The sequence below is a fragment of the Anomaloglossus baeobatrachus genome, chromosome 7, assembly GCF_048569485.1.
Source record: "Anomaloglossus baeobatrachus isolate aAnoBae1 chromosome 7, aAnoBae1.hap1, whole genome shotgun sequence".
NCBI lineage: Eukaryota > Metazoa > Chordata > Amphibia > Anura > Aromobatidae > Anomaloglossus > Anomaloglossus baeobatrachus.
In genome coordinates, this window is record NC_134359.1 from 85,790,247 (window position 1) to 85,862,335 (window position 72,089).

The following is a 72,089-nucleotide window of genomic DNA, read 5'->3' on the forward strand; positions in this document are numbered from 1 at the left end:
GCCAGAGGTAGGCAGGGATAGGTCATCGATGCAGGCCGCCACCACAGTTGGTAACGCAGAACGTTTAAGAACAGCTCCTGTCCTACCAGTCCTGCTAGTGCAGCCCAGTGGCATAAACAGGCCTGCTGCTGCTGATGCACCTGCTGTCCACAGGTGTGTCCCCTAAGCACACGGACTGCGTAACCAATGGCCCCTGTGTTGTTAACAGGGAATTCCTGGGCTGGGTGGTCGTGTGGACCCTGTCACGCTAACAGGGCTCCAAGTCTCCAGATCCGAGTTGCGTCTAACTCGGTTCAGGCTACTATTTGTTTGAGAGTCAACCTGCTCTGTATCCTCCACCTAACCTTCCAGTTGCCAACCTCTCCTTTTCCATCTGTGAGCACGGTGGACACCGAATGGCGATTGGGATATCTACCTTTCTCTTTCTTTTCTTCTTAATATTTTTGATATAGCGGTAACATAGTATATACCACCTTATCCAAATCTGCCAGTCCCACCATACCAGATGTTGTTTCTTCAGCAAATGTTAATGTTGCTTAACCACCAAACCCACGGACACAAACTTTTTTACCCTTTCCAACACACCTGTTCCCCTTTCCACCAGCATCTGTCCTTTTTCAACTCAGTTTGTATATGAAAAAAATGCAACTCTGCAGAGACACCGTACTCAACGCTGTCTCAGCACAGCAGCCAGCCCTCGGTCCCTCAGATGTGGACAAGTAAGACCATTTCCTCCTATCGATGAAAAAGCGTTGAGATTCCCTCTGTGCACCACTGGTGTTTAGTTGGAAAGCAGATGTAAGATTGTGTACCAACTTCTGCTGATACTCCTGCATACGTGCATCCCTTTCTATGTCAGGAGTTATTTCGCAAAATTTTGTGTTGTACCGGGGATCTAACAGTGTGGCAACCCAGTAGTCAGCATGACTTGGAATTCGTACAATCCGAGGGTCATGTTGTAGGTAGTGCAGCAAGAAGGCGCTCATGTGTCTTGAGCATCCAGGAGGACCAAGTCCTTGGTGTGTTGGTGGCGGAGAGGTGAGAATCGTGCCTCCTTCCTCTGCCCTCTCCCCACAACCTCGCACAACCAAAATGTGAGCAAGCTCTCACTAATCTGCTGAGTCTTCCATGCCCATCGCCAGTTCGTCCTCCATTTCTTCCTGGGCTCCTGCACCTTCCTCAACTGTTTGCTGATACTATGCTCCCTTGATAATCCCTCTCCCCCACCGTACCATGACTGCCGCCAAGATGCCGCTGACCATCTGGACCTTGTAGATCTTGTTATCCCTTCCGCATATGACTCCTCCAGTACTTCCTCCCTTCCTCTTGGACCAACACCTGACTCCGAATAATACTTACAGTGTGTTCCATCATGTAGATGACCAAAATTGTACGCTGAGAATGTCATCGCCAGTGTTAAACATCTGCGTCGACATTTGTAAACTGTGTAGAACGGTGCATATGTCATTGATCTGACACCACTCCAGCAGCGTGATCTGCACCACCTCTGGATCAAGTTAGCCCAGGGTATACGTCATAACGTATTTCAGCTGGGCTCTGCGGTGCTGACACAGACGCTGCAACATGTGCAGATTAAAATTCCTGCGTGTCGGAACATCGCATTTCTGACGTTTCACCGCCAGACCTTAAGACTTCAGGAGCGATGAAAGTTGTTGAGCTACTGGGTGCGAACGATGGAAGAGAGCACATAGTGAGCGTGCCTGCTGTACAAGGCCATGTAGGCCGGGATGTTGTTTTAAAAATTGCTGGAGAATCAGATTAAACACGTGAGCCATACAAGTCACGTGTGTCACATGGGCCTGAGGAAGGCACGCTGCCATGTTTGCATCATTGTGCACATGGCTGTTAAGTCACCACCGTAGTCCGCTACGTCAATTTGTACTCCGGTCGCAAGGTGACAACGTGTTCCTTTCATGCATAGTGCTGATGATGGGAGAGGAGTCGACGCCAGCGGCGCAGGTGGACGCAGGTTATGCTCACCCACTGGGATGCGTTACCTTGACAGATGCAGAACCACAGGCTGAATGCAGGTGGTGGGTATCTCACAGATGAAGTAGCATCATTCAGCTACAACCAATGGGAAGACACAACACCCTTTTTTAGGCCCCTCCTGTCTGAAAACCACTGCCAGACATAGCTATGAACCTCTGGTTACTGTTACCCCCAGTTTAGCTTTATGAGTTTGTGTGCTTCTTACCTGACTACTTTTCCTGCTTGCTGTTTAGGTACCTCGTTGGCCGATTTGCATTTCCCCTCTGCTTGTTTTCTGATTAAGTCCTGTCCCTCCCATTCTGTTCCTCTTCCTCAATTAATGTTTTGACCCTGCATGACTACTATTCTCTGGAACTGCTGCTTTCCACAGGTATTGATCAACTTGGGCCCTGTGTCATTCAACATCACTGTATAGGGATTAAAGGGTTTCAGGGTTCTGGGGGTCCAGCTTGGTGAGTGGGTTCCCTCTAGCCTATCCTTTACAGCTTGTCTGAGTGTGTTGATCTAGGCAGGCGTTACACCGTGCCCTCGACAGAAGGACATGTAGGCCGGGATAGTATTTAAAAATTGCTGGAGATTCAGATTCAACACGTGAGCCATACAAGGTACGTGTGTCACATTGCCCTGAAGAAGGTCCGCAGACTGTTTAGCATCATTGTCGCACCCGGCATTCCCTGGCTGCTGGTTGAGTGGAGACAACCATTGATGAAACTCGGTCTCACTCTACAGAGCTAACCGTCCACAACTCCTCAGCGGTGTCTCACATTTCCCCTACATTTCAAAGTAAACATTTGACCGCCTGATGGCCTTGAGCTCTGCTGCCAGCATAGTAAGGAGGTGTGTGGGATTCCTTGGGCGCAGTTACAAGGAAGGCAAGCCTGACCACACAAGGTTTGGGCTGAGGTGCATGAATAACACGAGGTTGATGAGGCAGAAGCAGTGGAGGAACTTGTACATACAGAGGAAGGATTGAAACACACAACTCGTGGGGACGGAAAGACTTGTACAGCAGACACTTCTCCATCTATCACCATAGTTACCCAGTGCCCAGTCAGTGACATGTAACTCCCCTGTCCATGCTTACTGTTCCAAGTATCTGTGGTGAAATGCACCCTGTCACACACTAATAATAATATTAATAATAATCTTTATTTCTATAGCGCCAACATATTCCGCAGCGCTTTACAATTCACACACAGAGTTTCTCAAGGAAGCGGTGATGTTGTGTGCGACCTGCTGTGTTAGCGCGGGCACCCCTTTCTTGGAAAAGGAGTGAAAATGGCCATCGGCTCTTGGGGCACTGCAATGGGCATAAGGTCTTGAAAATCCTCAGTGACAAAAGGGTGTAAAGGCAGCCTATCTGTAGCCAACAAGTTGGAGATGCCGAAACTAAACCTCTTAGGCATGTCATGCACTTCGAAAATCATGTAAAAAACAGCGAGGGGACTCCAACCACAGTCTCCCTTGTTGCCACTAATTGGGCCACACACACCCCACTTGACTGTCATCAGTTGATCCCCCTTTTCAAAATGAAAAAGATGCTTTACATGAAGCACTCTCAAAAATACGTGTGCCTTTCGCGTCCCCTGGCTGACCCAGGGGAAGAAAAGTCCTCTGAGAGCCATGACTTGTTCATCTTGGTTCTTTTAGAAACACAGCGAGGGGACTCCAACCACAGTCTCCATCGTTGCCACTAATTGGGCCACACACACCCCACTTGACTGGCATCAGTTGATCCCCCTTTTCAAAATGAAAAAGATGCTTTGCATGAAGCACTCTCAAAAATACGCGTGCCTTTCGCCTCCACTGGCTGACCCAGGGGAAGAAAAGTCCTCTGAGAGCCATGACTTGTTCATCTTGGTTCTTTTAGAAACACAGCGAGGGGACTCCAACCACAGTCTCCCTCGTTTCCACTAATTGGGCCACACACACCCCACTTGACTGTCATCAGTTGATCCCCCTTTTCAAAATGAAAAAGATGCTTTGCATGAAGCACTCTCAAAAATACGTGTGCCTTTCGTGTCCCCTGGCTGACCCAGGGGAAGAAAAGTCCTCTGAGAGCCATGACTTGTTCATCTTGGTTCTTTTAGAAACACAGCGAGGGGACTCCAACCACAGTCTCCCTCGTTTCCACTAATTGGGCCACACACACCCCACTTGACTGGCATCAGTTGATCCCCCTTTTCAAAATGAAAAAAGATGCTTTGCATGAAGCACTCTCAAAAATACGTGTGCCTTTCGCCTCCCCTGGATGACCCAGGGGAAGAAAAGTCCTCTGAGAGCCATGTCCACAATGTCAGTGGACAGACGCGTGTGCTTATCTGCCAGCAGACCCCCAGCAGCACTGAAGACAGGTTATGAGAGAACGCTGGCTGCAGGACACGACAAGATCCCCAAGGCGTATGTGGCAAGCTCAGGCAATTTATCCAGATTGGAAGCCTAAAATGAGCAGGGCTCATGTTGCACAGTAATGGCATCGATGTTTCCTTGCATATACTCATATATCTGTGTCTCCTCCTCTTTTTCCTTGTCCAGCTCTTTTGTTTTCGCATGAGTATATGTCCTTGTCACTTTCCCATGTGTTTGTGTTGTGTTGTGAGTTGTTTGTCACCTTTTGGACACCTTTGAGGGTGTTTTCTAGGTGTTTTTATGTGTTTGTGATTGCCTGCCATTGTTTTCTATGGGGTTCGAGTGGTTCGCCGAACTGGTTCGTCGAACCGAACTCGAACGAGACCTCCGTTCGGCGAACCGAACTCGAGCCGAACCGCGACCGGTTCGCTCATCTCTAGTCAAGTCCCTGGTGAAACAAGGCTCTGCTGGAATAGACCCTGCTGCCCCCGCCGAGGCCCAACGACTGTGGAGGGAACGAGCCCGGCTGTACCTGCACCAGGGGAAGCTGTATCGGGAATTTATCAACCCGAAGACCCATGAGAAGGTTCGCCAGCTGGTGATTCCCCAGACTAACGTGCCCACTGTTCTGCAGGCATACCATGACGGTGCCGGGCACTTTGGGTGGAAGAAGCTGGAGATGCTGTTGAGGGAGCGATTCTATTGGAGTGGGATGCGGGAGTCTGTGGAGGCCTGGTGCCGAGAATGTGGTCCCTGTGCACTGAGAAGAAGGGATGAGGCCAGCCAAAAGGCCCCTTTGCGCCCAATCATTACGCATCAGCCGCTGGAGCTGGTCGCCCTCGACCACGTGAAGCTCACCCCTAGCTGAAGTGGGTACACCTATGCTCTGACCATTGTAGACCACTATTCGAGATTCATGGTGGTTGTCCCAGTTAAAGATCTGACCGGGCGTACTGCAGCCAGAGCCTTCCAGGCCTACTTTTGTCGACAACATGGGTACCCGGAGAGGGTGCTGACCGACCAGGGTCCAGCTTTTGAAGCAGAAGTGTTTCAGGAATTCTGCCAGTTATACTGCTGTAAAAAGATCCGGACCACCCAGTACCATGCACAGACTAACGGCATGTGTGAAAAGATGAAAAAGATGAACCATCTGGTCTTGGACCTCCTTAAGACCCTGCCGTTGGAAGAGCGGAACTTATGGCCGGAAAAGCTGTCCGATCTGGTAGACATGGACAATAACATTCCTAGCAGCTCCACCAAGTGCACGCCCACGTACCTAATGAGAGCCCGACCAGGCCGGTTGCCGGTGGACCTAGAAATGGATTTGGAGGCTCCAGAGGCCCTTCCTTCCACTGCTGACTGGGACGCCCGGCAGAGGGCGCAGTACCGACAGGTCCAAGAATACGTAGAAAAGAACTTGTGTCGGAGTCGGGGACAGCAAGAACAGTGCCTCAACAGGAAGGCTCCTGCAGGTCCCTTTCAGCCTGGGGATGTAGTACTGAAGCGAAAGAGAAGAACCCATAAGCTGGATGACCAATAGGAGAAGACCCCGTATGTTATACAACCCACTGAGTGGGAGAATGTGAAGGCCTACCAGATCAGTCGTGACCAGGGGAAGACTTCGGCCATGGTTTCCAGAGACCACCTGAAGAGGTGTCCACCACCGTTGAGGGTGGCAACTGAAGTTCCGGCCCCCAGACCGGCTGGGGAGAAAGAAAAAGAGGTAATCCACACCATGATGGGCGATTTTCCGGCAGATTGGCCTTTGCAGAATGGCGCAGTGATTCTTCCTGTGATATTGTTCCCACAACCTGTGGAGGAGAAAGAGATGGAAGTCGCCGCCAATGAACCAGTGCCCAGGGATGCACCTATACCCAGCCCCCCTGCGTCTCCGCCTGCCCCACATAATAGACGGGAAGGGGAACCAGTTGTTTCCTCCGCCCCACTGCCTGTCACAACTAACATTGGGCCCCGAAGGTCCACACGCCCCAACCTAGGCCGACCCCCGCTTAGGTACAGGGAAACTACCATTTAGGGGTGTTACACGTTGAGTGTGTAAATAAGTAAATGAATGAATCAACCGAGCAAATAACCTGATTGACACCGTGATTGACCCGGCCGTTGCCGGCAAGTTGTCCCCGCAGGGACCCTTTGTACCGTTGGCATGAGGAACTCTTCATGGACATGCCTGAGAACTTGCAGGGCACCCACGAACTGGTGGGATTGTAAATAAGTTGGGGCATGTTTTCCGTTGTCGCCTCCGGAGAGGCAGATTTGGAGGATGGGCCTGGAGGAAAGTGATGGCCCAGGCCCGCCACTACCACAACCGGTGGCGATCCTCCGGGGGTCAGGGGTCCCCCATGGACGTGGGGTCCCCTGAAGTGACAGCCGGGTGCGAGTCACCGTACCCGTTCCCGCTCGGGCAGCCTGGATCTGGACTGGGGTCAAGGGGTGCTGCCCACTTCTTAGGGGCAGCATCAGGGCTAGGTTGCTTGGGTGGGAGAGCGGAAGCTGTCCGTCCGTTATTATTAAAAGTGTGTGTATATGTGGTTTGTAACATTTAAGTGACCTGCCTCCCGTAAGGGAAGATTTAAAATGCTTAAACTGTTGATGGTTTTTATATTTTTTACAGTTAAAAAAAAAAAAGAAAAATAAAACCGGTGATGGACGGGCAGCCCGCAGACGGTCTGCATTTAAATAAGGGGGAATGTGGCGCCCTGGACTAGCCAGGTCGTCACAGGTACTACAAAACACACCCCCACCCTGAGACAGGCACATCAGCCAGACGCAAAATCCTTGTTGCCTCCCTCCAGGGGCTGATGTCCACACCAGGTGGGGTGGAGCCAGGCGGTTGCCCCCACCCACTGAGGAGTTCACAGTCCTAGAGGCGGGAAAGGAAGAGAGTTCAGTTAGGGAAGTGGAAGTGAGGAGTGAGAAGGAGCAAACTGACCGTGTCCGGGTGTGTGGCCCGGGCACTAAGCGCAAGGTTGGCAGACGGTGGTGGCCGTCTGCAGGAGAGGCGAATCAACGCGGAACCGTAAGACCGGGGACGGATGGTGGCCCGCTGGTACCGAACCGGGGAGCGAAGTGAAGCCAGCACACACAGGTAGGGCCTGCGGACCCCGACCAGGCTTGGAGTCGCCGTTAGAAGTCAAATCCGTCAGTGACCAGAACCCCAGGGGTTTCCTAACAGCCAAGACCCGATTGAAGGCAACCGTCCGACCAGCAAAAGGAAATACAGCTACCACCACAGCTAGAGTTCCAAGGTCCCGAGCCTGCGGGCAAAAGGGCTCCTCCGGCACATATACACGCTGGGGAGCGGGTTACCGGTGGGAATCCATCAGGACTGAACATACACAAAGATGCAGGGAAAGGCAGCCACCACCAACCGTCCGGGAGAAGTCACAGCAGCCAGCTGCGGGACCCGTCCATCCAGCCGTTTGGTTTTCCAGAGACTTTGTGTACATTTGTGGCTGAGTAAGTACAACCGTGCCGTCCGGCACCACGCTGCGCAGTCCAGACGACCCTGCACTTTGCCAACCCTGCCTCCCCGTCACCTCACCGGGCCCCGGGACCACCCCTACCCATGGAGGGAGGGAACAACATCCCAGCTGCTCCCTACCATCGCTCCCGGGAACCCCGCCACCAGCAGCGGTGGTGCCCAACCTCACCACAACCCGTGGGTGGCATCACGGACCAAATCCCCAAACCAAACTACCCCCTTTCACTCACGGGCGAGGAGCGCCGCTCGAGTCCCCGGATCCGGGCCCACTGCTCAAGCCACCGAGCAACAGCAGCGCCGGACCCGAGCGTTAGCGAGCGCGCGGCGGCGTCCCCCCCGCCCACGACACTGCCCCACTAAGAAGACAAGGAACAGGAAGCGGCTCTAAGAACAGTTCTCGTAAGGGATCACTGCCTATGGCTGTGGGTGCAGGATACTCAGCGAAACATATTGACCCTTGGACTCCAGGGCCATAGAGATGAAGGGCATATTTAACTTTCCTGGCTAAAAGAATGTTCACAAGTAATATGCCGTCATTGGAAACTGCAATGATTGTGTGTCTGAGTTATACAGAAGATACCATGAAGTGTGCTGCCTGCTGTATTATGTGACCAAGTGTTGTGCCAAGTAAAGACTACTTTGTTGTTATGAATTTGTTTGTCGTCCTTATCTGGAAGTCCTATTGACCTGATGAAGAGTGTAACAGCATTGCTCCAAGTAACACTATCAGCACACACAGACCCAGAACTCTCATTTAAAACCCGTGTCTCGGGGTGCTGAACTTTACACTCTTGTCCACACAGACCCAGAACTCTCATTTAAAACCCGTGTGTCGGGAGGCTGAACTTTACACTCTCCCCCATGGCTACTGCCCCGGGCACCATTGCTTCAGCCATGCGCTGCAATCTCCTGACATTTGAAAAAGAGATCACTCTCCGTCATGGTACTCCCATGACATCTCTGCATTACAACTATAATTTCTAATTCCACTAAGTAATGTTCATGAACATGGATATTTATATATAGATTGCGTTTGTTGCCCTGGAACAAGCACTCTGCCCTCAATTGGATGCATTTTATACCACAGTCACGGTATTGGCATGGGCTATCTACTAGTAAGAATTAAATGTGTAAGCAATGGAAGTTCCCATATTTAGGATCCACACCAAACCCATCAGGTAGATAATAAGTGGCCAATTTACTATCTATTTGCTGCTAACCTACATGACCATCTATGATCAGACATAATTACTACCCTTGTATTTCGGTTTGATTTATTGCAGAAGCCATTAGTCCTAAAATTAATAACTAATTTATACAAATAATTAAGTATTACATATTATAAAAAAATGAGAAGACAAATCATTCAGTTTTGAACTCTTTATTAAATACAGTCTCTACCTATACCTAAAGCCATTGATCCAGAAGAAGGCAAAAAACCTGGACACATTCAGCCAATTTGTGCCACAGGGAAAAAATTCCTTCTCGACCCCAAGAAAAGGCGATCAGTTCAAGAACCCTGGACCAAGGCTATACTACAACTAACTGAGCTATAGGACGGTTATATCATATAAGAACCCTTATGTGGAATTCATAAACTGGCCAACAGAAGAACTGGAATTAGGCCGGTGGTAGTATGGTACTTGTTTAGGCCTGTTGTTTGAAGACCAGAAATAGCCTTCGCTATTGCCCAAGACTAGGACAGATTTTGTATTTATTACCTTTCAGAGCATCGCATCCCTGAAGAATGAAATCATTAGGGATGATCGAATACCACAAATATCCGACTTCGCGAATATCCGACCAATAGGTCACTGCTATGTGAATATTCGATGCGCAATGTAAGTCTATGGGAAGCCCAAACAATTGTTATTCGGGTTATCCATAGACTTACATTGCATATCAAATATTCGCAAATAGTCAAATAGCGGCAACCTGTTTGCGAATTTTCGCAAAGTCAGATATTTGTGGTATTTGATCATCCCTAGAAATCATCCTTAGTGACTAAGTGAGTAAATTAAACGAAAAAAGTGCACGTTTGTTATGATGCTCAAGATGGGGACCAGAATGTGGACTAATAATAAAATAAGGAACATGATAGGAGACATATCTACAACACATACATTATTCTTATCTATCTAATATGATGACAACAGCTCTCCAGACCCGCAACCCACCACAAGGACCACTCCTGTCTAATCCCTGAAGAATGAAATCATCCTCAGTAACAATGTGAGGGGGCTAAGCGCCTCCTTTGATCTCAGAGTATAGACTCCCGGGAAAGAGTGCTGCTCAAACTGTTGGGGTGCAGATGTGGGACCCTATACCAGAGATGATGTCCTCCACCCAACTTTCAAAAAGCTGTAAGGATCGTCAGTAGAGATGGGTAGTCGAGCTGGGCTATCAGACGGTCACCTCTGTAGCTGTAGTGTCATTTTTCGTATGGTCCCGATGTGTAAATTAAAAAAAGTACACGTTTGTTATAATGTACAAGATGGGGACCATAATGTGGACAAAATAACAAAATAGCGAACATGATAGGGGACATTTCTACAATACATACATTATTCTTATCTATATAATAGGATGACAACAGCTCTCCAGACCTGCATTCCACCACAAAGACCACTCCATCCCTGAAGAATGAAATCATCCTAAGTGACGAAGTGAGGGAATTCGTGCCAACCTGTGGTCTCAAGGCATTGTCTCTTATAAGAGTCCTGCTCAAGGTGATGGGGTGCAACTGTGGGACCCTATACCAGAGATGATGTCCTCCACCCAACTTTCAAAAAGCTGTAAAGGTCTTCAGTAGAGATGGGTAGTCGAGCTGGGCTATCAGACGGTCACCTCTGTAGCTGTAGTGTCATTATTCGTATGGTCCCAATGTGTAAATTAAAAAAAAGTGCACATTTGTTATAATGTACAAGATGGGGACCATAATGTGGACAAAAAAAACAAAATAGGGAACATGATAGGGGACATTTCTACAATACATACATTATTCTTATCTATATAATAGGATGACAACAGCTCTCCAGACCTGCATCCCACCACAAAGACCATCCCAGCCCTGAAGAATGAAATCATCCTTAGTGACGAAGTGAGGGACTTCGTGCCAACCTGTGGTCTCAAGGCATTGTCTCTTATAAGAGTCCTGCTCAAGGTGATGGGGTGCAACTGTGGGACCCTATACCAGAGATGATGTCCTCCACCTAACTTTCAAAAAGCTGTAAGGGTCTACAGTAGAGATGGGTAGTCGAGCTGGGCTATCAGACGGTCACCTCTGTAGCTGTAGTGTCATTATTCGTATGGTCCCAATGTGTATATTAAAAAAAAGTGCACCTTTGTTATAATGTACAAGATGGGGACCATAATGTGGACAAAAAAAACAAAATAGGGAACATGATAGGGGACATTTCTACAATACATACATTATTCTTATCTATATAATAGGATGACAACAGCTCTCCAGACCTGCATCCCACCACAAAGACCACTCCAGCCCTGAAGAATGAAATCATCCTTAGTAACGAAGTGAGGGACTTCGTGCCAACCTGTGGTCTCAAGGCATTGACTCTTATAAGAGTCCTGCTCAAGGTGATGGGGTGCAACTGTGGGACCCTATACCAGAGATGATGTCCTCCACCCAACTTTCAAAAAGCTGTAAGGGTCTTCAGTAGAGATGGGTAGTCGAGCTGGGCTATCAGACGGTCACCTCTGTAGCTGTAGTGTCATTATTCGTATGGTCCCAATGTGTATATTAAAAAAAAGTGCACCTTTGTTATAATGTACAAGATGGGGACCATAATGTGGACAAAATAACAAAATAGGGAACATGATAGGGGACATTTCTACAATACATACATTATTCTTATCTATATAATAGGATGACAACAGCTCTCCAGACCTGCATCCCACCACAAAGACCACTCCAGCCCTGAAGAATGATATCATCCTTAGTGACGAAGTGAGAGACTTCGTGCCAACCTGTGGTCTCAAGGCATTGTCTCTTATAAGAGTCCTGCTCAAGGTGATGGGGTGCAACTGTGGGACCCTATACCAGAGATGATGTCCTCCACCCAACTTTCAAAAGCTGTAAGGGTCTTCAGTAGAGATGGGTAGTCGAGCTGGGCTATCAGACGGTCACCTCTGTAGCTGTAGTGTCATTATTTGTATGGTCTTAATGTGTATATTAAAAAAAAGTGCACCTTTGTTATAATGTACAAGATGGGGACCATAATGTGGACAAAATAACAAAATAGGGAACATGATAGGGGACATTTCTACAATACATACATTATTCTTATCTATATAATAGGATGACAACAGCTCTCCAGACCTGCATCCCACCACAAAGACCACTCCAGCCCTGAAGAATGAAATCATCCTTAGTGACGAAGTGAGGGACTTCGTGCCAACCTGTGGTCTCAAGGCATTGTCTCTTATAAGAGTCCTGCTCAAGGTGATGGGGTGCAACTGTGGGACCCTATACCAGAGATGATGTCCTCCACCCAACTTTCAAAAAGCTGTAAGGGTCTTCAGTAGGGATGGGTAGTCGAGCTGGGCTATCAGACGGTCACCTCTGTTGCTGTAGTGTCATTATTCGTATGGTCCCAATGTGTACATTAAAAAAAAGTGCACCTTTGTTATAATGTTCAAGATGGGGACCATAATGTGGAAAAAAAAACAAAATAGGGAACATGATAGGGGACATTTCTACAATACATACATTATTCTTATCTATATAATAGGATGACAACAGCTCTCCAGACCTGCATCCCACCACAAAGACCACTCCAGCCCTGAAGAATGAAATCATCCTTAGTGACGAAGTGAGGGACTTCGTGCCAACCTGTGGTCTCAAGGCATTGTCTCTTATAAGAGTCCTGCTTAAGGTGATGGGGTGCAACTGTGGGACCCTATACCAGAGATGATGTCCTCCACCTAACTTTCAAAAAGCTGTAAGGGTCTTCAGTAGAGATGGGTAGTCGAGCTGGGCTATCAGACGGTCACCTCTGTAGCTGTAGTGTCATTATTCGTATGGTCCCAATGTGTATATTAAAAAAAAGTGCACCTTTGTTATAATGTACAAGATGGGGACCATAATGTGGACAAAAAAAACAAAATAGGGAACATGATAGGGGACATTTCTACAATACATACATTATTCTTATCTATATAATAGGATGACAACAGCTCTCCAGACCTGCATCCCACCACAAAGACCACTCCAGCACTGAAGAATGAAATCATCCTTAGTGACGAAGTGAGAGACTTCGTGCCAACCTGTGGTCTCAAGGCATTGTCTCTTATAAGAGTCCTGCTCAAGGTGATGGGGTGCAACTGTGGGACCCTATACCAGAGATGATGTCCTACACCCAACTTTCAAAAGCTGTAAGGGTCTTCAGTAGAGATGGGTAGTCGAGCTGGGCTATCAGACGGTCACCTCTGTAGCTGTAGTGTCATTATTCGTATGGTCTCAATGTGTATATTAAAAAAAAGTGCACCTTTGTTATAATGTACATGATGGGGACCATAATGTGGACAAAAAAAACAAAATAGGGAACATGATAGGGGACATTTCTACAATACATACATTATTCTTATCTATATAATAGGATGACAACAGCTCTCCAGACCTGCATCCCACCACAAAGACCATCCCAGCCCTGAAGAATGAAATTATCCTTAGTAACGAAGTGAGGGACTTCGTGCCAACCTGTGGTCTCAAGGCATTGTCTCTTATAAGAGTCCTGCTCAAGGTGATGGGGTGCAACTGTGGGACCCTATACCAGAGATGATGTCCTCCACCCAACTTTCAAAAAGCTGTAAGGGTCTTCAGTAGAGATGGGTAGTCGAGCTGGGCTATCAGACGGTCACCTCTGTAGCTGTAGTGTCATTATTCGTATGGTCCCAATGTGTATATTAAAAAAAAGTGCACCTTTGTTATAATGTACAAGATGGGGACCATAATGTGGACAAAAAAAACAAAATAGGGAACATGATAGGGGACATTTCTACAATACATACATTATTCTTATCTATATAATAGGATGACAACAGCTCTCCAGACCTGCATCCCTCCACAAAGACCATCCCAGCCCTGAAGAATGAAATTATCCTTAGTAATGAAGTGAGGGACTTCGTGCCAACCTGTGGTCTCAAGGCATTGACTCTTATAAGAGTCCTGCTCAAGGTGATGGGGTGCAACTGTGGGACCCTATACCAGAGATGATGTCCTCCACCCAACTTTCAAAAAGCTGTAAGGGTCTTCAGTAGAGATGGGTAGTCGAGCTGGGCTATCAGACGGTCACCTCTGTAGCTGTAGTGTCATTATTCGTATGGTCCCAATGTGTATATTAAAAAAAGGTGCACCTTTGTTATAATGTACAAGATGGGGACCATAATGTGGACAAAAAAAACAAAATAGGGAACATGATAGGGGACATTTCTACAATACATACATTATTCTTATCTATATAATAGGATGACAACAGCTCTCCAGACCTGCATCCCACCACAAAGACCACTCCAGCCCTGAAGAATGAAATCATCCTTAGTGACGAAGTGAGAGACTTCGTGCCAACCTGTGGTCTCAAGGCATTGTCTCTTATAAGAGTCCTGCTCAAGGTGATGGGGTGCAACTGTGGGACCCTATACCAGAGATGATGTCCTACACCCAACTTTCAAAAGCTGTAAGGGTCTTCAGTAGAGATAGGTAGTCGAGCTGGGCTATCAGACGGTCACCTCTGCAGCTGTAGTGTCATTATTTGTAAGGTCTTAATGTGTATATTAAAAAAAAGTGCACCTTTGTTATAATGTACATGATGGGGACCATAATGTGGACAAAATAACAAAATAGGGAACATGATAGGGGACATGTCTACAATACATACATTATTCTTATCTATATAATAGGATGACAACAGCTCTCCAGACCTGCATCCCACCACAAAGACCATCCCAGCCCTGAAGAATGAAATTATCCTTAGTAACGAAGTGAGGGACTTCGTGCCAACCTGTGGTCTCAAGGCATTGACTCTTATAAGAGTCCTGCTCAAGGTGATGGGGTGCAACTGTGGGACCCTATACCAGAGATGATGTCCTCCACCCAACTTTCAAAAAGCTGTAAGGGTCTTCAGTAGAGATGGGTAGTCGAGCTGGGCTATCAGACGGTCACCTCTGTAGCTGTAGTGTCATTATTCGTATGGTCCCAATGTGTATATTAAAAAAAAGTGCACCTTTGTTATAATGTACAAGATGGGGACCATAATGTGGACAAAAAAAACAAAATAGGGAACATGATAGGGGACATTTCTACAATACATACATTATTCTTATCTATATAATAGGATGACAACAGCTCTCCAGACCTGCATCCCACCACAAAGACCATCCCAGCCCTGAAGAATGAAATTATCCTTAGTAACGAAGTGAGGGACTTCGTGCCAACCTGTGGTCTCAAGGCATTGACTCTTATAAGAGTCCTGCTCAAGGTGATGGGGTGCAACTGTGGGACCCTATACCAGAGATGATGTCCTCCACCCAACTTTCAAAAAGCTGTAAGGGTCTTCAGTAGAGATGGGTAGTCGAGCTGGGCTATCAGACGGTCACCTCTGTAGCTGTAGTGTCATTATTCGTATGGTCCCAATGTGTATATTAAAAAAAAGTGCACCTTTGTTATAATGTACAAGATGGGGACCATAATGTGGACAAAAAAAACAAAATAGGGAACATGATAGGGGACATTTCTACAATACATACATTATTCTTATTTATATAATAGGATGACAACAGCTCTCCAGACCTGCATCCCACCACAAAGACCATCCCAGCCCTGAAGAATGAAATTATCCTTAGTAACGAAGTGAGGGACTTCGTGCCAACCTGTGGTCTCAAGGCATTGACTCTTATAAGAGTCCTGCTCAAGGTGATGGGGTGCAACTGTGGGACCCTATACCAGAGATGATGTCCTCCACCCAACTTTCAAAAAGCTGTAAGGGTCTTCAGTAGAGATGGGTAGTCGAGCTGGGCTATCAGACGGTCACCTCTGTAGCTGTAGTGTCATTATTCGTATGGTCCCAATGTGTATATTAAAAAAAAGTGCACCTTTGTTATAATGTACAAGATGGGGACCATAATGTGGACAAAAAAAACAAAATAGGGAACATGATAGGGGACATTTCTACAATACATACATTATTCTTATCTATATAATAGGATGACAACAGCTCTCCAGACCTGCATCCCACCACAAAGACCATCCCAGCCCTGAAGAATGAAATTATCCTTAGTAACGAAGTGAGGGACTTCGTGCCAACCTGTGGTCTCAAGCATTGAAGGCATTGACTCTTATAAGAGTCCTGCTCAAGGTGATGGGGTGCAACTGTGGGACCCTATACCAGAGATGATGTCCTCCACCTAACTTTCAAAAAGCTGTAAGGGTCTTCAGTAGAGATGGGTAGTCGAGCTGGGCTATCAGACGGTCACCTCTGTAGCTGTAGTGTCATTATTCGTATGGTCCCAATGTGTATATTAAAAAAAGGTGCACCTTTGTTATAATGTACAAGATGGGGACAATAATGTGGACAAAAAAAACAAAATAGGGAACATGATAGGGGACATTTCTACAATACATACATTATTCTTATCTATATAATAGGATGACAACAGCTCTCCAGACCTGCATCCCACCACAAAGACCACTCCAGCCCTGAAGAATGAAATCTTCCTTAGTGACGAAGTGAGAGACTTCGTGCCAACCTGTGGTCTCAAGGCATTGTCTCTTATAAGAGTCCTGCTCAAGGTGATGGGGTGCAACTGTGGGACCCTATACCAGAGATGATGTCCTACACTCAACTTTCAAAAGCTGTAAGGGTCTTCAGTAGAGATGGGTAGTCGAGCTGGGCTATCAGACGGTCACCTCTGCAGCTGTAGTGTCATTATTTGTATGGTCTTAATGTGTATATTAAAAAAAAGTGCACCTTTGTTATAATGTACATGATGGGGACCATAATGTGGACAAAATAACAAAATAGGAAACATGATAGGGGACATTTCTACAATACATACATTATTCTTATCTATATGATAGGATGACAACAGCTCTCCAGACCTGCATCCCACCACAAAGACCATCCCAGCCCTGAAGAATGAAATTATCCTTAGTAACGAAGTGAGGGACTTCGTGCCAACCTGTGGTCTCAAGGCATTGACTCTTATAAGAGTCCTGCTCAAGGCGATGGGGTGCAACTGTGGGACCCTATACCAGAGATGATGTCCTCCACCCAACTTTCAAAAAGCTGTAAGGGTCTTCAGTAGAGATGGGTAGTCGAGCTGGGCTATCAGACGGTCACCTCTGTAGCTGTAGTGTCATTATTCGTATGGTCCCAATGTGTATATTAAAAAAAAGTGCACCTTTGTTATAATGTACATGATGGGGACCATAATGTGGACAAAATAACAAAATAGGGAACATGATAGGGGACATTTCTACAATACATACATTATTCCTATCTATATAATAGGATGACAACAGCTCTCCAGACCTGCATCCCAGCACAAAGACCACTCCAGCCCTGAAGAATGAAATCATCCTTAGTGACGAAGTGAGAGACTTCGTGCCAACCTGTGGTCTCAAGGCATTGTCTCTTATAAGAGTCCTGCTCAAGGTGATGGGGTGCAACTGTGGGACCCTATACCAGAGATGATGTCCTCCACCCAACTTTCAAAAAGCTGTAAGGGTCTTCAGTAGAGATGGGTAGTCGAGCTGGGCTATCAGACGGTCACCTCTGTAGCTGTAGTGTCATTATTCGTATGGTCCCAATGTGTATATTAAAAAAAAGTGCACCTTTGTTATAATGTACAAGATGGGGACCATAATGTGGACAAAAAAAACAAAATAGGGAACATGATAAGGGACATTTCTACAATACATACATTATTCTTATCTATATAATAGGATGACAACAGCTCTCCAGACCTGCATCCCACCACAAAGACCATCCCAGCCCTGAAGAATGAAATTATCCTTAGTAACGAAGTGAGGGACTTCGTGCCAACCTGTGGTCTCAAGGCATTGACTCTTATAAGAGTCCTGCTCAAGGTGATGGGGTGCAACTGTGGGACCCTATACCAGAGATGATGTCCTCCACCCAACTTTCAAAAAGCTGTAAGGGTCTTCAGTAGAGATGGGTAGTCGAGCTGGGCTATCAGACGGTCACCTCTGTAGCTGAAGTGTCATTATTCGTATGGTCCCAATGTGTATATTAAAAAAAGTGCACCTTTGTTATAATGTACAAGATGGGGACCATAATGTGGACAAAAAAAACAAAATAGGGAACATGATAGGGGACATTTCTACAATACATACATTATTCTTATTTATATAATAGGATGACAACAGCTCTCCAGACCTGCATCCCACCACAAAGACCATCCCAGCCCTGAAGAATGAAATTATCCTTAGTAACGAAGTGAGGGACTTCGTGCCAACCTGTGGTCTCAAGGCATTGACTCTTATAAGAGTCCTGCTCAAGGTGATGGGGTGCAACTGTGGGACCCTATACCAGAGATGATGTCCTCCACCCAACTTTCAAAAAGCTGTAAGGGTCTTCAGTAGAGATGGGTAGTCGAGCTGGGCTATCAGACGGTCACCTCTGTAGCTGTAGTGTCATTATTCGTATGGTCCCAATGTGTATATTAAAAAAAAGTGCACCTTTGTTATAATGTACAAGATGGGGACCATAATGTGGACAAAAAAAACAAAATAGGGAACATGATAGGGGACATTTCTACAATACATACATTATTCTTATCTATATAATAGGATGACAAAAGCTCTCCAGACCTGCATCCCACCACAAAGACCACTCCAGCACTGAAGAATGAAATCATCCTTAGTGACGAAGTGAGAGACTTCGTGCCAACCTGTGGTCTCAAGGCATTGTCTCTTATAAGAGTCCTGCTCAAGGTGATGGGGTGCAACTGTGGGACCCTATACCAGTAATGATGTCCTACACCCAACTTTCAAAAGCTGTAAGGGTCTTCAGTAGAGATGGGTAGTCGAGCTGGGCTATCAGACGGTCACCTCTGCAGCTGTAGTGTCATTATTTGTATGGTCTTAATGTGTATATTAAAAAAAAGTGCACCTTTGTTATAATGTACATGATGGGGACCATAATGTGGACAAAATAACAAAATAGGGAACATGATAGGGGACATTTCTACAATACATACATTATTCTTATCTATATAATAGGATGACAACAGCTCTCCAGACCTGCATCCCACCACAAAGACCATCCCAGCCCTGAAGAATGAAATTATCCGTAACGAAGTGAGGGACTTCGTGCCAACCTGTGGTCTCAAGGCATTGACTCTTATAAGAGTCCTGCTCAAGGTGATGGGGTGCAACTGTGGGACCCTATACCAGAGATGATGACCTCCACCCAACTTTCAAAAAGCTGTAAGGGTCTTCAGTAGAGATGGGTAGTCGAGCTGGGCTATCAGACGGTCACCTCTGTAGCTGTAGTGTCATTATTCGTATGGTCCCAATGTGTATATTAAAAAAAAGTGCACCTTTGTTATAATGTACAAGATGGGGACCATAATGTGGACAAAAAAAACAAAATAGGGAACATGATAGGGGACATTTCTACAATACATACATTATTCTTATCTATATAATAGGATGACAACAGCTCTCCAGACCTGCATCCCACCACAAAGACCATCCCAGCCCTGAAGAATGAAATTATCCTTAGTGACGAAGTGAGGGACTTCGTGCCAACCTGTGGTCTCAAGGCATTGACTCTTATAAGAGTCCTGCTCAAGGTGATGGGGTGCAACTGTGGGACCCTATACCAGAGATGATGTCCTCCACCTAACTTTCAAAAAGCTGTAAGGGTCTTCAGTAGAGATGGGTAGTCGAGCTGGGCTATCAGACGGTCACCTCTGTAGCTGTAGTGTCATTATTCGTATGGTCCCAATGTGTATATTAAAAAAAGGTGCACCTTTGTTATAATGTACAAGATGGGGACCATAATGTGGACAAAAAAAACAAAATAGGGAACATGATAGGGGACATTTCTACAATACATACATTATTCTTATCTATATAATAGGATGACAACAGCTCTCCAGACCTGCATCCCACCACAAAGACCACTCCAGCCCTGAAGAATGAAATCATCCTTAGTGACGAAGTGAGAGACTTCGTGCCAACCTGTGGTCTCAAGGCATTGTCTCTTATAAGAGTCCTGCTCAAGGTGATGGGGTGCAACTGTGGGACCCTATTCCAGAGATGATGTCCTACACCCAACTTTCAAAAGCTGTAAGGGTCTTCAGTAGAGATGGGTAGTCGAGCTGGGCTATCAGACGGTCACCTCTGTAGCTGTAGTGTCATTATTTGTATGGTCTTAATGTGTATATTAAAAAAAAGTGCACCTTTGTTATAATGTACATGATGGGGACCATAATGTGGACAAAATAACAAAATAGGGAACATGATAGGGGACATTTCTACAATACATACATTATTCTTATCTATATAATAGGATGACAACAGCTCTCCAGACCTGCATCCCACCACAAAGACCATCCCAGCCCTGAAGAATGAAATTATCCTTAGTAACGAAGTGAGGGACTTCGTGCCAACCTGTGGTCTCAAGGCATTGTCTCTTATAAGAGTCCTGCTCAAGGTGATGGGGTGCAACTGTGGGACCCTATACCAGAGATGATGTCCTCCACCCAACTTTCAAAAAGCTGTAAGGGTCTTCAGTAGAGATGGGTAGTCGAGCTGGGCTATCAGACGGTCACCTCTGTAGCTGTAGTGTCATTATTCGTATGGTCCCAATGTGTATATTAAAAAAAAGTGCACCTTTGTTATAATGTACAAGATGGGGACCATAATGTGGACAAAAAAAACAAAATAGGGAACATGATAGGGGACATTTCTACAATACATACATTATTCTTATCTACATAATAGGATGACAACAGCTCTCCAGACCTGCATCCCACCACAAAGACCATCCCAGCCCTGAAGAATGAAATTATCCTTAGTAATGAAGTGAGGGACTTCGTGCCAACCTGTGGTCTCAAGGCATTGACTCTTATAAGAGTCCTGCTCAAGGTGATGGGGTGCAACTGTGGGACCCTATACCAGAGATGATGTCCTCCACCCAACTTTCAAAAAGCTGTAAGGGTCTTCAGTAGAGATGTGTAGTCGAGCTGCGCTATCAGACGGTCACCTCTGTAGCTGTAGTGTCATTATTCGTATGGTCCCAATGTGTATATTAAAAAAAAGGTGCACCTTTGTTATAATGTACAAGATGGGGACCATAATGTGGACAAAAAAAACAAAATAGGGAACATGATAGGGGACATTTCTACAATACATACATTATTCTTATCTATATAATAGGATGACAACAGCTCTTCAGACCTGCATCCCACCACAAAGACCACTCCAGCCCTGAAGAATGAAATCATCCTTAGTGACGAAGTGAGGGACTTCGTGCCAACCTGTGGTCTCAAGGCATTGACTCTTATAAGAGTCCTGCTCAAGGTGATGGGGTGCAACTGTGGGACCCTATACCAGAGATGATGTCCTCCACCTAACTTTCAAAAAGCTGTAAGGGTCTTCAGTAGAGATGGGTAGTCGAGCTGGGCTATCAGACGGTCACCTCTGTAGCTGTAGTGTCATTATTCGTATGGTCCCAATGTGTATATTAAAAAAAGGTGCACCTTTGTTATAATGTACAAGATGGGGACCATAATGTGGACAAAAAAAACAAAATAGGGAACATGATAGGGGAAATTTCTACAATACATACATTATTCTTATCTATATAATAGGATGACAACAGCTCTCCAGACCTGCATCCCACCCCAAAGACCATCCCAGCCCTGAAGAATGAAATCATCCTTAGTGACGAAGTGAGAGACTTCGTGCCAACCTGTGGTCTCAAGGCATTGTCTCTTATAAGAGTCCTGCTCAAGGTGATGGGGTGCAACTGCGGGACCCTATACCAGAGATGATGTCCTACACCCAACTTTCAAAAGCTGTAAGGGTCTTCAGTAGAGATGGGTAGTCGAGCTGGGCTATCAGACGGTCACCTCTGCAGCTGTAGTGTCATTATTTGTATGGTCTTAATGTGTATATTAAAAAAAAGTGCACCTTTGTTATAATGTACATGATGGGGACCATAATGTGGACAAAATAACAAAATAGGGAACATGATAGGGGACATTTCTACAATACATACATTATTCTTATCTATATAATAGGATGACAACAGCTCTCCAGACCTGCATCCCACCACAAAGACCATCCCAGCCCTGAAGAATGAAATTATCCTTAGTAACGAAGTGAGGGACTTCGTGCCAACCTGTGGTCTCAAGGCATTGACTCTTATAAGAGTCCTGCTCAAGGTGATGGGGTGCAACTGTGGGACCCTATACCAGAGATGATGTCCTCCACCCAACTTTCAAAAAGCTGTAAGGGTCTTCAGTAGAGATGGGTAGTCGAGCTGGGCTATCAGACGGTCACCTCTGTAGCTGAAGTGTCATTATTCGTATGGTACCAATGTGCATATTAAAAAAAAGTGCACCTTTGTTATAATGTACAAGATGGGGACCATAATGTGGACAAAAAAAACAAAATAGGGAACATGATAGGGGACATTTCTACAATACATACATTATTCTTATCTATATAATAGGATGACAACAGCTCTCCAGACCTGCATCCCACCACAAAGACCACTCCAGCCCTGAAGAATGAAATCATCCTTATTGACGAAGTGAGGGACTTCGTGCCAACCTGTGGTCTCAAGGCATTGTCTCTTATAAGAGTCCTGCTCAAGGTGATGGGGTGCAACTGTGGGACCCTATACCAGAGATGATGTCCTCCACCCAACTTTCAAAAAGCTGTAAGGGTCTTCAGTAGAGATGGGTAGTCGAGCTGGGCTATCAGACGGTCACCTCTGTAGCTGTAGTGTCATTATTCGTATGGTCCCAATGTGTATATTAAAAAAAAGTGCACCTTTGTTATAATGTACAAGATGGGGACCATAATGTGGACAAAAAAAACAAAATAGGGAACATGATAGGGGACATTTCTACAATACATACATTATTCTTATCTATATAATAGGATGACAACAGCTCTCCAGACCTGCATCCCACCACAAAGACCATCCCAGCCCTGAAGAATGAAATTATCCTTAGTAACGAAGTGAGGGACTTCGTGCCAACCTGTGGTCTCAAGGCATTGACTCTTATAAGAGTCCTGCTCAAGGTGATGGGGTGCAACTCTGGGACCCTATACCAGAGATGATGTCCTCCACCCAACTTTCAAAAAGCTGTAAGCGTCTTCAGTAGAGATGGGTAGTCGAGCTGGGCTATCAGACGGTCACCTCTGTAGCTGAAGTGTCATTATTCGTATGGTCCCAATGTGTATATTAAAAAAAAGTGCACCTTTGTTATAATGTACAAGATGGGGACCATAATGTGGACAAAAAAAACAAAATAGGGAACATGATAGGGGACATTTCTACAATACATACATTATTCTTATCTATATAATAGGATGACAACAGCTCTCCAGACCTGCATCCCACCACAAAGACCACTCCAGCCCTGAAGAATGAAATCATCCTTAGTGACGAAGTGAGAGACTTCGTGCCAACCTGTGGTCTCAAGGCATTGTCTCTTATAAGAGTCCTGCTCAAGGTGATGGGGTGCAACTGTGGGACCCTATACCAGAGATGATGTCCTCCACCTAACTTTCAAAAAGCTGTAAGGGTCTTCAGTAGAGATGGGTAGTCGAGCTGGGCTATCAGACGGTCACCTCTGCAGCTGTAGTGTCATTATTTGTATGGTCTTAATGTGTATATTAAAAAAAAGTGCACCTTTGTTATAATGTACATGATGGGGACCATAATGTGGACAAAATAACAAAATAGGGAACATGATAGGGGACATTTCTACAATACATACATTATTCTTATCTATATAATAGGATGACAACAGCTCTCCAGACCTGCATCCCACCACAAAGACCATCCCAGCCCTGAAGAATTAAATTATCCTTAGTAACGAAGTGAGGGACTTCGTGCCAACCTGTGGTCTCAAGGCATTGACTCTTATAAGAGTCCTGCTCAAGGTGATGGGGTGCAACTGTGGGACCCTATACCAGAGATGATGTCCTCCACCCAACTTTCAAAAAGCTGTAAGGGTCTTCAGTAGAGATGGGTAGTCGAGCTGGGCTATCAGACGGTCACCTCTGTAGCTGAAGTGTCATTATTCGTATGGTCCCAATGTGTATATTAAAAAAAAGTGCACCTTTGTTATAATGTACAAGATGGGGACCATAATGTGGACAAAAAAAACAAAATAGGGAACATGATAGGGGACATTTCTACAATACATACATTATTCTTATTTATATAATAGGATGACAACAGCTCTCCAGACCTGCATCCCACCACAAAGACCATCCCAGCCCTGAAGAATGAAATTATCCTTAGTAACGAAGTGAGGGACTTCGTGCCAACCTGTGGTCTCAAGGCATTGACTCTTATAAGAGTCCTGCTCAAGGTGATGGGGTGCAACTGTGGGACCCTATACCAGAGATGATGTCCTCCACCCAACTTTCAAAAAGCTGTAAGGGTCTTCAGTAGAGATGGGTAGTCGAGCTGGGCTATCAGACGGTCACCTCTGTAGCTGTAGTGTCATTATTCGTATGGTCCCAATGTGTATATTAAAAAAAAGTGCACCTTTGTTATAATGTACAAGATGGGGACCATAATGTGGACAAAAAAAACAAAATAGGGAACATGATAGGGGACATTTCTACAATACATACATTATTCTTATCTATATAATAGGATGACAACAGCTCTCCAGACCTGCATCCCACCACAAAGACCATCCCAGCCCTGAAGAATGAAATCATCCTTAGTAACGAAGTGAGGGACTTCGTGCCAACCTGTGGTCTCAAGGCATTGTCTCTTATAAGAGTCCTGCTCAAGGTGATGGGGTGCAACTGTGGGACCCTATACCAGAGATGATGTCCTCCACCCAACTTTCAAAAAGCTGTAAGGGTCTTCAGTAGAGATGGGTAGTCGAGCTGGGCTATCAGACGGTCACCTCTGTAGCTGTAGTGTCATTATTCGTATGGTCCCAATGTGTATATTAAAAAAAAGTGCACCTTTGTTATAATGTACAAGATGGGGACCATAATGTGGACAAAAAAAACAAAATAGGGAACATGATAGGGGACATTTCTACAATACATACATTATTCTTATCTATATAATAGGATGACAACAGCTCTCCAGACCTGCATCCCACCACAAAGACCACTCCAGCCCTGAAGAATGAAATCATCCTTAGTGACGAAGTGAGAGACTTCGTGCCAACCTGTGGTCTCAAGGCATTGTCTCTTATAAGAGTCCTGCTCAAGGTGATGGGGTGCAACTGTGGGACCCTATACCAGAGATGATGTCCTCCACCTAACTTTCAAAAAGCTGTAAGGGTCTTCAGTAGAGATGGGTAGTCGAGCTGGGCTATCAGACGGTCACCTCTGCAGCTGTAGTGTCATTATTTGTATGGTCTTAATGTGTATATTAAAAAAAAGTGCACCTTTGTTATAATGTACATGATGGGGACCATAATGTGGACAAAATAACAAAATAGGGAACATGATAGGGGACATTTCTACAATACATACATTATTCTTATCTATATAATAGGATGACAACAGCTCTCCAGACCTGCATCCCACCACAAAGACCATCCCAGCCCTGAAGAATTAAATTATCCTTAGTAACGAAGTGAGGGACTTCGTGCCAACCTGTGGTCTCAAGGCATTGACTCTTATAAGAGTCCTGCTCAAGGTGATGGGGTGCAACTGTGGGACCCTATACCAGAGATGATGTCCTCCACCCAACTTTCAAAAAGCTGTAAGGGTCTTCAGTAGAGATGGGTAGTCGAGCTGGGCTATCAGACGGTCACCTCTGTAGCTGAAGTGTCATTATTCGTATGGTCCCAATGTGTATATTAAAAAAAAGTGCACCTTTGTTATAATGTACAAGATGGGGACCATAATGTGGACAAAAAAAACAAAATAGGGAACATGATAGGGGACATTTCTACAATACATACATTATTCTTATTTATATAATAGGATGACAACAGCTCTCCAGACCTGCATCCCACCACAAAGACCATCCCAGCCCTGAAGAATGAAATTATCCTTAGTAACGAAGTGAGGGACTTCGTGCCAACCTGTGGTCTCAAGGCATTGACTCTTATAAGAGTCCTGCTCAAGGTGATGGGGTGCAACTGTGGGACCCTATACCAGAGATGATGTCCTCCACCCAACTTTCAAAAAGCTGTAAGGGTCTTCAGTAGAGATGGGTAGTCGAGCTGGGCTATCAGACGGTCACCTCTGTAGCTGTAGTGTCATTATTCGTATGGTCCCAATGTGTATATTAAAAAAAAGTGCACCTTTGTTATAATGTACAAGATGGGGACCATAATGTGGACAAAAAAAACAAAATAGGGAACATGATAGGGGACATTTCTACAATACATACATTATTCTTATCTATATAATAGGATGACAACAGCTCTCCAGACCTGCATCCCACCACAAAGACCATCCCAGCCCTGAAGAATGAAATCATCCTTAGTAACGAAGTGAGGGACTTCGTGCCAACCTGTGGTCTCAAGGCATTGACTCTTATAAGAGTCCTGCTCAAGGTGATGGGGTGCAACTGTGGGACCCTATACCAGAGATGATGTCCTCCACCTAACTTTCAAAAAGCTGTAAGGGTCTTCAGTAGAGATGGGTAGTCGAGCTGGGCTATCAGACGGTCACCTCTGTAGCTGTAGTGTCATTATTCGTATGGTCCCAATGTGTATATTAAAAAAAGGTGCACCTTTGTTATAATGTACAAGATGGGGACCATAATGTGGACAAAAAAAACAAAATAGGGAACATGATAGGGGACATTTCTACAATACATACATTATTCTTATCTATATAATAGGATGACAACAGCTCTCCAGACCTGCATCCCACCACAAAGACCATCCCAGCCCTGAAGAATGAAATTATCCTTAGTAACGAAGTGAGGGACTTCGTGCCAACCTGTGGTCTCAAGGCATTGACTCTTATAAGAGTCCTGCTCAAGGTGATGGGGTGCAACTGTGGGACCCTATACCAGAGATGATGTCCTACACCCAACTTTCAAAAGCTGTAAGGGTCTTCAGTAGAGATGGGTAGTCGAGCTGGGCTATCAGACGGTCACCTCTGTAGCTGTAGTGTCATTATTCGTATGGTCCCAATGTGTATATTAAAAAAAGTGCACCTTTGTTATAATGTACAAGATGGGGACCATAATGTGGACAAAAAAAACAAAATAGGGAACATGATAGGGGACATTTCTACAATACATACATTATTCTTATCTATATAATAGGATGACAACAGCTCTCCAGACCTGCATCCCACCACAAAGACCATCCCAGCCCTGAAGAATGAAATTATCCTTAGTAACGAAGTGAGGGACTTCGTGCCAACCTGTGGTCTCAAGGCATTGACTCTTATAAGAGTCCTGCTCAAGGTGATGGGGTGCAACTGTGGGACCCTATACCAGAGATGATGTCCTCCACCCAACTTTCAAAAAGCTGTAAGGGTCTTCAGTAGAGATGGGTAGTCGAGCTGGGCTATCAGACGGTCACCTCTGTAGCTGAAGTGTCATTATTCGTATGGTCCCAATGTGTATATTAAAAAAAAGTGCACCTTTGTTATAATGTACAAGATGGGGACCATAATGTGGACAAAAAAAACAAAATAGGGAACATGATAGGGGACATTTCTACAATACATACATTATTCTTATCTATATAATAGGATGACAACAGCTCTCCAGACCTGCATCCCACCACAAAGACCACTCCAGCCCTGAAGAATGAAATCATCCTTAGTGACGAAGTGAGAGACTTCGTGCCAACCTGTGGTCTCAAGGCATTGTCTCTTATAAGAGTCCTGCTCAAGGTGATGGGGTGCAACTGTGGGACCCTATACCAGAGATGATGTCCTCCACCTAACTTTCAAAAAGCTGTAAGGGTCTTCAGTAGAGATGGGTAGTCGAGCTGGGCTATCAGACGGTCACCTCTGTAGCTGAAGTGTCATTATTCGTATGGTCCCAATGTGTATATTAAAAAAAAGTGCACCTTTGTTATAATGTACAAGATGGGGACCATAATGTGGACAAAAAAAACAAAATAGGGAACATGATAGGGGACATTTCTACAATACATACATTATTCTTATCTATATAATAGGATGACAACAGCTCTCCAGACCTGCATCCCACCACAAAGACCACTCCAGCCCTGAAGAATGAAATCATCCTTAGTAACGAAGTGAGAGACTTCGTGCCAACCTGTGGTCTCAAGGCATTGTCTCTTATAAGAGTCCTGCTCAAGGTGATGGGGTGCAACTGTGGGACCCTATACCAGAGATGATGTCCTACACCCAACTTTCAAAAGCTGTAAGGGTCTTCAGTAGAGATGGGTAGTCGAGCTGGGCTATCAGACGGTCACCTCTGTAGCTGTAGTGTCATTATTCGTATGGTCCCAATGTGTATACTAAAAAAAAGTGCACCTTTGTTATAATGTACAAGATGGGGACCATAATGTGGACAAAAAAAACAAAATAGGGAACATGATAGGGGACATTTCTACAATACATACATTATTCTCATCTATATAATAGGATGACAACAGCTCTCCAGACCTGCATCCCACCACAAAGACCACTCCAGCCCTGAAGATTGAAATCATCCTTAGTGACGAAGTGAGGGACTTCGTGCCAACCTGTGGTCTCAAGGCATTGACTCTTATAAGAGTCCTGCTCAAGGTGATGGGGTGCAACTGTGGGACCCTATACCAGAGATGATGTCCTCCACCTAACTTTCAAAAAGCTGTAAGGGTCTTCAGTAGAGATGGGTAGTCGAGCTGGGCTATCAGACGGTCACCTCTGTAGCTGTAGTGTCATTATTCGTATGGTCCCAATGTGTATATTAAAAAAAGGTGCACCTTTGTTATAATGTACAAGATGGGGACCATAATGTGGACAAAAAAAACAAAATAGGGAACATGATAGGGGACATTTCTACAATACATACATTATTCTTATCTATATAATAGGATGACAACAGCTCTCCAGACCTGCATCCCACCACAAAGACCACTCCAGCCCTGAAGAATGAAATCATCCTTAGTGACGAAGTGAGAGACTTCGTGCCAACCTGTGGTCTCAAGGCATTGTCTCTTATAAGAGTCCTGCTCAAGGTGATGGGGTGCAACTGTGGGACTCTATACCAGAGATGATGTCCTACACCCAACTTTCAAAAGCTGTAAGGGTCTTCAGTAGAGATGGGTAGTCGAGCTGGGCTATCAGACGGTCACCTCTGCAGCTGTAGTGTCATTATTTGTATGGTCTTAATGTGTATATTAAAAAAAAGTGCACCTTTGTTATAATGTACATGATGGGGACCATAATGTGGACAAAATAACAAAATAGGGAACATGATAGGGGACATTTCTACAATACATACATTATTCTTATCTATATAATAGGATGACAACAGCTCTCCAGACCTGCATCCCACCACAAAGACCATCCCAGCCCTGAAGAATGAAATTATCCTTAGTAACGAAGTGAGGGACTTCGTGCCAACCTGTGGTCTCAAGGCATTGACTCTTATAAGAGTCCTGCTCAAGGTGATGGGGTGCAACTGTGGGACCCTATACCAGAGATGATGTCCTCCACCCAACTTTCAAAAAGCTGTAAGGGTCTTCAGTAGAGATGGGTAGTCGAGCTGGGCTATCAGACGGTCACCTCTGTAGATGAAGTGTCATTATTCGTATGGTCCCAATGTGTATATTAAAAAAAAGTGCACCTTTGTTATAATGTACAAGATGGGGACCATAATGTGGACAAAAAAAACAAAATGGTGAACATGATAGGGGACATTTCTACAATACATACATTATTCTTATCTATATAATAAGATGACAACAGCTCTCCAGACCTGCATCCCACCACAAAGACCACTCCAGCCCTGAAGAATGAAATCATCCTTAGTGACGAAGTGAGGGACTTCGTGCCAACCTGTGGTCTCAAGGCATTGTCTCTTATAAGAGTCCTGCTCAAGGTGATGGGGTGCAACTGTGGGACCCTATACCAGAGATGATGTCCTACACCCAACTTTCAAAAGCTGTAAGGGTCTTCAGTAGAGATGGGTAGTCGAGCTGGGCTATCTGACGGTCACCTCTGTAGCTGTAGTGTCATTATTCGTATGGTCCCAATGTGTATATTAAAAAAAAGTGCACCTTTGTTATAATGTACAAGATGGGGACCATAATGTGGACAAAAAAAACAAAATAGGGAACATGATAGGGGACATTTCTACAATACATACATTTTTCTTATCTATATAATAGGATGACAACAGCTCTCCAGACCTGCATCCCACCACAAAGACCATCCCAGCCCTGAAGAATGAAATTATCCTTAGTAACGAAGTGAGGGACTTCGTGCCAACCTGTGGTCTCAAGGCATTGACTCTTATAAGAGTCCTGCTCAAGGTGATGGGGTGCAACTGTGGGACCCTATACCAGAGATGATGTCCTCCACCCAACTTTCAAAAAGCTGTAAGGGTCTTCAGTAGAGATGGGTAGTCGAGCTGGGCTATCAGACGGTCACCTCTGTAGCTGTAGTGTCATTATTCGTATGGTCCCAATGTGTATATTAAAAAAAAGTGCACCTTTGTTATAATGTACAAGATGGGGACCATAATGTGGACAAAAAAAACAAAATAGGGAACATGATAGGGGACATTTCTACAATACATACATTATTCTTATCTATATAATAGGATGACAACAGCTCTCCAGACCTGCATCCCACCACAAAGACCATCCCAGCCCTGAAGAATGAAATTATCCTTAGTAACGAAGTAAGGGACTTCGTGCCAACCTGTGGTCTCAAGGCATTGACTCTTATAAGAGTCCTGCTCAAGGTGATGGGGTGCAACTGTGGGACCCTATACCAGAGATGATGTCCTCCACCCAACTTTCAAAAAGCTGTAAGGGTCTTCAGTAGAGATGGGTAGTCGAGCTGGGCTATCAGACGGTCACCTCTGTAGCTGAAGTGTCATTATTCGTATGGTCCCAATGTGTATATTAAAAAAAAGTGCACCTTTGTTATAATGTACAAGATGGGGACCATAATGTGGACAAAAAAAACAAAATAGGGAACATGATAGGGGACATTTCTACAATACATACATTATTCTTATCTATATAATAAGATGACAACAGCTCTCCAGACCTGCATCCCACCACAAAGACCACTCCAGCCCTGAAGAATGAAATCATCCTTAGTGACGAAGTGAGGGACTTCGTGCCAACCTGTGGTCTCAAGGCATTGTCTCTTATAAGAGTCCTGCTCAAGGTGATGGGGTGCAACTGTGGGACCCTATACCAGAGATGATGTCCTACACCCAACTTTCAAAAGCTGTAAGGGTCTTCAGTAGAGATGGGTAGTCGAGCTGGGCTATCAGACGGTCACCTCTGTAGCTGTAGTGTCATTATTCGTATGGTCCCAATGTGTATATTAAAAAAAAGTGCACCTTTGTTATAATGTACAAGATGGGGACCATAATGTGGACAAAAAAAACAAAATAGGGAACATGATAGGGGACATTTCTACAATACATACATTATTCTTATCTATATAATAGGATGACAACAGCTCTCCAGACCTGCATGCCACCACAAAGACCATCCCAGCCCTGAAGAATGAAATTATCCTTAGTAACGAAGTGAGGGACTTCGTGCCAACCTGTGGTCTCAAGGCATTGACTCTTATAAGAGTCCTGCTCAAGGTGATGGGGTGCAACTGTGGGACCCTATACCAGAGATGATGTCCTCCACCCAACTTTCAAAAAGCTGTAAGGGTCTTCAGTAGAGATGGGTAGTCGAGCTGGGCTATCAGACGGTCACCTCTGTAGCTGTAGTGTCATTATTCGTATGGTCCCAATGTGTATATTAAAAAAAAGTGCACCTTTGTTATAATGTACAAGATGGGGACCATAATGTGGACAAAAAAAACAAAATAGGGAACATGATAGGGGACATTTCTACAATACATACATTATTCTTATCTATATAATAGGATGACAACAGCTCTCCAGACCTGCATCCCACCACAAAGACCACTCCAGCCCTGAAGAATGAAATCATCCTTAGTGACGAAGTGAGAGACTTCGTGCCAACCTGTGGTCTCAAGGCATTGTCTCTTATAAGAGTCCTGCTCAAGGTGATGGGGTGCAACTGTGGGACCCTATACCAGAGATGATGTCCTACACCCAACTTTCAAAAGCTGTAAGGGTCTTCAGTAGAGATGGGTAGTCGAGCTGGGCTATCAGACGGTCACCTCTGTAGCTGTAGTGTCATTATTCGTATGGTCCCAATGTGTATATTAAAAAAAAGTGCACCTTTGTTATAATGTACAAGATGGGGACCATAATGTGGACAAAAAAAACAAAATAGGGAACATGATAGGGGACATTTCTACAATACATACATTATTCTTATCTATGTAATAGGATGACAACAGCTCTCCAGACCTGCATCCCACCACAAAGACCATCCCAGCCCTGAAGAATGAAATTATCCTTAGTAACGAAGTGAGGGACTTCGTGCCAACCTGTGGTCTCAAGGCATTGACTCTTATAAGAGTCCTGCTCAAGGTGATGGGGTGCAACTGTGGGACCCTATACCAGAGATGATGTCCTTCACCCAACTTTCAAAAAGCTGTAAGGGTCTTCAGTAGAGATGGGTAGTCGAGCTGGGCTATCAGACGGTCACCTCTGTAGCTGAAGTGTCATTATTCGTATGGTCCCAATGTGTATATTAAAAAAAAGTGCACCTTTGTTATAATGTACAAGATGGGGACCATAATGTGGACAAAAAAAACAAAATAGGGAACATGATAGGGGACATTTCTACAATACATACATTATTCTTATCTATATAATAGGATGACAACAGCTCTCCAGACCTGCATCCCACCACAAAGACCACTCCAGCCCTGAAGAATGAAATCATCCTTAGTAACGAAGTGAGAGACTTCGTGCCAACCTGTGGTCTCAAGGCATTGTCTCTTATAAGAGTCCTGCTCAAGGTGATGGGGTGCAACTGTGGGACCCTATACCAGAGATGATGTCCTACACCCAACTTTCAAAAGCTGTAAGGGTCTTCAGTAGAGATGGGTAGTCGAGCTGGGCTATCAGACGGTCACCTCTGTAGCTGTAGTGTCATTATTCGTATGGTCCCAATGTGTATATTAAAAAAAAGTGCACCTTTGTTATAATGTACAAGATGGGGACCATAATGTGGACAAAAAAAACAAAATAGGGAACATGATAGGGGACATTTCTACAATACATACATTATTCTTATTTATATAATAGGATGACAACAGCTCTCCAGACCTGCATCCCACCACAAAGACCACTCCAGCCCTGAAGAATGAAATCATCCTTAGTGACGAAGTGAGGGACTTCGTGCCAACCTGTGGTCTCAAGGCATTGTCTCTTATAAGAGTCCTGCTCAAGGTGATGGGGTGCAACTGTGGGACCCTATACCAGAGATGATGTCCTCCACCCAACTTTCAAAAAGCTGTAAGGGTCTTCAGTAGAGATGGGTAGTCAAGCTGGGCTATCAGACGGTCACCTCTGTAGCTGTAGTGTCATTATTCGTATGGTCCCAATGTGTATATTAAAAAAAAGTGCACCTTTGTTATAATGTACATGATGGGGACCATAATGTGGACAAAATAACAAAATAGGGAACATGATAGGGGACATTTCTACAATACATACATTATTCTTATCTATATAATAGGATGACAACAGCTCTCCAGACCTGCATCCCACCACAAAGACCACTCCATCCCTGAAGAATGAAATCATCCTAAGTGACGAAGTGAGGGACTTCGTGCCAACTTGTGGTCTCAAGGCATTGACTCTTATAAGAGTCCTGCTCAAGGTGATGGGGTGCAACTGTGGGACCCTATTCCAGAGATGATGTCCTCCACCCAACTTTCAAAAGCTGTAAGGGTCTTCAGTAGAGATGGGTAGTCGAGCTGGGCTATCAGACGGTCACCTCTGTAGCTGTAGTGTCATTATTCGTATGGTTCCAATGTGTAAGTTATTTTGTTCTGTATAGTCAGTGTGTGATGACACATAAGGCACCAAATATAATAAACCGATAGTCCTATAATCTCACACTAATCTATATCCTGGCCCTTTCTACATTCTTCAGTCTTCCTTTCTGGATCCAGATATACTTTCTAGAAAGAAAAAAAAAAAAAGGGTCAGGCAAAGGCCTAGAAATCTGAAGACTAATGTAAAAATTGAAGATGGACTTCAGTTGGTTGTGTTTATATCTTATCTGAGGTCCTTAAATGAGATTGTGACTAGATGCCCCATATGTGCACATATGTGAGAACAAATAATCTATTACAATCCACCATCTACCAATTTTTCAGATTATAATCACATATTACAATGCATACGTTACAACATTCCAAATGTAATGGTCCCAGTGATCCAAAATGGTGGAATTTGCTCCACATTTTTCAGTATCACTCACTACAAAATCTGTCAATCCGTATTATTTCAATTTTGCACCTTAATGATAAATGTGGGGCAGATTATGCCAGTGCAAGCATGGTAATACACTGCCCAATGTTAAATGAGATCAATGTTTCACATTTTTCAAGTCAAGTAAAAAAATGTTGTGGGAGAAAACTGGTATTTGTTAATCATGTTAAGAATGGTTGCAACCAACAGAAACTTAATTGATGTATTTTTAACACAGGTATTACCTGTCTACATTATGTGTTACCTTTATGTAGAAGTGCAGTATTAACCTCTGCACGACACATGACATATTGGATATGTCATGGATCGTGTCAGGTTAATCACCGCCAGCTGCTGTGGGCAGCCGGTGGAGCTCTCCGCACATGTCAGCTGATTTGAACAGCTGACACGTGTGTCTTGGAGGCTGGAGTGGATCCGCAATCCACCTTTGCCTGTTAACCCCTTAGATCGTACTTTCAAAATGTGAGCGCAATGTAAATGCCCGGCACGGTAAGCTTGTACTCACCCGCTGCCATCGGAAGTCACGTGGCATGATCACGTTCTGCCAATGGTTTCCATGGTAGCAAAGGGTCATGTAATGACTCCTGTAGGTATCATGAGTCACTTCCTCTTACTGCCAGCAGAGCACCATGTGTGAGAGGAGAGCAGCAGATTAAAACTGTGCATCTGCGATCTACAAAAATGAACCAGCAATCAGACTGCTGATCCTTATAGCCCTCTATGGGAACTAGTAAAATAAAAAAAAGTTAAAAAAAGTTTTAAAAATTAAAAAAACAAAAAAACCCATAATAGTTCAAATCACCCCCCATTCGCCCCATTAAAGATTAAAAGGTTAAAAAAATAAATATACCCATATTCGGTATTGCCGAGTTCAGAAATGCCCAATCTGTCAAAATACAAAATCAATCTAATCGGTAAACGGTGTAGCGGCATAAAAATTCTAAATGCCAAAATTACGGTTTTTGGTTGCTGCAAATTTTGCGCAAAATGCAATAACAGGCGATCAAATGTAGCATCTGCGCAAATATGGTAGCGTTAAAAATGTCAGCTCGAGACGCAAAAAAATCCCCCATCACTGCGCCATAGAGCCCAAAAAATTAGAACGCTTAGGGTTTTGGAAAATGGTGCAAAAATTGTGCCACTTTTTTTGGGAAATACTTGAGAATTTTTTTTAACCCCTTAGATAATAATAAACCTATACATGTTTGCTATGTACGAACTTGTACCAACCTGAGGCATCACACCCACTCATCAGTTTTACCATATAGTGAACACTGTGAATAAAATATTCAAAAAACAATTGTGCAATCGCACTTTTTTATTTTGCAATTTTTCCACATTTGGAATTTTTTTGCTGTTTTCCAGTACATGGTAAAATTTATAATTTCATTTAAAAGTACAACTCGTCCCGCAAAAAATAAGCCCTTATATGGCAAGATTGACGGAAAAATTAAAAAGTTACGACTCTTGGAAGAAGGGGAGGAAAAAAAAATCACACTGGAAAAATGGAATATTGCCCCTGGGTAAAGGGTTTAAAAATGTCATATTTTCTGTCAAAAAGATACCTATGTCCTTTCTTTTATATTTAAATTTTAGAATAGGTGTTTAAAAATGGTGTAATAAATGGCTTACAGCAGTGGAAAATTATTTATAACAATGAAATGTTGCAATTTGCAAAAACATAAATAAAATGAAGCAAATGGTACTATATATAGTATGGTCCCAAATGTGGGAATACAAACCCCTCTTACATATATATGATGGAATAATGAAAATTTTTTTGTCCCACAAAATCTGAAATTAGGTAACAGAATCACTAACAATCTTCGCCAACCACAGTCACCACTTGTAGAGTCACTGACTGAAGTCCCCACTATGATGTCTCCATCCCAGGCGCCATCTTTGCTCTTACATCTCCATGTGGATGTCTCCATGTTTGCTGCATGGAACTCTCGGTGTCCAACATTCCGCCTTGTGACCTCACATAGAACCTTCATCACCAGAGTCTACAGATTCTAACCGCAAAGACTGACACAATATAGTACTGTACAGCCACAATCAGGACATTTGGAGGGTCAGTTTATGTTCACACAGGTTGATTTTGGTGTGGGGTTTTTTGTATTTTTTTATTGGTTTTCTGCAAATACATGTAAATAAAAAACTGCTTTTTACCATACCAGCAAAATCTATCAGATCAGATTCCAGAAATCTTATGTACGCACAGACACATACAACTACTTTTTTTTTCCTTTCTGAACTTGTAAAATGCTGCAGGTTTTTTTCCTGCATTTGTTTTTACTGCTTTTTTCCCCCAATGAAAACCATGAGAGTGAAAAAAAAAACCAGCAGTGCATTTTTGTTGCGTTTTTGCTGTTTTTTTTTTTTTGGTGAATGAACATGTACTGTAAACAAATGACAGAACAAAAATCCAGTAAAAAACGCGGCAAACTCTCAGCACAAAAACACAACTTTTTTTACTGCCAAGAGATCAGGTTTTGCTGCTAACCCCCCCCCCCCACAAAAAATGTAGCAAAAACGCCCTGCGTGAACATAGCCTAAGCATACATGTTGGCACAAGTTTAACTGATTGAAAACCCTGTGAAGTTCCACATTTACCTGTGTGGTTGATCCCAAATCCTCCGTTCTCCTTGTCTTGACCGTCAGAGATGATGGAGTCATCAATCCTGGATCCACCGCTCTCTTTGTCTTCACCTCTTTACTTGAACCTCTCAGTTCATGATCCTTGATCCTCCACTCTTGTCTTCACCTCCAGACATGAGAATGTATTTATAATCCTGGATCCTCCGCTCTCTTTATCTTCTGAGATGATCATCTGAGACCTCGATCCATGGTCCTCTGCTCTTCTCTTCACCTTCTGAGATGACCATCTGTGTCCTCGATCCTTCTCTCTCCTCTTCATCTTCTGGAATGAGCATTTGTCCCCTGTACACCAAGTTCTATAGATTCTCAGTCATTGTGACATCACGCGGTGAGGTAACAATGGCCGCCTGTATCAGGTGATGTCACATATGTGACCATGAAGGACATCCCCTGTTGTTAACATTGATAACAAGTAGTAATTATATGGCAGACCATATTGGTGAGGATCAAGGCTGTGAGGAGCAGGTGATTGAGTTCACAAAAGAAAAAATATGTTTATTTTTTCTGAAAAATCTAAATTCCTTATAAATATGTACTTCTGCAACAGATTACGAGCACCTGAAATTTTATGCCAATTTCCTTCCTTATACAAAAGTCACCATTATAGAAATAGAGGTCTCGTTTATTACTAATAAAAATGTAACTGTTGCTGATAGCAACCTGCCCGATTCAACACTATGCTATTTTTTTATGTTAATATTTGTATTTTATTTTTTTTCAGCAAAAACACTATAGCAATATGCTTGAGTTAAACAATGCATTTTCACGCCATTTTCTTGCTTTTTTAGGAGGTTCTGACAGTTGTTTCTAAACTCAGCTTTCTTTAGTGTTAGCTTTGTCTTCATGCGTAATAAAGTTTTCCAATTACAACTTTTTACAAACAGCGGCTGCTAATAGCATAAAATCATGCAATAAGTAAGAGCCGCCTCACCTATCCCCCTGTGCCAATGCTGCCCGAACCCCTGGTAATGTGTCTACACTTCAGTTCAGGCTGCGTGATGTGGTTCTTGCTATCAGTGACTGTAGCCATGAAGTCATGTATTGTAGCCATGTGCTCATGGTTATGGAAGACATTCTCATAATACTGTTAGTGGTTTTCAAGATGGTGGCATGGTCACTGTTTGTTCCTTGGTTAAAGGAAACCTGTCACCAGATTTGGGGCCTATAAGCTGCAGCCACCACCAGTGAGCTCTTATATACAACATTCCAGAATACTGTATATAAGGCCGCTGTGTAGAACGTAAAAATCACTTTATAATACTCACCTAAATGGTCGGTGCGGTGCAGACTGGTTGGATGAGTGTCTACATTCTCCGCTGCCGGCGCCTCCTCTTTCGGCCATCTTTGTCCTCCTTCTTCTGAAGCCTGGGTGCATGACGCATTCTACATCATTCACACTAGCCAGCATTGAGGTCTTGCGCAGGTGCACTTTGATCTGCCCTGAGCAGGGCTGATCATAGTATTGTAGTGCGCATGAGCAGGACCACAATGCTGGTGAGTGTGTATGACGTAGGACGCGTCATGCTCCCAGGCTTCAGAAGAAGGAGGACAAAGATGGCCGAAAGAGGAGGCGCCGGTACCGGAGAATGGAGGCGCCCATCCATCCAGTCTGCACCGCACCGACCATTTAGGTGAGTATTATAAAGTCATTTTCATGTTCTACACAGCGGCCTGGGCTCTTATATACAGCATGTTAGAATGCTGTATATACAGTCAGGGCCAGAAATATTTGGACAGTGACACAAGTTTTGTTATTTTAGCTGTTTACAAAAACATGTTCAGAAATACAATTATATATATAATATGGGCTGAAAGTGCACACTCCCAGCTGCAATATGAGAGTTTTCACATCCAAATCGGAGAAAGGGTTTAGGAATCATAGCTTTGTAATGCATAGCCTCCTCTTTTTAAAGAGACCAAAAGTAATTGGACAAGGGGCTCTAAGGGCTGCAATTAACTCTAAAGGCGTCTCCCTCGTTAACCTTTAATCAATGAAGTAGTTAAAAGGTCTGGGGTTGATTACAGGTGTGTGGTTTTGCATTTGGAAGCTGTTGCTGTGACCAGACAACATGCGGTCTAAGGAACTCTCAATTGAGGTGAAGCAGAACATCCTGAGGCTGAAAAAAAAGAAAAAATCCATCAGAGAGATAGCAGACATGCTTGGAGTAGCAAAATCAACAGTAGGGTACATTCTGAGAAAAAAGGAATTGACTGGTGAGCTTGGGAACTCAAAAAGGCCTGGGCGTCCACGGATGACAACAGTGGTGGATGATCGCCGCATACTTTCTTTGGTGAAGAAGAACCCATTCACAACATCAACTGAAGTCCAGAACACTCTCAGTGAAGTAGGTGTATCTGTCTCTAAGTCAACAGTAAAGAGAAGACTCCATGAAAGTAAATACAAAGGGTTCACATCTAGATGCAAACCATTCATCAATTCCAAAAATAGACAGGCCAGAGTTAAATTTGCTGAAAAACACCTCATGAAGCCAGCTCAGTTCTGGAAAAGTATTCTATGGACAGATGAGACAAAGATCAACCTGTACCAGAATGATGGGAAGAAAAAAGTTTGGAGAAGAAAGGGAACGGCACATGATCCAAGGCACACCACATCCTCTGTAAAACATGGTGGAGGCAACGTGATGGCATGGGCATGCATGGCTTTCAATGGCACTGGGTCACTTGTGTTTATTGATGACATAACAGCAGACAAGAGTAGCCGGATGAATTCTGAAGTGTACCGGGATATATTTTCAGCCCAGATTCAGCCAAATGCCGCAAAGTTGATCGGACGGCGCTTCATAGTACAGATGGACAATGACCCCAAGCATACAGCCAAAGCTACCCAGGAGTTCATGAGTGCAAAAAAGTGGAACATTCTGCAATGGCCAAGTCAATCACCAGATCTTAACCCAATTGAGCATGCATTTCACTTGCTCAAATCCAGACTTAAGACGGAAAGACTCACAAACAAGCAAGACCTGAAGGCTGCGGCTGTAAAGGCCTGGCAAAGCATTAAGAAGGAGGAAACCCAACGTTTGGTGATGTCCATGGGTTCCAGACTTAAGGCAGTGATTGCCTCCAAAGGATTCGCAACAAAATATTGAAAATAAAAATATTTTGTTTGGGTTTGGTTTATTTGTCCAATTACTTTTGACCTCCTAAAATGTGGAGTGTTTGTAAAGAAATGTGTACAATTCCTACAATTTCTATCAGATATTTTTGTTCAAACCTTCAAATTAAACGTTACAATCTGCACTTGAATTCTGTTGTAGAGGTTTCATTTCAAATCCAATGTGGTGGCATGCAGAGCCCAACTCGCGAAAATTGTGTCACTGTCCAAATATTTCTGGACCTAACTGTAAGAGCCCACTGGTGGTGGCCGCAGCTTATAGGCCCCAAATCTGGTGACATGTTCTCTTTACAATCTAATTCAGGCTGTTAAGCTATGTGCGCACTTTGCGTCGAGGTAGTTGCAGTTCAAAAAGCATCCTCTGGTAGAAAGGAAAATGCTTTTGGCTTTAAAAATGCATGTAAAACGCAAAGAAAGTAGCCTATGCGCACCTTGCGGTTTTTATGAGTTTTTAGTGCTTTTCCGGTGCTTTTAGAAATGCTGCAGTTTTGTATTAAATTGAATGGATGGGAGACGCAGCCAAAATGGCAAAACCAATTGACATGTTACTTCTTTAAACGCTGAGTTTTTGCCCAAATTTATGCAAATTAAACGCAGCGTTTTGAACTGCAAACTGCGCACAAGAAAGCTCAATGTCCCATTGACTTTGCTTGAAAAGCACGACGCAAGCATTTTGGTATGAAAACGCTGCAGTTGAAAAAGCAGTGGAAAAGCAGGTAAAAAATGAATCCACTGCTGGTTGTTTCACAGCATTGGATTGGATTTCACGGTGGTATATATATATATATATATATATATATATATACATATTCTTACTTCGTACATACTAAAAGCGGCCTTATAGATTTGTTCAGCGTCACCGGTGGAAGTAGGAAGATGCTTGAATCCTTTTTCAGACCACAAAGGCAGAGGGAACATTAGAGGTGGACAACACTTTAGGCTGTGTGCACACACTGCATTTTTTTAAGCACTTTTTGGTGAGGTTTTGTCACAAAAACTTATCTCTATCCTTATGCCATAAAAGTCAATGAGAGTTCTGAAGTTCTGTGCACGCAATGTTTTTTTTTTTTTCCTTGCAGATTTGGTTCCGGAAGAATACTGCAGCAGCATGTCAATTCTTGGTGCGTTTTCAGCCCTTCCACCCATTGACTTCATTATCAAAGACACCCCAAAACGTGGCAAAAATGCACCTTGTATTTTAGTGTGCTTTTATGTCAGAAGATGCAGTTTTGAATGCAGAAACTTTCGGCACCAAATACGTGTGCACGTAGCCTTATAATTTAACTGGGTGCAAATGATTTGGAGCTCAGAACATTGGAGCTCAAACCGTTATAAATGTATTATTATTTTATTATTTTTTTTTCTGCACCTCATTTTAAATTTATTTTGATTACAAAATTTTTTTTAGAATGATGGTTCACTTAATGACTTAATGAATCCCCTTATAGATTTTATGCTAGTGAAGCTCCGAGTTGTAATGACTCTCCTGTTATCTGGTTATGTGACTGTAGCCGGCAGCAAACCTATTGATACGGCACAGCGATGGTCTGCTGAACGAATGCAAAGTCACAATGACCTTGAGAAATGTGTCCAACAAAAGCATCTTGTTATCTGGAAGCGTTTGTGTTGCCTTTTGGAAATGTAGTAATAATGAGGACTGGTTAGATTGCAGCCAGACTGAATTAGGAAAACCGCGATTATTAAGATATCCTGAAAAGTTAGAAAAGAAGATCTAGCAAAATACTTAAAAAAGGAAACCTGATAGGAGATTTATGGTGCCTGATCCACGGCCAGGATAAATCTCTCACTGGCTGAGTTATTGCATTTGTTTATGATTTATTCCGGAACACGGTGGAATTTTTTGGGAAACATCGTTTAGGCCTAAGCCACACGGCAAGAAAATCGGTGCAAGAGGAGTGCGATAAAACATCGCATAACACTCGGACCAATATTAGCCTGTGTGTCAGCGCACATGAGCGATTATTCTCTCAGTCCTAATCGGACCGAGAAAACAATCACAGCATGCTGCGACTGTAATGTGAGACTCTTTTCTCTCGCACCCATTCAAGTGCTTTTTAGGACCCAGCACTAGGGATACCTAAGCTCAGGTATCCAGCTCGGCGCATAGGTGCGAAACCTATCTAGGGTGGTGAGGAACCCCAGGGACCAGCAGTTTTGGTCAGGGGTCACCATCTTCCCTTTCTCTAGACACAGGGTTTCCCTTCCTTTACACCATGTGCTTGGTACTTCCCTGTACCTAGCGTGACACAGTGACCCTGCTTTCAGTGATGTGTCACTTCGTTTATTCGTTTACTGAATGCAGCAGTTGTGATAAAATCCCTGTTTTCTCTGCTGCAGATCCAGCAGTGCTAGGAATGCTGAGCTGTGTATAACCCTGCACGAATAACTTATTAGCAGCTTTCTGTGTACAGTCATGGCCAAAAGTTTTGAGAATGCTACAAATATTAATTTTTACAAGGTCTACTGCTTAAGTTTTTCTAAAGGCAGTTTGCATATACTCCAGAATGTCATAAAGAGTGATCAGCTTAACAGCAATTACTTGCAAAGTCAATATTGGCTAAGAAAATGAACTTTAACCCCCAAAACACATTTCAACATCATTGCATTCCTGCCTTAAAAGGAGCAGCTAACATTGTTTTAGTGATTGTTCCATTAACACAGGTGTGGGTGTTGATGAGGACAGGGCTGGCGATCAATCAGTCATGATTAAGAAAAAATGACACCACTGGACACTTTAAAAGGAGGCTGGTGCTTGGTATCATTGTTACTCTTCAGTTAACCATGGTTATCTCTAAAGAAACACATGCAGCCATCATTGCTTTGCACAAAAATGGCCTAACAGGGAAGAGTATCGCAGCTACAAAGATTGCACCTCAGTCAACAATCTATCGCATCATCAAGAACTTCAAGGAGAGAGCTTCCATTGTTGCCAAAAAGGCTCCAGGGTGCCCAAGAAGGACCAGCAAACGCCAGGATCGTATCTTAAAACTGTTTCAGCTGCGGGATCGGACTACCAGCAGTGCCGAGCTAGCTCAGCAATGGCAGCAGGCTGGTGTGAGTGCTTCTGCACGCACTGTGAGGCGGAGACTGCTTGAACAAGGCCTGGTTTCAAGGAGGGCAGCAAAGAAGCCACTTCTCTCCAGAAAAAACATCAGGGACCGACTGATATTCTGCAAAAGGTACAGGGAGGGGACGGCTGAGGACTGGGGTAAAGTCATTTTCTCAGATGAATCCCGTTTTCGATTGTTTGGGACATCTGGAAAACAGCTTATTAGGAGAAGAAGAGGTGATCGCTACCACCAGTCTTGTCTCATGCCAACTGTTAAGCATCCTGAAACCATTCATGTGTGGGGTTGCTTCTCAGCCAAGGGAATCGCACCACTCACAGTCTTGCCTAAAAACACAGCCATGAATAAAGAATGGTACCAGAATGTCCTCCAAGAGCAACTTCTCCCAACTGTCCAAGAGCAGTTTGGCGCCCAACAATGCCTTTTCCAGCATGATGGAGCACCTTGCCATAAAGCAAAGGTGATCACTAAATGGCTCATGGAACAAAACATAGAGATTTTGGATCCATGGCCTGGAAACTCCCCAGATCTTAATCCCATTGAGAACTGAGAACTTGTGGGCAATCATCAAGAGACGGGTGGACAAACAAAAAACAACAAATTCTGGCAAAATGCAAGCATTGCTTATGCAAGAATGGACAGCTATCAGTCAGGATTTGCTCCAGAAGTTGATTGAGAACATGCCAGGGAGAATTGCAGAGGTCCTGAAGAAGAAGGGTCAACACTGCAAATATTGACTTGCTGCATTAACTCATTCTAACTGTCAATATAACCTTTTGGTACTCATAATATGATTGCAATTATATTTCTGTATGTGATGTAAACATCAGACAAACACAATTAAAAACCAGAGGGCAACAGATCATGTGAAAATATCATTTTGGTGTCATTCTCAAAACTTTTGGCCATGACTGTATATTGAGAGAAAACTACCAATCAGTGGTGGAGGTGTGCTTTGACCAGTAAAAACAGTATGATACATCATTTGGAGCCAGGATCATTGCCTCTACATCATGCTGTTCTCAGATTGCATATAATAAACCCAGTGACATATTCTCGTTAGGTCGGGGTCAGAGGAGCGGATGAATCGGACAAGTGCAATATGAGAAAATTTTGCATTGCGCTCTGACCAATGTTACTCAATAAGGCAGAGTAGATCTGCATTTTTTTTCTCATCACGAATCGGCATGAGAAAGAAGTTGCAGCATGCTTTGATTGGCAGTGAGTCTCGGCTCACTCACACCTATACAAATCTATGGGTGTGTGTGAAACTTCAGACTGCATCGGATGCTATACACTCGTCTGACCCCGGCATTAAAGGGATTATCCAGAAATTTATTTTTCAGCTGGTGTCCCGGCATTGGCAAAATACTCATTTGCCTATGCTCTCCATACAGCTGCCAGGGTCCCCTGATGGTCTCCGAGCCTTTTCTATTGACAGTCACATCAAGTGACTGCTGCAGTCAATTAATGGCCACAGCAATGAAGACCAATGATTGGATGCAGCAGTCACATGTCTGTATGACTGGAATAGGCTGTAGCTGTGCTGCCGCAGAGGATATGGGCAGTGAGTATGAGGGGGATTGGCAGGTGAGTATATTTTCTATATTTTACTGTTGACTGATTCCTTTTAAATGGTATAATAGCCAAGTGCTCTGAAAGTTCCATGATTTATCAGATCTTGTTACCTGCAATAAATGTGAAGCCCACACAGTTATTATAACCATGAAACTTCCAAAAGACACAGAAAACTAAAAGTCTGTGTATAACTTTGACATGGAAAAATGATTTTACATATGTTAGTGGTTGTTTCAGTTTTCAATCTTCATTCCTTCATTCACTTTAGTCCCTCTACAGTTTGCCTGATCAAAGTTTTAGATATTTTAGTGGGAGTGTCTCTCCCTGTAATACAGGCTGGATGTGAGCTCAGAGTTTCTCTCCCTGTAATACAGGCTGGATGTGAGCTCAGAGTTTCTCTCCCTGTAATACAGGCTGGAATTGAGCTATGTGTGTAGATAGGATGCTGCTGTTTTGATTTCATATATCAGCATATATTCTAACCTGTGCTTATTTATATTTCATGTGCTTTCCTTTTTATCTATAGGTTGTCGGCTCTGCGTCAAACATTAGATACTTTCTCCCCTCTCCTTTGCAGGGCTGAGTACAACCGCTCCTCCTGCTACTTCTAACTCAGAGCGAAGGGAAAGGATAACAGACAACTATCAGGAGCTCATTTGACTGATTTGAAATATTTTTGCAAAAGCACTGAGCGACATAAAGATCTTATAGGCTTTGCATCAGGAAAATGATCGAATTTTATATTTTAATGAATACTTTTAGGAAATAAATGAACAATATTTATTATTTTTTAAAAAATATCCTTTAGAATTTCAAATAATTTTAATTCGTTTTTAAAAATATCCTTCAGAATTTTCTAACCTTGCTGTTCGCTAATCTGCCCAAATCTATCAGCGAAGAGAAAATATTCCCGGGAATGTAAGTACCACAAGATAAAGTGAAATAGTAATAAAGAAGGGCTTGATCTACATCTTAGGCCTCTGTCACACGTACGTTAAAATCACGCATGTGCCGCGAGACACGTATTTCCCCTGCGTGTTGCGTGTGGTAAGTACGTGTCTCCGGTACATGCGGCCCACATGTGTTCTCTGTGTGCTATCCGCGATAACACACGGAGACCCGGTAATTTGCATACTCATGTGGTCCTTGCTGCTGTCCCGGGTACTGATCTTCGGCTCCAGCTCCGCCCACTCCCCGCTGATGCTGCTTCCGGCCGAGCGGAGGGGCGGAGATTAGCGCCCATTACAGCACGCCCACCTCGTTAACACGCTCATAATGAGCGGCGGCCGGCAGCAACTGTTTGCAGCGGAAGATTCTGCAGGGCTGGTGGAGGTGAGTATGTGTTTTTTTATTTTAAAATAATGACACATTTTTCTCCGGCGCGTGTCACACGGGACCGCATCCACACTACATCCGTGTGGTACGGGTGCGGGCCGTGTGACACCCGTGCTGCCGGAGAGAAACGGACATGTCGGCATGAGGAACCCACGGACACGCGTAAGTACGGAATGGGCACACGTTCCGATCCAAAATACTTACATGTGTCCAAACCATTAGGAATTCCACAATCTGAGTGCTCTAAAGGCCGATCGCACCCACCCCCGACTTTTGTGCATCACGGCAAATCGCTGCCCGTGGCGGACAAAATCGCTAGGCCCCGTCACACAGACTTACCTGCCTAGTGACGTCGCTGTGGTCGGTGAACAGCCTCTTTTCTAAGGGGGAGGTTCGTGCGGCGTCACAGCGACGTCACACGGCAGGCGTCCAATAGAAGCGTAGGGGTGGATAGCAGCCGCAGGAAAGTCACGCCCACCTTCTTGCCGGAGGACGCAGGTACGGTGTTGTTCGTTGTTTCTGGTGTCTCAAACATAGCAATGTGTGCTGCCTCAGGAACGACGAACAACCTGCGTCCTGAACCAGCAACGATTTTATGGAAATGAACTACGTGTCAACGATCAACGATAAGGTGAGTATTTTTGATCACTAGCGGTCGCTTGTACGTGTCACACGCAACGACGTCGCTAACGAGGCCGGATGTGCGTCATGAATTCCGTGACCCCCAACGACATCTCGTTAGCGATGTCGTTGCGTGTAAACCAGCCTTAACTGTAAAGAACCCTTTCCTATTTAGCTGCTGGAATCACTTTTCTTCCAGCAGCTAAATAGGAAAGGGTTCTTTACAGTTAGAGCAGTCTGAGTCATCTGCGGATAAGTCTCCTATGTGTCCCTCTTGTGTCTTACTTTAACATTTAGTGGTATTGATGAAGAGCTCATCCCACCCGTTCCCTATTTAGGGTCCAGCACTAGGGTCAGGTACCCGGCTCGGCTCATAGGTGCGGAACCTATCTAGGGTGGTGAGGGACCCCAGGGACCAGCTGTAGGTTTAGCCAGGGGTCACCATCTCCCCCTTTCCTAGATGCAGGTGTCCTCTTCCCTTCCCTGTCGCCGCTCGCTTCGTACTTCCTCGTACCTAGCGTGACAAAGGCTAGGAAGATAAAACATGAAGGATTTGCTTCAATGTGTAACTGGATCTTGCAAATACCTGGTGATGTACTCAGTTTTGCTCTGCTCCAATGAGTGGATCAGTAATCTATGGCTCACAGATGGGACTCCTCTGGTCTGGCTCCTCTTTTGATTAGCCGGCATGGCACAATGTCATCATTGTGACTTGAACACACAACGACAGACAACATCGGCTAAGCAAATGAGGAGCCACAGATGCTGGCAGGTAGGAGCTACTTCTTGGGGCTCCCATCTAGTGGCCATGGATTTCTGACCTGGCCACTGGGCCAGAGTCCTGCACATTTATTGGTTCATCTGTAGTAGATAGATGTCGGTCCTGACTTATATTCTTGGGCATGTTGGAAGGTTTGATAAAGGGTTGGACAGTTACTTAGCGCTATCTCCAAAAAGTAGCACTAGGTGGTTTTCTGTTCTTTACAAATGGTTTTCCAATGGAACATAGCCAGTAAGACTCCATACAAAGCTGGTCTCCTTCAGATAAGTCAGTAGCCTCAAAGATGGAAATATGTTGGCCTCTTGACATAGATACAGATAAGGATTTGTTCATTTCTACATTGTGGTTTCATTTATTACATAAGTTACATCCCTATGCTGGATCCATCATAAGACAAAGATCAGTTGCGACTGATGACCACATTGACTGTCACCGCCCTCTCTCTGCATCTAGAGACTTGTGACAGAATCTGGGCCAGAGTCTCTCTGTGCTGTCTGATCTGAGACCCATCACATTAAATGTATTCCCATTCCTTTGGTGCTAAAAGGGTTAATGTCAGTTTTACTTTCCAGCAGCTTCTGACTCCTGGCCTCAGGTGTTTCCGGTTGGTGACCACTCCTTTCCCTTATATATGGTCACATCTCCCAGTAGAGGGGCCGGTTATTCTGATTCATTCTGAAATTAGGTTTCAAGGTGGAAGGAGCTGCTGGAACCCTTGTTGTGTGAAGTGGTGTAGGTTGCAGTCCTGGTGTCTGACTGCAACAGTAAAGTTGGGATTTCTCCTTTGTTATTTCCCCTGTCTGTTTTACCTTCCCTTCATGTTGTTTTAGTGCAGAGTTGGGACTAGCGATCCTCACCTGCCAGCTCATTAGCCACGGTTATTGCAGGGCTTCTTAGAATTTTAGGTATCTTGCTCAGCGACAGGTGTAGAACCTTTATAGGGCTTGCTAGGAGTGCAGGTTGCAGCTGCATGTGAATGCAGGAGGTGTCCCATCATCTCCCTCCCTAGTGCCAGAGCCCACCATTGTTAAAGTGTCAACTGTGTACCCCTTGTTTGTTGTGGTGAAACCCCTGTTTGTTGTGTATCTGTCACGCTCCCCGTGTCCCAGCACCACTCCTTACCCACTGATCCAGCCCATGTGTTCACCAGTCATGGCTGCCGCTCCCGCTCTTGCTCCCCTGAGTCCTGTTCCTGGTCTCAGGAGTCTGACTCTGAGTATTAGCCTCATGGTTCTGTATAGGACCAGGCCGCGCCCACTCTCCTGGTCTTATAGGCCCAGCACACCTGAAGCAGGTAATGACATGGGGCTGTGCTGGGTATATAAGACTTGCCTTTCCATGTGGGCGGGGCCTGATCAACATGTCTTGTAGCTAGTCTTATGAGCTAGGTGCTCAGGTCCCCTGGTGCCGTGTCCTGCTGACTTCTTGTCATTGCTCCTTGGTACCTATGCCTGTTTACATTACTGTCCTAAAGAACTCTGTGACTCTGGTGACCTGTTTATACTTGTCCCTGCCACGTCAGCGCTCCGGCTGCCGTGTACCCTGCCATCCGGTGGGGTGCAAGGTCCAGTGGATCCACCTCCTGGGCCTACCAGTCTTCCCGGCCCTGACAGTATCTCGACCTTCCCCAAGTCCATACGTGACATTGACTTATCATAGGTTTATTTAGGTTCTGTTGAAATTTCTGTCGTTTTGACAAAATTAGCGCAAACTCTTTTTTTTTTTTTAAGGGAAAATATGAAAAAATGTGATTTTCTGATGTTGAGTATTCTGCTGATCTGAGCCGTCTTGATTTGTTGACTGCTAGTCGTCTGACATTTGACCACCTATGTTAGGACCACTTGAGCTGTCAGACACCACAGTCTGGGTTTTATAATGACATTAGGCTGATTATATTTAGTTCATTGATAAATATTTTACAAGATGATAATATAGAGCTTATGCAATAAAATATGTGTATATTTCCACCATAGTGTATACACCAGATTATGCTACCAATATCTGCTGAGTGAGGATCTGACCTCTGGGATATCAAAGGATACAGACCTAGCTTTGTATTTGGGAATTATAGCACTGTTCTTCAGTTAATAAAAGAAAGCCTTTGTTCTAGGCGCCATTGGTCGGACTGTCAATATCAGTCAACGACGGCATAGCATAGGGTTCTAGGTACAGATCCAACCAAAAGCAACAACCCAAAGTCCTTTTTGGGACAGGGGCTCTTTTTGGCAACAATCTGAACTGCAGAATATGTTGACTTGTTATTTCCAATATCAGACTCTACAGCGGGTCCCAAACCTGTAGCTCAAGAGCCACTTGTGGCGCGTGGGCTCATGTTATGTGGCAGGTTTAGCAAACAGCTATGAAGAGCTGATGGAGAATTTTGTGAATAGCCCCACACAGAAGAGCGCATCGGGATGTGTGTATACAATAATGGTGGGGAGAGGGAATAAGTATAGTAACCTGGAGACAGGACGATACCGCCAGTTAGAGGAGACATGAAGCTGGGTGCAATAATGTGGGGAGGGTGCTTGATGCAAGATTACATAGGGTAGAGTGGGAACCCTTTGATGTAAGTATCCTGCCAATGCAACAAGGTTTCTGTGTGCTTTCTGGGGGAAGCTTTGCCCATCATTTCATTGGGACTGTGGGGCTCTTGGTGTCACTATTGTGTAAATTGGAGGTTTCCCATCTATTAGAGCTGAATATGGTGCTCAAGTTTAGAAAGGTTGGGGACTGTTGATCTACTGTCATCTCGATGACCACCAGTGATCCCAGTCTACTGCACTGCCCTCCACGCATAAGTGAGTCACGTCCCATTCAAGTACATTTATACCAGGGATTGGAGATTTTGTCTTTTAAGGTGGCTTTACACGCTACGAGATCGCTAAAGCGATCTCATTGGGGTTACGGAATTTGTGACGCACATCCGGCCACGTTAGCGTAGTCGTCTTTGCCTGTGACACCTATTAGCGATTTTGAATTGTTGCAAAAACGTTCAAAATCGCTAATCGGTGACATGCCCCCCTCTTCCCAATTATCGTTGCTTCTGCAGTAACGATGTTGTTCCTCGTTTCTGCGGCAGCACACATCGCTACGTGTGACACCGCAGGAACGAGGAACCTCTCCTTACCTGCGTGCCGCCAGCAATGAGGAAGGAAAGAGGTAGGCGGGATGTTTGTCCCGCTCATCTCCGCCCCTCCGCTTTGATTGGGCGGCCGCTTAGTGACGACGCTGTGACGCTGAACGAACCGCCCCCTTAGAAAGGAGGCGGTTCACCGGTCACAGCGACGTCGCAGAGCGGGTAAGTACGTGTGACGCTGCCGTAGTGATAATGTTCGCTACAGCAGCGATCAACACATATCGGCCGTACGATGGGGGCGTGTGCTATCACGCTCGACATCGCTAGCATCGGCTAGCGATGTCGCAGCATGTAAAGCCCGCTTTACTGTCACTTTCCCAGCTCCTTGAGAGTAGCTATTAAGATGTGATTTATTTTCCTCTGTCAGAGATTGCTCTCATCATGATTATGTCAACTACATGATGACTTCATTCAGATCACTTAGGAAATGCATTATTCACACCTTCTACTGTTGTGTGGAGATGTAATGATGACAATTTGACAAATATGTAACCTAACGTGTTCTCTAATTTAAAGAAGTTGGCCACTACTTGTTTATCGATAGGCCATGTTTAGGTAGGTCATCAATATCTGATCGGGAAGGGGGTGCACCATTCGGCACTATACATATGCAGACAGCATGTATGATTCCAAGCAGTCAGGCACGCTGTCAAAAAGGATGGGGGCGCGGTCTGCCTGTAACCAATCACAGATGCCGGTACTGCCGGTGGATGGGGGAAGCAGTGCATATTCATGTGGTTAATGAGCAGCCCAGAAGTAGTGTTACAGTTGTGCGGAGACTGGTAAGCATAACGCTCCTGCAATATTCTTATTTTCTTTCTTTTTCTTTTATTTTATATTTGAATTACCCGAGTGGCAGGATCTGGATAGTTACCCACAGTTCTCTGAGAACTACGGGCTTCAGATTGGTTCATGGGTGCTAGGTTTTCTCACGCGGATCCAGACTTTTACAGTCTGGGTTATTAGAATCATGGAATCATAGAATGATAGAGTTGGAAGGGACCTCAAGGGCCATCGGGACCAACCCTCTGCGAGTGCAGGCTTTCCTAAATCATCCCAGCTATATGTTTATCCAGTTTCCGCTTTAAGATTTCCATTTATGGAGAGCTCACCACCTCTCATGGTCGCCTGTTCCCCTCCCTGACTGCCCTCAGTACCTCCGGGGGCCGCCTGTTCCACTCCCTTACTGCCCTCACTACCTCCGGTGGCCGCCTGTTCCACTCTCTGACTGCCCTCACTACCTCTAGTGGTCGCTTGTTCCACTCTCTGACTTCCCTCGCTGTCAGAATGTTTTTCCTAATGTCTAATCTGAATCTCCTTCCTTTTAGTTTCATCCCATTGCTTCATGTTGTTCCTTGTGCTAATGAGAATAGGGTAGTTCCCTCTGCACTATGACTACCTTTCAGATATTTGTAGACCGCTATTAAGTCTCCTCTCAGCCTTCTCTTTTTCAAACTAAACATCCCTAGTTCTTTTAGTTTGGCCATCACTACTTGTTGTGCTTTTTTCATTTTAGAGATTGGCATATTTGTAAGTCCCACAGGTGCTACCCATGACATTTCCAGGAGGGATTTTCCGGTCGTTGATTCCTATATTATTCCCAATTACCCTTACCCGGTATCAATAATATCACGGACACTGCTTGTGTGGCGCCCCTGACCTGGTCAGGCACCACTGAGTACTGCACCCATGCTGGGGACAGTACAATACAGGTAATCCAGAAGGCTGACAGGGGTGTGGAACACAGGCGCATAGTGATCAGGTCTCACACATGTACCTAAGAGAGGACCCCTGGGGAACCCAGGAGGGGGCAGAGCCTACACATCCACTGGAATAGTGGAGGGGGCGAGAGCCTCCATCTCCTCTCAAGGGGTGTGGTAAGAGAATCTGGTTGCTAGGTGGCGTAGGCAAGAACAGGAGAGGAGGGGCAGTGAGCCAGTTCAGTGTAGAGTCCAGGGAGCTCGAGTGAGGAGCAGAACCTGGGAGCTGTGCAATCTGACAGCGTCCGCGCAGTGGCTACGGACGGGGGAGAACGGTCAACTAGGAGTGCTGCCTGAAAGCCAGCTTCAGCTAGAGAGTGCACGGAGTGGGAAGTAAGGAGACTTCTAGAGAGCACCAGGCCCAACCGGGCGGCAGATCCCGAAGCGAGGATAGATTCACCTTTCCCTGCTAAACCTGCCGGTGTGGGGCTCTTACAGCCCACACCCCAACACCACAAAAGCCGCAGCCACGTAACCGCAAGTAGGGCCCATAGGTCACAGGAGGCAAGAGGCTGGAGTGGCCTGGCCCGGGGAACAAGCACACGGCAAAACAAGAAGGGGAGAGGGGCTTGGAGCATCTTCCCTGGGTGACCCCCATAGGGACTAAAAGTCGGGGTTACCCCAAACCACCAAGGGCTAAGGAAGGCGAGTCAGTAGTCACCCTCATAACGTCAGCCTGAAGGATACCTGGTTCCCACCTGGCTAATCCCAGCTACGCCCGGGTCACTCACCCTACCAACTGTGAGTAAAAACCCTGAAAGACATCCTGCCTGTGTGGTTCTTCTGCGCCTTGTGGTACTACAGCTTTACACAGGGCCCTGGGGCTTGCCTCACTCTCAGGAGGCTACTACATCTGACTGCATCCACCATCAGCCCCAGGCGTCCCCTAACCTGCAGTGGCGGTCCCCACTGACCGCAAATCTGAGAGTGGCGTCACGATCAAAACCGAAGATTCCCTACCTGTGACCAGCACCAGCTACGTGGAGTCCCTGAAGGTATGAACCGACACAGCACCGGTGGGGCTTCACATCTGGCGTCACGAACAGGATAAGGACTAGACCTGTTCAGACAGGTGACCATGTGCCTGGGCGGTCCGCTTGAAAAATTGGAAGCGCCGCCATATTGCCACCATGAAAAGCGCGCTGAAAAACAACAGCAGCCCGCGCTGGAAGAAGTTACCGCCCACGAAGAGGTGTGGCTACCCAGAGATCCCCTGCAGAGTTCTGACCTTGCCAGCGATGAGAGTGGAAGCGTCGAGAAACGGCGGAACAGAAAGGGAGCCACAAGCCTGCTGCTGGGAGAGGAGCTGCTGCAAGAGGCAGAGCAGAAGCTGAACAGCCTGCGACAGGAGGCAGCGACGAGTCCACTGCTGGGAGATCGTGCAGAAGACGGCGCAGAAGAAATGGCGTCTGACCGCAGGAACCCAGAACCAGGCTCTGCTGCCTGGTGGTACCGAGAGCTGGCCCAGTTTTGCAACCGGCTAGAGACCCGGGTCGTGGAGCAGATTCGGGAGGAACGGATGGAACTGCAGGAGATGACCGCGGCGGTTCGGGCCTATGAAGGGAGAGCCGCGCGCCAAGTGTCAGGCAGGACAGCGACGACGCAGACCCCAGTGCTACCAACAATGGGTGAGTCGAATGATGCCCCGGCTAGCGCCAGTGCCCCGACCCCCGCTGCCACGTCCGCGGTCCCTGAAGAGGCGCCCGGTGCGGCGACGCTGGACCAGGCCGCAGCCACGCTAGGTGCGGCCCGCCAAGCCCAGGCCGCCGCAGTGATGCCCTGCTCGGCCCACCAAGACCCGGTTCCTGCAGCAACGCCCAGTCCGGCCCGCAAAGAACCGGCTGCCACCGCGACCCTCATCCGCGCCGCAGGCGTGACTCTAACCCAGGCCGCCGCCGTGCTAGGCCCGGCCAGCCGAGACCCCACCGCAGCAGCAACGCTCGTCCGCGCCGCAAGTGAGGTGCTGAACCAGGCCGCAGCCACGCCAGGTGCGGCCCGCCAAGCCCAGGCCGCCGCAGCAATGCCCTGCCCGGCCCGCACAGACCAGGCCGCCGCAGCGATGCCCTGCCCGGCCCGCACAGACGAGGCCGCCGCAGCGATGCCCTGCCCGGCCCGCACAGACCAGGCCGCCGCCATGCCAGGCGCGGCCCGCCAAGACAAGACAGACGTACCATTTACCCCGGCCTGCAAGGCCAGAGCTGACACCGCTCCCCAGTCCGCAGAGGTTCCTGACAGGAAGCCCATGATAGGAGAGGAGTCCGACTACTGGCGGGTGAGGGCTGAGATGGAGGCCAAGTTTCCGAAGTGGTTCGTGGATCAGTACGTGCGCCCCCCGCGCACCCCTGAGGAGATTCAGGCAACCCCTGCAGCCACCACGCCAAAGAGTTCCCCACCTGGGCCTGCCGAAGAACATCCCTCCCCGGCACTGCCACCGCCGGAGTGTCAAGAAGAACTAAGGGGGAGAGGAGGCCAGGAAGCAGAAGGGCTGACTCCGACGCCAACCGCAGCAGACCCCTACCCAGAGCCGGAGATGTTACCCTATTCCCGCTGGGAGGAGGAAGACTTGACACCGTCAGCAGAAGAAGAGCTGCCTAAGAGCCTCACCTGGGAGCCCACAGGTATGGATCCAGCCCGCAAGACACGGCGCAGCAGAACACAGGTTGCTCCAGCACCACAATCCCCAGAGCAGAGAGCAGTCACCGCCAGAGACCTAAAGGAGAAGCGTTTGTTGAGAGAGTCCAAAGCCCAGGCCAGAGGACCCCTGTGTTATGGCGTAGTGGAAGACTTCAACTTGAAAAGTGGTTATGGCTTCATTGTAGCACCAGGAATAAAAGAAGGGATATTTGTAAACCGCAGAGATGTGAACGCTCATCTGCCAAGAGGACACCCTTGCAGAAATCTAAAGATGGGAGACTCCGTTCAGTTCACCCTGCATCAAGGCGAAAGGGGATTGTATGCCCTGGACGTAGCGCTATGTCCCAACAAACCTTACAGTCATCCCATGCTACAAGAAAGAAAAGACAGAGACAAAGAACCAGATGAAGAAACAGATGAAGACCAAGAAAGGAAAGATAAAGATCCTACAGGTGAAACAACCACAGATAAAGAAACAGATGAAGAAAGAGAGCAAGAAAGTCACAGGTGCCGGTGCCCTACATGCCCACGCCCTGGTGAAATGGAGGAGTAAAGAGAGAAGTAAAGAAATACAGCAAGTTACCAGTTGAAGTTTTGACAAGTTTTGTTTGCAACGTTTAAGAAATGCGCCCACAAAAACTATTGTGAGAAATAAACCTTAAGGCTATGAACTTGCTATAGCCACAAACTCTCGCAGTGTAAATAGTTACACCAGTGGCACCACCACCAGAGTCAGCCTGTTTAGGGGCTTGGCTCGTCTGCAACCAGGGGGGGCCCGTCCGTAGAAAAGGGCCTTGGCTCACCTGCGACCAGAGAGCATGCCTGTTTATGGGGCCTGGCTCTCCACCACAAAGAGGGTACCTGGTCAGCACCAACTGTGGAGGCCGCCTCGACATCCTGCCAGAAGAGGCTGAAGGCGCGGATCCACCAGGCCAGGTATACCCTGAAACCACCAGACCCTGAAAGCCGCCTTTACATCCTGCCAGAAGTGGCTGAAGGCGCGGCCAACATGAAAGGGTTTTGGGTGGGTTAACGGACTTGTGGGTGGAGGGTGGTGATGTATAATACCTGGTGATCTTAAAATGTTTTACCATGTTTTAATGTTTTATGCATTTTAAAATGTTGTCTTGCAGCCCGAGGACGTGCTGGTGATAACTAAGGGGGAATGTGGCGCCCCTGACCTGGTCAGGCACCACTGAGTACTGCACCCATGCTGGGGACAGTACAATACAGGTAATCCAGAAGGCTGACAGGGGTGTGGAACACAGGCGCATAGTGATCAGGTCTCACACATGTACCTAAGAGAGGACCCCTGGGGAACCCAGGAGGGGGCAGAGCCTACACATCCACTGGAATAGTGGAGGGGGCGAGAGCCTCCATCTCCTCTCAAGGGGTGTGGTAAGAGAATCTGGTTGCTAGGTGGCGTAGGCAAGAACAGGAGAGGAGGGGCAGTGAGCCAGTTCAGTGTAGAGTCCAGGGAGCTCGAGTGAGGAGCAGAACCTGGGAGCTGTGCAATCTGACAGCGTCCGCGCAGTGGCTACGGACGGGGGAGAACGGTCAACTAGGAGTGCTGCCTGAAAGCCAGCTTCAGCTAGAGAGTGCACGGAGTGGGAAGTAAGGAGACTTCTAGAGAGCACCAGGCCCAACCGGGCGGCAGATCCCGAAGCGAGGATAGATTCACCTTTCCCTGCTAAACCTGCCGGTGTGGGGCTCTTACAGCCCACACCCCAACACCACAAAAGCCGCAGCCACGTAACCGCAAGTAGGGCCCATAGGTCACAGGAGGCAAGAGGCTGGAGTGGCCTGGCCCGGGGAACAAGCACACGGCAAAACAAGAAGGGGAGAGGGGCTTGGAGCATCTTCCCTGGGTGACCCCCATAGGGACTAAAAGTCGGGGTTACCCCAAACCACCAAGGGCTAAGGAAGGCGAGTCAGTAGTCACCCTCATAACGTCAGCCTGAAGGATACCTGGTTCCCACCTGGCTAATCCCAGCTACGCCCGGGTCACTCACCCTACCAACTGTGAGTAAAAACCCTGAAAGACATCCTGCCTGTGTGGTTCTTCTGCGCCTTGTGGTACTACAGCTTTACACAGGGCCCTGGGGCTTGCCTCACTCTCAGGAGGCTACTACATCTGACTGCATCCACCATCAGCCCCAGGCGTCCCCTAACCTGCAGTGGCGGTCCCCACTGACCGCAAATCTGAGAGTGGCGTCACGATCAAAACCGAAGATTCCCTACCTGTGACCAGCACCAGCTACGTGGAGTCCCTGAAGGTATGAACCGACACAGCACCGGTGGGGCTTCACACTTGCGACTTGGTAAAAAATGGCCACAGTAGCCCTTTATTGCCTATTGTTTACACACTAACACAAGGGGGCGCCGTCCAACGGGCGTCCCCAACATTTAACAATAGGTAATACCATAATAATAATAATACAGTACGTAATACAATACGTAACCCTGGGTAGGCCCGATCCAGAAACCACCTTCCACCACCAAAACATGATCCCTGGCCGCAACACACACCGGGCCGGAGATGAGGTATGAATCACCTACGGATCAATACCCCCCACCTTGCAGGACCCATGCCTGCAAGATCCTTGTAACCGGAGCCACTATATCCTACAAGTGACTCTCCAATCAAATAACATTATCCGTTAAACCGCCTCTGGACCAGACCTACCCCCGCCATAAGTCCGGTCCAGAAGCCATACTCCACCACCAGAACACAATCCCTGGCCGCAACACACCGACCCAGAGATACGAGGCATTAATCACCTACGGATCAATACCCCAACCTTGCAGGACCCCATGCCTGCAAGATCCCTGTAACCAAAGCCACTGTATTCCGCAAGTGACTCTTTAATCACACAAACCGTCAGAAAAACACGATCCCTGGCCGCAACACACCGACCCAGAGATACGAGGCATTAATCACCTATGGATCAATACCCCAACCTTGCAGGACCCCATGCCTGCAAGATCCCTGTAACCAAAGCCACTATATCCTACAAGTGACCCTTCAATCACACAACCGTCAGAAACACGATCCCTGGCCGCAACACACTGACCCAGAGATGGGGGCATTAATCACCTACGGATTAAAACCCCCCCAAGAAGCATCAAGTATCAACCGTGTCTCAAAACCTTACATTCCTCTTTACCTCCAACTCAATATTATCCCCGGCTGCAACCTCCAGCCCAGAGATATGAGGCATCAATCACCTACGGATCAATCCCCCATGTGCATAACAGTAACTGTGACCTCAAAAACCTTAAAGCCCGTTAGCGACTTTAATCCAACAACATCCCCGAGCTGCAACCAGCCCAGAGATAAGAGGTATTAATCACCTACGGATCAAAACCCCTATGCCTTGCAGAACCACGTGCTTGCACTGCACTTGGATCCAGAACCATGACCCCAACCAGTGACTCCTCCTGCGATTACCATTTCACCAAAATGGATCACTGACCATAACAATGGTCCCATATTTAAATGAGGTAAAAGTCACCAAAGGAGTAATACCCTTACCCAAACCAAAAACACCCGTACTTTCAATTACCTATCACCTGGGGCACTATAGCCACCTGTGACTCCCTGGCAACCATCAACTCCTTAATATATAATCCTTGGCAACAACCCTGACCCATATATAAGGCATTGATCACCAACGGAGCAATACCTCCTCCCTGCAGACAACCTTGTACCTGCAGGTCACCAGTAACCGGAGCCACTGTACCTTCCCCAGTGGCTCTCCATCCAAACACCAGTAACAATTAGAGCTCCTCTGGACCAGACCTACCCCCGCTGCTGTGACAAAGGACATAATCCCCATTATTTATGCTGACCATACCCATATACATCATACACATCATATACATATACATATATTCCCACATTACCCCCATCTTATTCACCCACTTCCAAGAATCCCAAATGACAATATACATCACAATCCACAAAGAAATTTCTTTTCTTTCGTTTTTGTTTTTTTTTCGTTTTATTTTATACACGACACTTTCTCCAATCCTTTCTTTTCTCATTTTTTTTTTTGTTGTAATGGCTCTTAAAATTGAATAATTATCCATGCATATAAACACACCAATAATAACAATACACAATAGAAGGGAGGGTGGGTGGGAAGCTGTCATCCAGGAAATGCAAAAGGAGGTAATTGACTCCCGCCTCCTATTATATACACCATGAAGCTCTCTCCTTTACTACCACCACACGCCACCCCCTAACCAATCACCTTCTTTTCCTCATTGCTAAACGAACCAACACTGTTTAACCCCATCAACTCCCTACCCTCCGGACTGTCATGTCGCCCCTACACCCTATGGGTTCCATGGCTTTCTTGACATTTCCAGGAGGGATTTTCCGGTCGTTGATTCCTATATTATTCCCAATTACCCTTACCCGGTATCAATAATATCACGGACACTGCTTGCGACTTGGTAAAAAATGGCCACAGCAGCCCTTTATTGCCTATTGTTTACACACTAACACAAGGGGGCGCCGTCCAACGGGCGTCCCCAACATTTAACAATAGGTAATACCATAATAATAATAATACAGTACGTAATACAATACGTAACCCTGGGTAGGCCCGATCCAGAAACCACCTTCCACCACCAAAACATGATCCCTTGCCGCAACACACACCGGGCCGGAGATGAGGTATGAATCACCTACGGATCAATACCCCCCACCTTGCAGGACCCATGCCTGCAAGATCCTTGTAACCGGAGCCACTATATCCTACAAGTGACTCTCCAATCAAATAACATTATCCGTTAAACCGCCTCTGGACCAGACCTACCCCCGCCACAGAACAGGCCACATGACACCTTGCGTGACCTGGACCCCCACACACCCAACGTTTGCTCCCCCAACTTGCAAGCCAAACCAACCATTAAAACCTTTCCATCTATCACTTAAACTCTGAGCATCCAATATATGCACCAGCCAGCGTACCCAGTCCACCTTACTGCACCGCACTCCCCTGATCCTTGGTGGCAGGAGCCACCGGGTCCCTGTGACGGCCACTCAGGCCCACCATGCCACAAGCTCCCAAACTATACCGGAATCCACACCATGCCCCGCTGGCCTTATTATAACCAATTAAATGCAGTACCGACTGTACCATCATCCTCCCCAGTACCGACCAAAGAACCACTGTACAGTCACCCTGTACAGTCGGTCCTCCTCCTGTCTCCAGCTGAATTAAACCACCACTGGGGTTGAGATACAACAACAGGATGACACTCACACTGCTTATGCTACTGGGTCACTTCGCACCCCAAACCTAGTTCTCCCAGGAAACCGCTAAAGTGAAACCCCGCTGTAAAACGACTGCAATCCATAGGCTTGAAATTTCCCCTACAGCTGACCTTGCAGCTTCCCCAGAGCCAAATATCACTACCGGCCTCCCCTGACCGATTTATTCCGCCATCACACCCTCTGACAACAACAGAGGCTCGAGCTGTCTTCCCTAGAAAATCCCAAAATCTTCCCACATACTCAACTACCACACTAATGGACCTTCTTCATCCGAAATCAGGCCCACTTAATTTCAACGAGGCCCACACAGCCTAACGGAACCATGCTCCACCCCAAAATTAACACGGCCTCAAAAAACAAAACAACCGCAACCATCGCCCTGTACCCCTTACTGAGGCGAAGATATTGAAGCATTACCTTCAATCCCAAGGTCCCCAACAACACCTCCAACCATAATGCATATTCCGCTTGCCTCCGCAAACTGGACCACGACAAGCTCCCTGTACTACAATGCCCACCGGAAAATTGCAGCCACACCACTGGCCCGGTTGACTCCATATGCAACTATGGGCATCAGGAGACACAACTTTACCAAACACCATGTCCGGGCCTTTCGATCTCAAGGAAAACCTTGTGACACGCAACCCCCTTTGAGCTCTCATATTACACCCCAAGATAAATTAAAACCTTGGCCACACCATAGTATCCGCTCAAAGCCGACCACCGAGGGGCGTACCACTATTTTCCCATAACGCACAACTGCACCTTCAAACCAAATACCTTCGTGCCGTGAGACCGGAGCACCACGACTCCCTAAGCAAACCCTTACCCAGATGCCCATACCTACCACCGGGCCAAGCATTCCTTTTTTTTTTAAATTGTATATGAATATTAAATAGACTCCACCAGCCCACAGATGCCAGGAGTCCACCCATGCAAAACACCCAATAATACCAGATGGCCCTAAGCTATCCGACTTACACTCTATGCACCACAAGTACTTAATCCTCTAGTCCAAACCATAACTCGCATAGTCCCCACCTGTAATCACGGCTGTCCGAAAAACTCCATTATTCCGTCCGCAGCCCACCATTGCTGATTAACCGAGTTCACCCACAGCAGCCCAAAGCTGCCCAGCACCTACATTGACACCAATTCAGTCACGCTGGACTCAACATTCCTCCCAACACCAACCTCCACAATGGGATAACATGCTGACTAGCCACAAATTAACCCCATGTTACCATTGATGCGGTTGCAAACCTACAAGCCCATTACAGCAACCAACACTTCACCTTCTCCTACATTTCCGCTCTCCTTTATTCACTTATCCACAGCAACCCTCGCACCATACCGGGGCCCCGCACCTACACATCACTCACAAAAACCCCCTGAAAACTCCTCGCACACACCGTACCGCGGGACCCCTCTCCCCTTTACCTTACCCACCATAATTCATCCAATAAGAACCACCATGCATCAGAAGATTAATAATGAAACACCCCAGCAAACCTTCAATAACTGCGCCGTCTCACCCTCTCACATGTGCCGCAATCATCAGCCCCCTTAACCAAGTCTCACAAGACCTAAACTGCGGTAAACGCCGAACCTCGCCATCCCCAACCTGCAACTGTAACCACCGGACCTGACGCCACCTGCACCCTCACGGCCCCGCTGCCATGAGACCACCCCGTCCGTAACTCTGCCCCTGGCCTCCAGAGCATGAACCCACACCCCCCGGGGACCACGGCACCAACCGACCTATAAACTAACCACATGCTCCAAACCCCCCCAGCTGCTACCCATATCTCCAGACACTACTCCACTACAGCGACTGTCCCCCCACCACTACAAAAAGGCTGAAACTTAAATTGATTACCGCGCCAGGCTGCCTCCAGAGGACGCCCTCAGATCAGCCGTCACCGTCCTTTTCGCCAGTCGTCCGTCGCTGATCCCGGGACAGTCCCTCAAGCTGCAGGCACCGAATGCCCGCCGGGTTCGCCCCCTGACGCCAGGAGCACCGTGTCCACATGCCCTGTTTGGGCCAATTGTCGCCTCCACAATACTGGGCGCTCCCCTCCTGGGGGAAGCCGCTACTGATGAGAGCTGCACCCTTGTCCCAATGCCTGCTCCAGGATAGACAGCAGGCCTCCTGTCTCCTCCTCGTTGCCACCTGCTGCGCCCAGTCCTCCGGTCCCGATGATCCAGCCACACAGGGGAGGTGACCCTGCAGGCGCCTCCTGTCTCCTCCTCGCCGCCGCCTACTGCGCCCAATCTTCCGGTCCCGATAATCCAGCCACACAGGTGAGGTGACCCTGCAGGCGCCTCCTGTCTCCTCCTCGCCGCCGCCTGCTGCGCCCAGTCCTCCGGTCCCGATAATCCAGCCACACAGGTGAGGTGACCCTGTAGGCAGCCGTCCTACGCCCCCCCCGCGGAGGGAGGGGGGGGTGTTGTCCATCCACCGCCGCTGGGCGCGCTCCCTGCCAGGAGCGGCCGCATCGCTCAAAAAATCCAGCCTGAGGCCTCACACCGGAAGTAGGCCCCCGGGCTGGACACACCCCCTTTTCGGCCGTCGCGGCCCTGCAGGAGATTCCTCCCGACAGCCAGAGCAGGCGCTGCAAGCTACCGCTGCCCACCCAGCTGCGGAGGGTCCCCACGGGAGTGGGGGCTCTCACGTTGTCCTCCTCACCCCCACCTTCCCCAAAAGACCCCGGCGAGTCCTGAAACTGCCAGCACTGCAGCAAAGGGGGGGGGGGGGAAGGTGCCGAGGAGACACCCAGGCAGCCTGGGTGTGGGACTGCACTGCCTGGGCGCCCTGCACCGCCATGCTGACCAGATCTGAGGATTCCTCAGGACATCATGATAGAGGTTCCCCAGCCCGTCAAAGCTGCAGTTCTGCGATGTCCAGATCCATCAGGCTGGATGTAATGATGGAGATTCCCCAGCCCGTCCAAGCTGTCATCCAGGAAATGCAAGAGGAGGTAATTGACTCCCACCTCCTATTATATACACCATGAAGCTCTCTCCTTTACTACCACCACACGCCACCCCCTAACCAATCACCTTCTTTTCCTCATTGCTAAACGAACCAACACTGTTTAACCCCATCAACTCCCTACCCTCCGGGCTGTCATGTCGCCCCTACACCCTATGGGTTCCATGGCTTTCTCATCTGTCAGACATTTGTTTTCTATCTTGCAGATATGCCAAAAATGTCTAAGATGGAAATAACCCTTTAATATAAAAATTTTGACAAGTTGTGTTGGCACACTCTTATTTAAAAATCTGGCTTATGTTTCAGGTAAGGAGAACTTTAGAGGAGTTTCCTAAATTCTACAAGGTATCAACAATCCACAGGGATAAATACTAGATTTGGGAGGGTCCTAGTGTTGAGATCAGGGATCTTTGAGGGGCTCAGTACTGAGACCTCTAGTAGTTATCCCATATCCTAGGCAGGCGATAACTTGCAGCAACTGGCCTGCCTATTTACATTTTTTATAAATATTGAATATTACGTAACTCATTTAATTAGATAAATGTGACCCGGTGTATGATTCTTAAAGGGTTTGTCCACAACTTTTATATTAATGACCTATTCCCAGAATCGTGGGGTGTGACACCGGGATTTCAGACAATCAATTGTATATTCTTTTGTGGTGGCCCAAAGTTAATGTCAATAGTGTACAGAACACAAAGCCACAGCTCCATACACTGTTTAGTGACCGCTGCTGGGTACTGCAGGTCAGATCTTATTAAAAAGAATAGCAGCTACTGCAGCACCCGGCAGTGGCTGCTACACGGTGTATGGGCCCATCGCCCTCCTTATCCATGGTCAGATGCATCTTAAATCACCAGTCCACGGTAGACCCCTGGTGGCTTCTCCCTGCTCCACTCCACTGGACTGTCCATTAGTGATGAGCGAGCCCTACCATACTTGGGTGCTCGGTACTTGTAACCAATAGTTGGATGCTCTGATAACCTTGACTCGTGAATAGAGTTGAGCGCGGTTCGTGGTTCGTGGTTCTCCAGTTCTAGGCTCGAGTGATTTTGGGCCCTGTTCTAGATCGAACTAGAACTCGAGCTTTTTGCAAAAGCTCGATAGTTCTAGAAACGTTCGAGAACGGTTCTAGCAGCAAAAAAACAGCTAAATCCTAGCTTGGTTTCTGCTGTAATAGTGTAAGTCACTCTGTGAATCACACTATTATGACATTTCAATGTATAGTGTGCGTGAACAGCGCCTTCAGATCACTGCTGTTTCTATAATGGCGATCGCCATTTTTTTTTTTTTTTTCTTGTCTTCCTTCCCTAAGCGCGCTCGTCTTGTGGGGCGGTCCAGCATGTCAGCCAATCCCAGACACACACACAGCTAAGTGGACTTTTAGCCAGAGAAGCAACGGCATGTGTGATAGGATGTCCATGTCACATGTCCCTGCATTATAAAACCGGACATTTTCCTCCAGGACGCCATTATCTCTTCTGCGTCTTTGGTGTCAGACATCACTGTCGCAGCTGCTTCCTGAGTCATATCGCCGATACTGCTGTATGCGCTCCATACACAGCGCTGGACAGCTTAGGGAGAGCACTTTCTAGCAGTCCTTTTAAGGGCTCAAACCGGCAGGGTCAGAGTTAAGGTGACAGGTCCTGAAAACAGCGCCAGCGTCTGTGCAGCCAAGGTCAGGGATTTCCTCCCTGCATTTCCCTATTAGGAGGGATAGAAAGGCAGGCTTCCATTCCTCTACCCAGAGCCCCAAAATCCTGGCACTGTACCCTCCTGTCCTCTGCACACTCCAACTCATTATAACTAAGCCATTATACTAGCAAACACTCAGTGTACCTAGTGGCATCCTATACGTGGCTATTGGACTTTGCTATAGTCACACTAGTGCAAAGACATTTGCAGAGCGCGTCTGCCTGCATTGCACACTCCAACTCATTATAACTAAGCCATTATACTAGCAAACACTCAGTGTACCTAGTGGCATCCTATACATGGCTATTGGACTTTGCTATAGTCACACTAGTGCAAAGACATTTGCAGAGCGCGTCTGCCTGCATTGCACACTCCAACTCATTATAACTAAGCCATTATACTAGCAAACACTCAGTGTACCTAGTGGCATCCTAAACGTGGCTATTGGACTTTTGTCTAGTCACACTAGTGCACAGATATTTGCAGCACCTCTGCCTGCATTGCACACTCCAACTCTTTTTAACTAAGCCATTATACTAGCAAACAGTCAGTGTACCTAGTGGCATCCTAAACGTGACTATTGTACTTTTGTCTACTCAAAGTAGTGGAAAGATATTTGCAGCATGTCTGCCTGCATTGCACACTCCAACTTTTTTTAACTCAGCCATTATACTAGCAAACAGTCAGTGTACCTAGTGGCATCCTAAACGTGGCTATTGTACTTTTGTCTATTCACACTATTGTAAAGATATTTGCAGCACGTCTGCCTGCATTGCACACTCCAACTTTTTTTAACCCAGCCATTATACTAGCAAACACTCAGTGTACCTAGTGGCATCCTAAACGTGGCTATTGTACTTTTGTCTATTCACACTATTATAAAGATATTTGCAGCACGTCTGCCTGCATTGCACACTCCAACTCTTTTTAACTAAGCCATTATACTAGCAAACAGTCAGTGTACCTAGTGGCATCCTAAACGTGACTATTGTACTTTTGTCTACTCAAAGTAGTGGAAAGATATTTGCAGCATGTCTGCCTGCATTGCACACTCCAACTTTTTTTAACTCAGCCATTATACTAGCAAACAGTCAGTGTACCTAGTGGCATCCTAAACGTGGCTATTGTACTTTTGTCTATTCACACTATTGTAAAGATATTTGCAGCACGTCTGCCTGCATTGCACACTCCAACTTTTTTTAACTCAGCCATTATACTAGCAAACACTCAGTGTACCTAGTGGCATCCTAAACGTGGCTATTGTACTTTTGTCTACTCAAAGTAGTGGAAAGATATTTGCAGCATGTCTGCCTGCATTGCACACTCCAACTTTTTTTAACTCAGCCATTATACTAGCAAACAGTCAGTGTACCTAGTGGCATCCTAAACGTGGCTATTGTACTTTTGTCTATTCACACTATTGTAAAGATATTTGCAGCACGTCTGCCTGCATTGCACACTCCAACTTTTTTTAACTCAGCCATTATACTAGCAAACACTCAGTGTACCTAGTGGCATCCTAAACGTGGCTATTGTACTTTTGTCTATTCACACTATTGTAAAGATATTTGCAGCACGTCTGCCTGCATTGCACACTCCAACTTTTTTTAACTCAGCCATTATACTAGCAAACAGACAGTGTACCTAGTGGCATCCTAAACGTGGCTATTGTACTTTTGTCTACTCAAACTAGTGGAAAGATATTTGCAGCATGTCTGCCTGCATTGCACACGCCAACTTTTTTTAACTCAGCCATTATACTAGCAAACAGTCAGTGTACCTAGTGGCATCCTAAACGTGGCTATTGTACTTTTGTCTACTCAAACTAGTGGAAAGATATTTGCAGCATGTCTGCCTGCATTGCACACTACAACTTTTTTTTAACTCAGCCATTATACTAGCAAACACTCAGTGTACCTAGTAGCATCCTAAACGTGACTAATGTACTTTTGTCTATTCACACTATTGTAAAGATATTTGCAGCACGTCTGCCTGCATTGCACACTCCAACTTTTTTTAACTCAGCCATTATACTAGCAAACACTCAGTGTACCTAGTGGCATCCTAAACGTGACTATTGTACTTTTGTCTACTCAAACTAGTGGAAAGATATTTGCAGCACGTCTGCCTGCATTGCACACTCCAACTTTTTTTAACTCAGCCATTATACTAGCAGTCAGTGTACCTAGTGGCATCCTAAACGTGGCTATTGTACTTTTGTCTACTCAATCTAGTGGAAAGATATTTGCAGCATGTCTGCCTGCATTGCACACTCCAACTTTTTTTAACTCAGCCATTATATTAGCAAACAGTCAGTGTACCTAGTGGCATCCTAAACGTGGCTATTGTACTTTTGTCTACTCAAACTAGTGGAAAGATATTTGCAGCATGTCTGCCTGCATTGCACACTCCAACTTTTTTTAACTCAGCCATTATACTAGCAAACAGTCAGTGTACCTAGTGGCATCCTAAACGTGGCTATTGTACTTTTGTCTATTCACACTATTGTAAAGATATTTGCAGCACGTCTGCCTGCATTGCACACTCCAACTTTTTTTAACTCAGCCATTATACTAGCAAACACTCAGTGTACCTAGTGGCATCCTAAACGTGACTATTGTACTTTTGTCTACTCAAACTAGTGGAAAGATATTTGCAGCACGTCTGCCTGCATTGCACACTCCAACTTTTTTGAACTCAGCCATTATACTAGCAAACACTCAGTGTACCTAGTGGCATCCTAAACGTGACTATTGTACTTTTGTCTACTCAAACTAGTGGAAAGATATTTGCAGCATGTCTGCCTGCATTGCACACTCCAACTTTTTTTAACTCAGCCATTATACTAGCAAACACTCAGTGTACCTAGTGGCATCCTAAACGTGACTAGTGTACTTTTGTCTATTCACACTATTGTAAAGATATTTGCAGCATGTCTGCCTGCATTGCACACTCCAACTTTTTTTAACTCAGCCATTATACTAGCAAACACTCAGTGTACCTAGTGGCATCCTAAACGTGACTATTGTACTTTTGTCTACTCAAACTAGTGGAAAGATATTTGCAGCACGTCTGCCTGCATTGCACACTCCAACTTTTTTGAACTCAGCCATTATACTAGCAAACAGTCAGTGTACCTAGTGGCATCCTAAACGTGGCTATTGTACTTTTGTCTACTCAAACTAGTGGAAAGATATTTTCAGCACGTCTGCCTGCATTGCACACTCCAACTTTTTTTAACTCAGCCATTATACTAGCAAACACTCAGTGTACCTAGTGGCATCCTAAACGTGACTAGTGTACTTTTGTCTATTCACACTATTGTAAAGATATTTGCAGCATGTCTGCCTGCATTGCACACTCCAACTTTTTTTAACTCAGCCATTATACTAGCAAACACTCAGTGTACCTAGTGGCATCCTAAACGTGACTATTGTACTTTTGTCTACTCAAACTAGTGGAAAGATATTTGCAGCACGTCTGCCTGCTTTGCACACTCCAACTTTTTTGAACTCAGCCATTATACTAGCAAACAGTCAGTGTACCTAGTGGCATCCTAAACGTGACTATTGTACTTTTGTCTACTCAAACTAGTGGAAAGATATTTTCAGCACGTCTGCCTGCATTGCACACTCCAACTTTTTTTTAACTCAGCCATTATACTAGCAAACAGTCAGTGTACCTAGTGGCATCCTAAACGTGACTATTGTACTTTTGTCTACTCAAACTAGTGGAAAGATATTTGCAGCACGTCTGCCTGCATTGCACACTCCAACTTTTTTGAACTCAGCCATTATACTAGCAAACAGTCAGTGTACCTAGTGGCATCCTAAACGTGACTATTGTACTTTTGTCTACTCAAACTAGTGGAAAGATATTTTCAGCACGTCTGCCTGCATTGCACACTCCAACTTTTTTTAACTCAGCCATTATACTAGCAAACAGTCAGTGTACCTAGTGGCATCCTAAACGTGGCTATTGTACTTTTGTCTACTCAAACTAGTGGAAAGATATTTGCAGCACGTCTGCCTGCATTGCACACTCCAACTTTTTTTTAACTCAGCCATTATACTAGCAAACAGTCAGTGTACCTAGTGGCATCCTAAACGTGACTATTGTACTTTTGTCTACTCAAACTATTGTAAAGATATTTGCAGCACGTCTGCCTGCATTGCACACTCCAACTTTTTTTAACTCAGCCATTATACTAGCAAACACTCAGTGTACCTAGTGGCATCCTAAACGTGGCTATTGTACTTTTGTCTATTCACACTATTGTAAAGATATTTGCAGCACGTCTGCCTGCATTGCACACTCCAACTTTTTTTAACTCAGCCATTATACTAGCAAACACTCAGTGTACCTAGTGGCATCCTAAAAGTGACTATTGTACTCCATTAGTGCCCCACTGGTGCAAATCTATGTGCAGCACCTCTGCATGACACCCTCCTGCTCTGTTTTTAATGAGCTATAATGATAGCAAAAAATACTGCCATTTAGTGGCATCATAGAACTGGCTGTTGTATTCCATTAGTGCCCCACTGGTGCCAAGCTATTTCTAGCACCTCTGCATGACACCCTCCTGCTCTGTTTTTAATAAGCTATAATGATAGCAAAAAATACTGCCATTTAATGGCATCATAGAACTGGCTGTTGTATTCCATTAGTGCCCCACTGGTGCCAAGCTATTTCTAGCACCTCTGCATGACACCCTCCCGCTCTGTTTTTAATAAGCTATAATGATAGCAAAAAATACTGCCATTTAGTGGCATCATAGAAATGGCTGTTGTATTCCATTAGTGCCCCACTGGTGACAAGCTATTTATAGCACCTCTACATGACACCCTCATGCACATTTTGCTACGCTAATGTTATAGCAAACTCATGGAATTCATTGCTGCATTTCATAATTCGGAGGGATAGAAAGTCAGGCTTCCTTTAGCTTTTCCTTCTGTTCATAGACAGCATCTCCAAGAGCAATTTCCCCTCCACGTCTAAGTGTGGAGAGGCAGCTAGTGCGCATGCGTGTGCCGATTTACCCCAGCTGCAGCCTAATTACAGTGTTTCGCCTAGTGAGTATGCTCAGCCTGACTGTGTTATTCCTGACGCTAAGTCTTCATTTCGGGATACAGCGCATGCTCCCACACTAAGTGTGAAAAGCCTCTTTGCACAGGTGCTTGCATTCCGTGCCGGGTCTAAGTCCTGTTTTGTGCCTAGACACCATGCTAAAGCTGATAGTCTTTTTTCATAGACTGTATTTCATGCTACTGAGCATGCTCAGGCACTTACTGCATCAGAGACTAGGTACGGTAATGAACTCTTGGGCCCTGCCCCTGATGTGGGGGTCCCATATAGACCACAAGGCATCAGGTGTCCTCCCAAATGGCTTGCAGAGGCCCACCCCTATGACTTGTCACCGCATTATTGATGGTCAGACGATGACTGGTGAGGTGTTTGGGTCATGGCAGCCATGAGGTCATCATTGAAGTTGCGGTTCCAAATAGGACGCTACTTATGCCACTCATGACATGTCACTTTACTTTTGTCTCCAGGAGGTGCATTGTGGTTCACCCTGGTTTGGGGCGGACCCAGGTTATAAAAGGGGCTGGAGCCAACAAGGAGGTGCGCAGTCTTCTATTATGCTACGAAAGAGCACACCTCCATGTGTTGAACCCATTGCGGCTTTAGGCCAGAGGTAGGCAGGGATAGGGTGTCGATGCAGGCCACCACCACAGTTGGTAACGCAGAACGGTTAAGACCAGCTCCTGTCCTACCAGTCCTGCTTGTGCAGCCCAGTGGCATTAACAGGCCTGCTGCTGCTGATGCGCCTGCTGTCCACAGGTGTGGCCCCTACGCACACGGTCAGCGTACTCAATGGCCCCTGTGTGGTTAACAGGGAGTTCCTGGGCTGGGTGGGCATGTGGACCCTGTGACGCTAACAGGGCTCCCAGTCTCCAGATCCGAATTGCGTCTAACTCGGTTCAGGCTACTATTAGTTTCATAGCCACACAGCTCTGTATCCTCCACCAAACCTTCCAGTTGCCAACCTCTCCTTTTCCAACTGGGAGCACGGTGGACACTGACTGCTGATGGTGATATATACCTTTCTCTTTCTTTTCTTATTAATTTTCGTTATATAGCGGTAACATAGTATATACCACTTTATCCAAATCTGCCAGTCCCACTGTAACAGATGGTGTTTCTTCAGCAAATGTTACAGTTGCTTAACCACCAAATCCACGGACCAAAACTTATTTCCCCTTTCCAACACACCTGTTCCCCTTTCCACCAGCATCTGTCCTTTTTCAACTCATTTTGGTATATGAACAAAAGTGCAACTCTGCAGGGACACCGTACTCAACGCCATCTCAGCACAGCAGCCAGCCCTCGGTCCCTCAGATGTGGACAAGTAAAAGACCATTTCCTCCTATCCATGACAAAGCGTTGAGATTCACTCTGTGCAGCACTGGTGTTTAGTGGGAAAGTAGATCTAAGATTGCGTACCACATTCTGCAGATACTCCTGTATACGTGCGTCCATTTATATGGCACGAATTATTTTGCCAAATTTTGTCTTGTACCGGGGATGTAACAGTGTGGCAACCCAGTATTCTGGATTACTTTGAATTCGTACAATCCGAGGGTCATGTTGTAGGTAGTGCAGCAAGAAGCCGCTGATGTGTCTTGTGCATCCAGGAGGACCAAGTGCTTGGTGTGTTGGTGGCAGAGAGGTGAGAATCGTGCCTCCTTCCTCTGCCC